General features: G+C 45.2%; 2 protein-coding genes across 4 annotated transcripts; both read left to right on the forward strand.

Moving 5' to 3' along the window:
• Positions 1–5,726: 5,726 nt before the first annotated feature.
• ces3 (carboxylesterase 3) lies at positions 5,727–30,041 on the forward strand. The gene is given in 15 exon segments (XM_034132878.1): positions 5,727–5,953; positions 8,682–8,820; positions 19,306–19,406; positions 19,563–19,653; positions 19,655–19,717; positions 19,876–19,917; positions 20,337–20,540; positions 23,381–23,482; positions 24,018–24,158; positions 24,243–24,323; positions 25,166–25,312; positions 25,551–25,704; positions 25,881–25,953; positions 27,568–27,626; positions 29,932–30,041. Coding segments are annotated over 15 exon segments (1,734 nt in total).
• An 862-nt stretch (positions 30,042–30,903) lies between these two features.
• On the forward strand, positions 30,904–52,577 carry kiaa0513 (KIAA0513 ortholog). 3 transcript variants are annotated; one of them, XM_034132912.1, is made up of 14 exons: positions 30,942–31,007; positions 36,106–36,158; positions 36,360–36,457; positions 40,203–40,784; positions 44,456–44,555; positions 44,840–44,913; positions 45,389–45,459; positions 46,162–46,369; positions 46,467–46,507; positions 46,640–46,712; positions 48,260–48,337; positions 50,979–51,059; positions 51,825–51,919; positions 52,224–52,577. In XM_034132912.1, the coding sequence occupies exons 4-14, from the start codon at positions 40,399–40,401 to the stop codon at positions 52,271–52,273; spliced, it is 1,257 nt and encodes a 418-aa protein (XP_033988803.1). In that variant the 5' UTR covers positions 30,942–31,007; positions 36,106–36,158; positions 36,360–36,457; positions 40,203–40,398; the 3' UTR covers positions 52,274–52,577. The 3 variants fall into 3 exon arrangements, with proteins under 3 accessions (XP_033988802.1, XP_033988804.1, XP_033988803.1); XM_034132911.1 differs by lacking the exon at positions 36,106–36,158 and having other exon boundaries at positions 30,904–31,007; XM_034132913.1 differs by lacking the exons at positions 36,106–36,158; positions 50,979–51,059; positions 51,825–51,919; positions 52,224–52,577 and adding an exon at positions 50,866–50,972 and having other exon boundaries at positions 30,904–31,007.
• Positions 52,578–64,048: the final 11,471 nt, after the last annotated feature.

Raw genomic sequence — 64,048 nt, forward strand, 5'->3', positions numbered from 1 at the left:
GTACGGAGACTCAGACCTGTGTCACGCACACTGGCGGGTCACGCGCACTGGCGCCTCAGTGGGATTTGGCTTTGGTGTTACGCGCACTAAGCAAAGCCCTTTTGAACCTTTAGATCAGGTTCCCCTTAAACTGTTATCAGCCAAAGTAGGCTATTACTTTTGGCTCTAATATCAGCGAAAAGGGTGAGTGATTCGCTCTCTCTGTGGCTCCGTCATGTCTCCGGATCCAAGGAGATGGCAATTCAGCTGGGTTACGCCCTAACCCGGCTTCATGCCTCAGGCTAAGGTCATCACAACTCTTTTAGGTCAAGAGTGATCACCCTGGCTGGCTTCTTTCCCCCTCCTCACAGGTCGGAGGAAGAAGCCACGTCTCATCTCAGCTGTCCTGCTATGTGATCCCCCGGAGAACATCAATGCGCACTCCACCAGAGGAATGTTTCCTCCTCCACGGCTTTGCACGGAGGAATGTCAGTGGAAGACATTTGCAATGCTGCATCTTGGTCTTCTCCCTGTTCATTTATTACATTTTATTTGAGGGATGTCTCCCATTCCTCTCTGACACACCCTGTGCTGAGTGTCCTGTCAGAGTGAGTGACGTCAGGGATCCAGCTGTGCGCCTCTCTCCTGCCTCGGCACACGGAGAGTGGCCTGTATTTCCCTTTTATGAGAGGGACGTTCCCCCCTTTTTTCCCCTGACACATTTCGCACGGAATGTCCTGTCAGAGTGAGTGATGTCAGGGATCCAGCTGTGTGCTCTCCTGCCTGTCTGCACGCAGAGAGCTGCTATTTCCCCTCCTTTCTGTCACTGGGCAAAGTGTGACCTTCGTCTCTACTTTCTCACAGTGGCAGGTATGTATTATTCCCAGCCTTCGTCCCCTCATGGTAAATATTCATGTTATGCTATATTCCAGGGACTGTGATGCGCCATTCGCATGGCGCAATAGGCATGGGTTATTATCTGAGCAGGTGTGTCTGTGCTTCTTGTACCGGGGGGACCCAGTGGGGCGCAGACTACATCTTGCTTCGCCCTTAACCCAATAGCGATAGCCTTAGAGGGCGAAGCCATATACGAAATAGAACTGAAGTTACCTACTGTAACTCCAGCTTCTATGAGTATTGGCGTAGCCCTCTAAGTTCTGGGCCCCACTGGCTCCACGAATAGCTGAAGAAAAGTTGTTTTGTGTGGGAGCAGATTGTCGGGCCTCCTTCCTATTTATGCCGGAAGGGAGCCCGAGGGTGGGGCCCACCTTGCGGGCGGGCGTGGACTACAAGTGTTTCAGTGCTGCGTGGGTGCGCAGGGGGATTACCCAATAGCGATAGCCTTAGAGGGCTACGCCAATACTCATAGAAGCTGGAGTTACAGTAGGTAAGTTCAGTTTTCCTCCTTGTTTCTTGTCTGGTCCTTCTCCCTGTGTTTTCCTCCCTGTCATTAGTTTCCCTGGTGTGTCTGATTGTCTGATTGTGTTCACCTGATGCCCTTGTGTTTCTCCCTCCTTTACCCAGCTGTTTCTTCTTCCTTGATTACCCCTCCCTGTATTTAGTCTTGTCTTTTCCTGTGTTTCCTCGTCGATTCATTGTTTGTTTTTCCTGTCTCCCTCCATGTCAGTCACGGTCAGTCTTTCGGTAAATGTTTTTTCCTTGTGCTTTCGTTTTGTTTCAAGTCATGTTTTTTGTCATCAGCTTTTGTAATAAAGCTCGTTTTTGTTTATAGACCTTTACCCTTTTTGTAGTCTGCATTTGGGTCCTACCTTTTCCCGCAATCCGTAACAGTGATCTTAACAGAATGAATCGACCAACTATGGACCCAGCGGATTCTTATTATTTTAACTTGGATCTGTTCGATCCTCCAAAAGACCTCTAAAAAATGCAAGGTCAGGAAGCCTGCTCGTACTCCGGTACCGGTCCCAGCAGCCATGGTCCCTGCTCCAGAACCGGACCTTACAGCCATGTTTCCGTGCTCCAGTGCCGGCCCACACAGTCATGGTACCGTGCTCCAGTACCATCCCACACAGCCATGGTTCCGTGTTCCGGTTCCGTGCCCAGCAGCCATGGTCCCTGCTCCAATACCGGCCCACACAGCCATGTTTCCGGCTCCAGAACCGGCCAATACAGCTATGTTTCCGGCTCCAGAACTGGCCCACACAGCCATGATCCAGGTTTCAGTTCCGGTCCCCACAGCCATGGTTCCGGCGCCAGAACCGGCCCATACAGCCATGGTTCCGGCTCCAGAACCGGCCCATACAGCCATGGTCCAGGCCTCTGTTCCGGTCCCAGCAGCCATGGTCCCAGCTCCAGTTCCAGCCATGGTTCAGGCTCAAGTACCGGACCCAGCAGCCATGGTCCCGACTCCGGCTCCTCGTCACCTGTTGGCTCTCCGGCCGACGCCAGCTCCCCGTGTTCTGTCGGCGTACCGGCCGACTCCAGCAACTCGTCACCTGTTGGCTCTCCGGCCGACGCCAGCTCCCCGTGTTCTGTCGCCGTACCGACCATCTCAAGCCCTCTCTCAAGTTCCCTTTCAAGTCATCTCTCGAGTCTCCTCTCAAGTCACCTCTCGAGTCTCCTCTCGAGTCTCCTCTCGAGTCTCCTCTCGAGTCTCCTCTCGAGTCTCCTCTCGAGTTCCCTCTCGAGTTCCCTCTCAAGTCTCCTCTCGAGTTCCCTCTCAAGTCCCTACCCTATGTCCTGTGCCGTTGGAGGTCCCGCCGACTACTGTTCTGCCGGGGGTCCTGCCAACCCTATGTCCTGTGCCGTTGGAGGTTCCGCTGGGGGTCCTGCCAACTCCATGTCCTGTTTCGTTGGGGTCCCGCCGACTACTCTTCTGCCGGGGGTCCTGCCAACTCTATGCCCTGTGCCGTTGGAGGTCCCGCCGACTACTGTTCTGCCGGGGGTCCTGCCAACCCTATGTCCTGTCCCGTTGGGGGTCCCGCCGACTACTCTTCTGCCGGGGGTCCTGCCAACTCTATGCCCTGTGCCGTTGGAGGTCCCGCCGACTACTGTTCTGCCGGGGGTCCTGCCAACCCTATGTCCTGTCCCGTTGGGGGTCCCGCCGACTACTCTTCTGCCGGGGGTCCTGCCAACTCTATGCCCTGTGCCGTTGGAGGTCCCGCCGACTACTGTTCTGCCGGGGGTCCTGCCAACCCTATGTCCTGTCCCGTTGGGGGTCCCGCCAACTACTCTTCTGCCGGGGGTCCTGCCAACCCTATGTCCTGTGCCGTTGGAGGTCCCGCCAACTACTGTTCTGCCGGGGGTCCTGCCAACTCCATGTCCTGTGGCGTTGGGGGTTCCGCTGAGGGTCCTGCCAACTCCACGTCCAGTGTCGTTGGGGGTTCCGCTGAGGGTCCTGCCAACTCCATGTCCTGTTTCGTTGGGGGTTCCACCGGATTTCCTGCCAACACCTGATCCTGTCCTGTTGGGGGTCCCGCCGACACCTGCTCCGCCGGGTTTCCTGCCAACACCATATCCTGTCCTGTTGGGGGTCCCGCCGACACCTGCTCCGTCGGGTTTCCTGCCAACACCATATCCTGTCCTGTTGGGGGTTCCGCCGACACCTGCTCCGCCGGGTTTCCTGCCAACACCATATCCTGTCCTGTTGGGGGTTCCGCCAACACCTGCTCCGCCGGGTTTCCTGCCAACACCATATCCTGTCCTGTTGGGGGTTCCGCTGACACCTGCTCCGCCGGATTTCCTACCAACACCATGTCCTGTCATGTTGGAGGTCCCGTCGACACCAGCTCTTGCTCCGTCCGGGGTCCCACTGACACCAGTCCATGTTCCGTCCAGAGTTCCGTCTACGCCTGTCCCGCCAGGGGTCCCACCAGCTCCTGCTTTCGATTCCAGTGCTCCAGCGATCCAGCTGACACTGGAGGGGTCCCATTGCGGCGTACGTCATCCTCCTGAGTTCCCCAGCGGCCTTCGCCCTCGAGCCCGGCCTCCTGAGTTCCCCAGCCGTGGTCTTCGCCCTCGAGCCCGGCCCCCTGACTTTTCGAACTCTGCCTTGCCCCCGGGCCGTCCGCCCGAGACCCCCTCCATGAACTCTGCCTTGCCCCCGGGTCGTCCGCCCGAGACCACCTTCTGTTCCTCTGCCTTGCCTCTGGGCTGTCTACCCAGACCTGTCCTCCGGACCCCCTCCACCCACCCTTTTCGAATTATTGGACTGTGTTTGTGGACGTCTAGGATCCGTCCCTTGAGGGGTGGGTTCTGTCACGATTCTTATGTTATGTCACGTTTTTAGTTTTGTATGTTTGGGTTTATTTTGCTGTTCTGTTCTCCCTGTTTCATGTTTTCCTCCTTGTTTCTTGTCTGGTCCTTCTCCCTGTGTTTTCCTCCCTGTCGTTAGTTTCCCTGGTGTGTCTGATTGTGTTCACCTGTTGCCCTTGTGTTTCTCCCTCCTTTACCCAGCTGTTTCTTCCTTGATTACCCCTCCCTGTATTTAGTCTTGTCTTTTCCTGTGTTTCCTCGTCGATTCATTGTTTGTTTTTCCTGTCTCCCTCCATGTCAGTCACGGTCAGTCTTTCGGTAAATGTTTTTTCCTTGTGCTTTCGTTTTGTTTCAAGTCATGTTTGTTGTCATCAGCTTTTGTTTATAGACCTTAACCCTTTTTGTAGTCTGCATTTGGGTCCTACTTTTTTCCGCAATCCGTAACAGTGATCTTAACATTGATCCTTAGTGGTTGAAGAGCAGGATTTATCTTTATGACTCAGCAGTCCTGGTGCATCGGAGGTTAAATCAATGGAGCAAAAAGAGGCTGTTTGTGATGGTTGCAAGTTTGTGTGTGTGTGTGGGGGGCCAGGACAGGGGCAGAAGTCTTTTTTCTCTGAAAGCACACTGTAGTTATGTCTGTGATTTCTTGGAGCCGGCGCTGCTCATTGTTGGTCTCCTTCCTAACAGCAATAGCAAAAGCCACATTTTTTACCACATTATCAGGTCAGGATATTCTGAAGCACCACCCACTATGGGCGACAAGTGCATCGGTTCACTGTACACGTTTCTAATATCTTGGCAGCCCAAAGAATGTAGGAAAGATCCAACACAAAAAAGTTACATACTGTAGAATTACTAGATTGGCACTTGGCTGCAAGGAAGCCTGTTCACAACTTTTCAGGACCGGAGGTTTTCTCAAAAGGCTTTTCTAAAACATAACCAGGATTAAGGAATTTCCAAACCCACAAAGTAATCCCTGGATTGACATTTCAATCTAGTTTTTGTTGTCGTTTGTTTTTTCAATCACTTGCATGTTTCCTTAGAAAATGAAACATTTTAAAACCAGTAGTGGATATTTCAAAATGGATCATAACTGTGTTTTCTGCTGACACTTATGCATAGAAGGATTTCTAAATGTGTTTTCTTGATGAAAAACCATTACCATTGCAACAGTATGTCCAACTTCAACCAAACAATGTTCTAATTGTTTGCAGTATTAATGTTTTCCGTCATTTTGTCTACAAAAAAAATTATGCGCAAAACCCTGGCAATTAAATGAACCCAATCAAACTTCTCAGACATCCAGCAAAATGTGTTTTATAAACGTACGGCTTTTAGCTTACGTTATTTTGTCATTACCAGCAACAGTCACAGTCTACACGTTTGAATCACAAATCAATTCACTCTGACAGTAATATGAAATGAACTTAAATAAACATTTTGAGTATACTGTACACTGTTTAAAAGAGGAGGTCCTTAGTGTTTTGATATGTGAATTGTTTTATTCTCCAAACACTGGAATGGCCCACATGGAGCACACATTTGTATCTTCAACAGGGAGCATTGACCCTGTGGTTTCTCTGAAAAATGGCCGAATCCGAGGAGAGTATGTTACGGTGAAAGGCACAGAGAGGAGGATGAAGCAATTCCTGGGAATCCCCTTTGCCCGGCCCCCAGTGGGGCCCCTCCGCTTGGCTGCTCCCCAGGATACAGAGCCCTGGGATGGGGAGAGAGACGGAACACAGCAGCCGAAGATGTAAGACCGTGTGACCGCTGAGTCATCAACAGCAGCACAGCATTGGACAGACAGTTTGTTCTCTAGATCAGTGGTTCCCAAACGGTGCGCCGCGGCACACTGGTGTGCCGTGAGGCAAGTCCGGGTGTGCCGTGGGATTTTGTGACAACCATACGTTATTATTGCAATATACAACTACACAAAAATAATTATTTTTTTATTTACTATATCAGTACTTTGTATGCACTCATTTCATAATACAGAGGCAAACTCTATACCTAAAAACAATTCTTTAAAAAAAAATCCTCACAGAACCCCATATTTCGCTGTTAACGCAGTTGCAGGTGGGAATTATAAGACCGTGACACATCGAAGGCTGAAGGACAACATTAAAACAGAGAAACACGCAAGAGGGAAAATGGAGCGCTTTCTTGTGCGGAGCAAACCACCAACCACCAGTGCAGAGACTGCCGACAACCCACCACCGAAAGAAAAGAGGAAAAAAACTGTCAGCAGACAGTATCATGAAAGTTACCTGTCTTATGATTCAGATTCAGATTCAGATTCAACTTTATTGTCATTACGTAGTACATGTACTAGTGACGAAATGTGAGTTTAGGCATCTGACCAGAAGTGCAAAATAGCAGTGCAGGAGTCTACATAGTAAGAATAATTGTACATGGAATTATTATAAATAGAATAATTAAAAATAGGCTATAAACAGATTAATCTATACAGTGTAAGCGGCATTGACAGTCAAATATAAACGGCATTGACAGTAAAATATATAAACAGGTGGGTGGTGGGTGGTGGGTATGGGCTAGAGTCTATCAGCGGGCAGAGTTCAACAGGGTAACAGCCCTGGGGAAGAAGCTGTCCCTGAACCTGCTGGTCTTGGACTGGAGGCTCCTGAGGCGCCTCCCCGAGGGTAGGAGGACGAACAGATAGTTTGCAGGATGAGAGGTGTCTTTGAAGATGTTGTGCACCCTCTGCAAACACCGTATCCCCTGGATGTCCTCGATGGCAGGGAGTGTGACACCGATGATGCGTTGGGCGATTTTCGTCACCCTCTGCAGTGCCTTCCTGTTGAGCATTGTGCAGTTCCCATACCAGGCTGTGATACAGCTGGTCAGGATGCTCTCAATGGTGCAGCGGTAAAAGTTCACCAGAATCTGAGGAGAGAGGTGATCTTTCTTTAGTCTCCTCAGGAAGAAGAGACGCTATGGCACTGCAGGCGAGCGGCAGATGTTCCCTACAAATAGACGAATCTACTGACATAAGTGGGGCTGCCCAACTTCTGGCAAACGTCAGATATGTTGATGCTGACTCTATCAAAGAGACGTTTTTCTTCTGCAAAGAAATGGAAAGCCATACTACGGGAGAAGATGGTGAATTACATCAAATCAAGGCCCCTGAAATCTCGCCTCTTCTCCCAGCTGTGCGCCGAGATGGGAGCCGACCACCAAAGCCTGATCCTCCACACAGAGGTACGTTGGCTGTCACGGGGGAAAGTCCTATCCCGTCTTTATGAGCTTCGGGAAGAGCTTTTGGAGTTTTCACGTGAACACGCTGTCCCACATAAAGACAAGCTCGCGGATGAGAGGTGGAGCGCCAGGCTGGCTTACCTCGCAGACATATTTGGGCATCTCAACGAGTTAAACGCCAAGCTTCAGGGCAGGAATTAAAACATTTTATCATCCACAGACAAGATTCGGGGGTTTATGGGCAAACTTATCCTGTGGCGCGAGGCTTTGGAACAGGGCTCCATGGACATGTTCCCGCTGGCATCAGCTGCGCCGCAGGCAGCTAGGGAGCATGCTGTATATGCCAAACACCTTCAGACCTTAAAAGAGAGATTTGACCGCTATTTTCCACGTGTGGCTGACATCGAGGACTATGACTGGATCTGAGACCCATTCTACCAGGAATTCCCAACAGAAAAGCTCACTATGAAAGAGAGAGGAGTGCGCAGAGCTCCGTGTGGACCGCACACTGAAACTCAAATTTAGTGAGCTCCCACTGGATCAGTTTTGGTTGGCTTCTGCATCGGAGTACCCAAGCATCTCCCACCACGCGATTGAGCAACTTCTTCTTTTTCCCACTACCTACCTGTGTGAGTTGGCGTTCTCTACTCTGGTTTACATGAACAACAGGAGGTCACGGCTCTCTGTTGAACAGGACTTGGGGGTGCCCCTCTCCTCAGTGCCACCAAGGATACAAAAAATCTGCGCGCCCCGACAGGCACATGTATCTCACTAATTTGTAAGTCGGCAAAATATTTACAATAGCACATGTTTCAATGCTGATTGCTGAAATGTTACATTTATAATTTGTAGTTCAGGCCCATGGACAGTGCAGCTTCCTTGCATTGACAGTTCTCTGTGCTGAATTTCTGCTGAGTCTTTGCCTCATTTTTTATTTTGTGACCCGTCTGGTTTAAATGAGTGTGTTGCTGCTTTGATGAAGCCTAATTTGATAAAGTTTCAAATTAATTTCTGAAATATTTCATTAATAAATATTTCATGAGTAATATAGTTGTCTTTGTCACATTTTATTTGGCATTAGTAAATAATTATGCACATTTACAGATATTTTACATGATACGAGTGATAACACGTGTTATAAGGGCTATTTTGCACAATAGGTGTGCCTTGAGATTTTTACTTGTCCTTTGGTGTGCCTTGGGCACAAAAAGTTTGGGAACCACTGCTCTAGATTACACAAACCTGTGTCTCTCTTTTTATTTGAGGTGTATCCAGGATCCAGAATTAGTAGTGCATGTTTCCAGGATCATGTCACTACAATACACACCAACAGAGATTTCAGAGGACTGTCAGTATCTGGACGTGTACACTCCAGCTGAGGCAACAAAATCTGACAAACTGCCGGTGGGTTAAACATGCTGTCATACTCTTCATCTATTGAAGAGTATGAAAGCACCTCATCTATTCGGAGAGGTTTTTTCAGCTTGAGAAGCTGGTTGGCTTGCTTTGATGAGGTTTCTGTTGACTGGTCAAATTAAGGCAACTACAGGCAACTTTCATTTGTTTTGTTTTTATGCACCACCGCCAGATAACCGCTCGCTACAATGGTGCTAACTCCACCACAAGGGCAACACACTCTCACTCCATAAACGTCCAGGAGCGACGCTTGGTCAGGGTCCCGAGGCGTGCAGTTGGGACGCTCCTAGGCTCCTTCAGCTTCATAAACAGACACAAATAGCTTTCAACTGATTGCAATGTATTCCCATCTGCGGCGGGATTTGACGCTCATGGAAGCACAGCATTCGTTTGTGTCGGCGGCTGTTAAAGGCAATGTGAGCGTCCATTCCCATTGGATAACGGAGAATTGTACACCCGGAAGTAAGTATTCCCCTTACTGTCGATTGATTTGACAGTGATATCTGTTAGGATTATGTTTTAAACAGGACCCAGGCGCAGGCAATGACTGAAGATGTTTAAATGGTTTATTGTTCGGAGACTCAGGCAGGTTTGGAGACTATGGAGGTCCCGAGTGGAGGTAGGCAGTTCAGGCTGGACTGAGAACAGGGCAGGCAGGTATGGTGAAGGAAGAAGCAGGCAGGTTGGCTGGAAGCTCTGGTGACCGATGGCTGAGGGATCGCACTGGAAGCACAAGGAGAAACTAATTACAAAAAGTACAGAATAACACGCAGACAGGATAACTGAATTGAGCAGCCAGGAGGATGCAATACCACTGGTGTAGAAAACAATCTGGCGGTGAGTTGCTGGGAGACTGGAGTAGATATGCTGTGTCCTGATTGGATTGATGAGGGACAGCTGAGTCGGTCGGCCAGGTGAGTGCAATCAGGCTGCTGCCTGCAAGGGAAACCACACCCCCTCCACACACACACACAGGGGAACAAACAGGGACACACAGGGACACAGTTTGGGCCGTGACAGTACACCCCCCTCAACGGGAGCCTCCAGGCGAACCACCAGGCTTGTCTGGGTGGTCTCTGTGAAAGTCCCGAATGAGAGAGGGACCTAGAATGAGCTTGCGGGACACCCAGCTCCTCTCCTCAGGACCATAACCCTCCCAATCGACCAGATACTGGTACCCACGGCCCCGGCGGCGAATGTCCAACAGCCGTCGGACCGTGTAGGCCGGGTGGTCATCAATAACAAGGGTGGGTGGAGGGGAGATGGCTGGAAAACACTGGTTTCAACTGGGACACATGAAAGGTAGGGTGAATTCTCATGGAGGGAGGCAGCTTGAGTCTTAACTGCAGATGGATTGATTATGCGCTCGATCACATAGGGACCAATGAAGCATGGTTTCAACTTCTTAGACTCAGCTTGTAAAGAAATATTTTTAGAAGAAAGCCAAACTTTCTGACCTGGTTGGAACTGGGGAGCTGCGGTCCGGTAGCGGTTTGCAATATGCCGATTGCGTTCAGCGGAGCGGAGAAGGGCAGAGCGGGCATCCTTCCAGATCCTCCGACAACGACAAGATGGGCTTGGACAGAGGGAACTGCGATCTCGTCCTCTTGGGCTGGGAACATAGGGGGTTGATATCCAAGAGAACATTCAAATGGGGACATACCGGTGGCAGCACTAGACAGTGAGTTATGAGCGTATTCAATCCAGGGCAGATGTAAGCTCCAGGAGGAGGGATTCCGGGAGGTGACACAGCGAAGTGCAGCTCCAAGGTCCTGATTGGCTCTTTCGGCCTGCCTGTTAGTCTGAGGATGATAGCCTGAGGAGAGACTGACAGATGCTCCAAGTGCTCGACAGAATGCTTTCCATACCTGAGATATGAACTGTGGCCCTCGGTCGGAAACAATGTCTGTTGGAATGCCATGAAGCCGGACCACATGATTGACTAGGAGGTCAGCAGTTCCAGAGGCTGTGGGGAGTTTAGGAAGAGGCACAAAATGAACCGCTTTGGAAAAGCGATCGACAATAGTGAGAATGGTTGAGTTACCCTGTGAAACCGGGAGGCCGGTAACAAAGTCTAGGCCGATGTGACTCCAGGGACGACTAGGGACTGGGAGAGGCTGGAGTAGACCGATAGGAGCCTGGTGTGAAGACTTGCTACGGGCGCAGACAGTGCAGGCCAGCACAAAGGCTCGAGAGTCCGCTTCCATGGAAGGCCACCAGAAGTGTCGTCTCAGGAGGGATAGGGTCCGATTCACACCCGGGTGGCAGGCAAAGCGGGAAGCATGGGCCCATAGGAGAACCTGTGAGCGGACAGAGTCAGGTACAAACAAACGGTTATCTGGACCATTTCCTGGATCTGGCTGGTCTCTCTGTGCATTCCTCACTGAGTTCTCAATCTCCCATGTCACAGCGCCCACCACTCTGGTAGCAGGGATTATGGTGTCAGGAACTATGGGGTCCTGATCCACTGCAAACTGCCGGGACAATGCGTCAGGTTTAAGGTTTCTAGAACCAGGTCGGTAGGTAAGGGTGAAGTTGAACCTGCCAAAAAACAATGCCCAGCGTGCCTGACGGGAGTTTAGTCGTTTGGCAGTTTGTATGTAGACCAGGTTCCTGTGGTCTGTCCACACAATGAATGGATGTTCAGAGCCTTCCAGCCAGTGCCTCCATTCTTCCAGCGCAAGCTTTACAGCAAGCAGCTCCCTGTTGCCAACATCATAGTTGCGCTCAGGGGTTGTCAGTCGTCGGGAAAAAAAAGCACAAGGGTGAAGCTTTTGATCGGAGACTGAGCGTTGTGATAGAACAGCCCCCACACCGGTGTTGGATGCATCAACCTCAACAATAAACTGCAGAGATGGGTCAGGATTCGTAAGAATAGGAGCCGAGGTGAAACGTCTCTTCAGCTCAGAGAAGGTAGCCTCAGCCTGAGTAGTCCACGAGAAGGGGATTGCTGGGGAGGTGAGTTGGTTGAGAGGACCGGCAACACGACTGTAATCTCTGATGAACCGGCGATAGAAATTTGCAAAGCCCAAAAAACGTTGGAGCTGCTTCCTGGTGGAAGGTTTGGGCCATTGTGCCACTGCTTGTACCTTCTCTGGGTCTGTTCTCACCTGACCTTGCTCAATGATGTAGCCCAGGAAGTCCACTGAATCCACGTGAAATTTGCATTTCTCTACTTTGACAAACAGCTTGTTCTCGAGGAGCCTTTGTAGAACCTGCTGCACATGTTGGGTGTGTTCCTCCATGGTCTGTGAGAATATCAGAATATCATCCAGATACACAAATACTGAAAGGTTCAGGAAGTCACGGAGGACATCGTTCACAAGAGCCTGGAAGACAGCTGGGGCATTGGTGAGTCCAAAGGGCATCACTAGATACTCGAAATGGCCTAGTGGGGTGTTGAACGCCGTCTTCCACTCGTCTCCTTGACGTATGCGGACCAGGTGGTAAGCATTCCTGAGGTCGAGTTTCGAGAAAATGGTGGCCTTCTGTAGGGGTTCAAAGGCTGAATTGATGAGGGGCAGTGGATACTTGTTCTTGATGGTGATGTTGTTAAGGCCCCGGTAGTCAATGCAGGGGCGCAGGGAGCGGTCTTTCTTGGATACAAAGAAGAAGCCTGCTCCGACAGGGGAAGAAGAGGGTCTTATGATGCCAGCAGCGAGTGAGTCTTTGATGTATGTCTCCATGGCCTCACGCTCAGTTCGGGACAAGTTAAACAGGCGACTGGATGGGAGAGATGCCCCAGGAAGAAGATCTATTGTGCAGTCGTAATGGCGATGAGGGAGCAGAAAAAGGGCTCGCTGCTTGCTGAAAACCTCTCCCAGGCTATGATAAACCAGAGGGACAGCGGACAAGTTGAGTGGCTCCTGCTGAACTGGGGGAATACCGACCTCTGCTGGGGGAATTGCAGACCGCAGGCATGAAGAGGAACTCCAACTCCTTACTTGATTCTCCGACCAGTCTATGTGGGGGTTATGCAGTCTTAACCATGGCTGGCCCAGAACTAGGGGTGTGTGAGGGGAGGACATGACGTGGAACTGAATCATTTCATGGTGATTACCGGACAGGACGAGATGTAGGGGTTCGGTGACATGGGTAACATGTGCCAGGAGCTTCCCATTCAGACCTCGAGCATTGAGAGGAGCTGTCAGAGGTTGAGTTGAGATGCCGGCTGAGGCAACCAGTTGGGCATCCAAAAAGCTCTCATCAGCCCCAGAGTCCACTAGGGCAGGCAGTGGCTTCAAGTGGCTTGCGGGTCTGGGGGGTTGGGGAAGAAACAGCCTTGCTCACCAGTATCCCCACCTTTACTGGCGAGCACCCTCTTTTGGGCGCTGGGGGCATGTGTCCACGAAATGACCGGAGTGAGCACAGTAGACACAAAGTTCTTCTCTTATTCTCCGGAGACGTTCTTGGGGAGTGAGTCGGGCTCTGCCTGGCTGCATCGGTTCCTCTGAAGACAGGAGAGGAGAAAAGACTTCAGATGGGGCACTGGGACTTGGGAAAGTTTCCGACCTGAATCTTGCGAGAGGAGACGAGACAGGGCGAGAGGGGAGTGACCCAGGAGATCGGCTGACTCTTTCCCTACGGCGCTCCCTAAGGCGGTTATCCAGTCTTATGGCTAGAGAGACCAACTCATCCAAGTTAGCTGATTTGTCCCTCACTGCTAACTCATCCTTAACAGAATCAGTTAGCCCTGTTTGAAAAACCCCTTGAAGCGCTGTGTCATTCCAACCCGCCTCTGCAGCTAAGGTCCTAAATTCCACTGAGTATTCGGCTACACTACGGGAGCCCTGTCGCAGTGAGAGGAGGCGTTTGGTAGCGTCCCTACCGCTGACGGGGTGGTGGAATACTTTCTTCATTTCCTCTGCAAACTCTGGATAAGAATTACAAAGGTTGGACTGACTCTCCCATACAGCTGATGCCCAGGCTAGGGCGCTACCTGTAAGTAAACCTATCATATAACAAATCTTAGCTCTGTCGTTAGCATAAGTAGACGGCTGCTGCTCAAACACAAGAGAACACTGCATTAAGAAATACTTGCATGTCCCTAAGGCACCTGCGTACCGCTCTGGAGTGGGAATATTAGGCTCACGTGAAGGGAGAGCGGGCTGGGCTGGAACCGGTGCTAACTCTTGTGGGGGAGCTGGATCCTCAGGAGCAGGCGGAGCAAGATGAGTTGAAACCAGGTTGAGGTGATGTCCCATCTGTGCTACGTTGGCGGCTAGTGATGCAAGGTTATCCATAACCTCTCTGAGCATCTGGTCATGCCGGCCCACGAGGACGCCTTGGTTGGAGAGAGCCTCACGAATTGGGTCCGAGCCTGCTGGGTCCATGGTGGCCAGATTGTTCCGTTAGGATTATGTTTTAAACAGGACCCAGGCGCAGGCAATGACTGAAGATGTTTAAATGGTTTATTGTTCGGAGACTCAGGCAGGTTTGGAGACTATCGAGGTCCGGAGTGGAGGTAGGCAGTTCAGGCTGGACTGAGAACAGGGCAGGCAGGTATGGTGAAGGAAGAAGCAGGCAGGTTGACTGGAAGCTCTGGTGACCGATGGCTGAGGGATCGCACTAGAAGCACAAGGAGAAACTAATTACAAAAAGTACAGAATAACACGCAGACAGGATAACTGAATTGAGCAGCCAGGAGGATGCAATACCACTGGTGTAGAAAACAATCTGGCGGTGAGTTGCTGGGAGACTGGAGTAGATATGCTGTGTCCTGATTGGATTGATGAGGGACAGCTGAGTCGGTCGGCCAGGTGAGTGCAATCAGGCTGCTGCCTGCAAGGGAAACCACACCCCCTCCACACACACACAGGGGAACAAACAGGGACACACAGGGACCAGGGCTCTCGGCTAACTTCTTTCACCATCCTCCCGGAACCGTCCCGAAATACAATCTAAGCCGTCCCGAAATTAATGTGGACCGTCCCGAATTTAAAATATTAGTTTTTCTACATTATCATTAGTTAAAATCATTCAAAGTGACCTTTAACATAAATAAAACATCATACAAATCATTAGATGATAATTCATCAACCTTTTTAATTGAGTAAATCAGTCAAACACATAAACAAAGGCCAAATATATTTAAAAAAAACACACAAGCGAGAAAGTTACTCTAATATTGAATCCAATCAAGTTCTATCCAATTATCAAAAACATCCAACACTCTGTCCTGAAGACAGAAGACAGAACCCAGAGTAACCACTAACCAGGATGACAGTCTGTAACACAGTCAGGAGACCTTTACAAACTGCCCCGCCCCCTCGCACACAGACGGGGAGAGCTCTCTCGTCTGGATTGGAAAGATCGAAAATAAGATCGAAAATACATCATAGACGCATTTTGTAGACTTATTGCATATTAGAAACGGAGTTGGCGAAACTAAAACTGCGATATAATGTTCATGTAGCAATAATACATGACATATATGTTTTAAATGTCTCCACTACCGATAAAAAGTCAGATAACGTCGGAGCTTAACGCTACCACTGTCTTTAATAATTCCGGCCCGGGGCCCGTTTAATACCGGGGCTCGGTACCCATCCCTACATGGGGAGAGACGCAGCATATTGCTAAGGACTAAATACGATGGAGAGTTCTCATCTCAGCCTTATTACCCATAGGGGATGAAGAGGAGTTAGTAAATAAAGAGGCCGGCGCTCCAGGGTTAGGTTCTGCTGTGCGTTTTCGTGATGTAACGTAAACAATTGCAGAATTCCTCCACGGGATGCCATTGTCATTGTACATCACTCAACGCGAAATACACACACTCAGTACATAGCTAGACCCAATAATTTGCGGGCCAGGAGTTTGCGGGCACAGCTGTGTGTGTGTGTGTGTGTGTGTGTGTGTGTGTGTGTGTATTTCGCGGTTTGCTAAATGTTTTGTGCGTGTGTGTTTATGTTGACAAGGAGGTTTAATAACTGTGTGCTACACAAAACGTGCAGTCAGTTTCATTTTCATCGCCGTTCGTACTGTAGTAGAGTTATCAGGGTATTTTTATTTTAACTCTCGTCCCAAATTCGTCCCAAGATTATTTTTTATCCTCCCCGACCCTATTTTTTTCGGCCCCGGGACGACGGGACGTCCTTAAGCTCGAGCCCTGACAGGGACACAGTTTGGGCCGTGACAATATCTCCACTACTCATCAACTCAAAAACACCAGATTATCCTTGTTAATTAAACGACATTGATAGGTTTTAGTGTACAATGCTTTTGTCACGTTTTCCCCTTCAATTCTGAGAAACAAGTCGTTTTCTATGAGTTTTGGATGGCCGAAGACATTACATTACCCACAATCCTCTGTAGCAACCATAGACTGTATGGCCCAATCCCAAACCACTCCCTCGACCCTACCCCTCCGTGGCGGAGTGAACTCCGTCTGTAGCCACACTCGCAGCTCAACGAGGCTCCCTCCTGTCAGATGGAGGGAGTAAATACAGCGGCAAGCTTTGGGACAAACTCCCCTCTCTCCGGCAGAAACAGGAAATGCCGTAACTGTATGTAACAACGGTTTCAAATCAGCATCTCTTAGACAAAAAATGTAAATTAAGAACTCAAATAAAACTCCAAACATCTTTCATTGTGTTACTTTTTTGTAAAGATCTTTTAGTTTTAAACCTGATGTTTATAAGCTTCTTAGTTTTTGCAACAGTCTGTAAATATACACAACTTTATAATAAAATGCACACATTTACCTTTTTCTAGACTAAACACAGGTATGATCCTAAGTTAAAAAAATATGAGGTTATCATGAGGTTGTTAACATCGCAATTTATCAGTGGATGTTTGCTGGAACTACTTGACGGACACACACAGCGTTGAGACCGGTCAGGTAGAGACCGGTCTCAAGTCAGCACCGATGCAGACTCGCTGTTTGAGGGCTTGATAGCCCACTCCCCCTCCACACCTCTCCACACTCGTTGGTTTGGAACAGCACTTAGGCCTAGGCTCCACGGGAACAAAAACGGCAAAACGCATCGGAGTAACGCAAACGCAACCGCAAAAAACCTTCCGCCCACACGCAATATACACCGGATTGTGTCAAGCTCCACGAGACGGCTCCGTTTACATCCAACCGCTGGAAAAGCTGCAGTACATATGCCGAGCCTGTACGTGGCGCTGTAACTTCCTCCACAAAAGCAGCAACTTCCTCCACAAAAGCAGTGAAGAAGAATGGTTGTCATGGCTGCACTTCTGTTTATTCTCCGCGGTGGGGGCCGAGGGATCCGGGCAGAGTTTTTCGCCGGTCAACGTGTGTTAAAGTTTAAATCTTCCGGACAAAATTATAAAAGTGCCGGTCAAAGGTCTTCTTTGTTATTTATTGAGCTTTAAAACAAATGAATAACGACGATATAATGATATATGATAATAAAATACACAGAGCCTGTCTCTTTTTCCTCTCTTCTGACAGCGTCAGTGTCTGTCTCATGCAGCAGCTGATCCAGTAATGATGACTCGACAGTAAAAATAAACCTATTTATAACTAGTTTAGGTAGTTTGAGAGGTAATTAAAATAGCTAAGGGTGATGATCTGACTTGAAGTGTGTGTTTTCCTCCCGCTGCATCACAGCGGGAGGAGCTGCGTGTCTCTGTCCTGTCAGATTAGACTTCACTCGCGTTTATGTCCATATCGAGATAAAGATAAATAATCTGAATTCAGTGTGCAGTGTACTTTTGCGGGGGTGAGCAGCAGAGGCGGGGAGAGGCGGGGCTATTGCGTCGTCATTATCAGAAACGGATGACCGTATAGGCTACCACACGGAGCCGTTGGACCCCCCAGAGTGCTCCGTTCCCAGATCTATCCACCTTTGGACCCGTTGTCGTTTGCAGGGTCTGTTTCTACGTTTCCGTTACGGCGTCGTCGAGTTTAAAGGGCTATACGCATGAGAAATATGCGGATTCAACCCGTTTTTGTTCCCGTGGAGCCTAGGCCTTAATGTGGCGGACCCTCCGCGCGAACGTTTGTGTCGGAGGCTGTTAAAGGCAATGTGAGTGTTCATTCCCATTGGATAACGGAGAATTGTACACCCGGAAGTAAGTATTCCCCTTACTGTCGATTGATTTGACAGTGATATCTCCACTCATCAACTCAAAAACACCAGATTACTGTATCCTTGTTAATTAAACGACGGTTTTAGTGTGTATACAATGCTTTTGTCACGTTTTCCCCTTCAATTCTGAGAAACAAGTCGTTTTCTATGAGTTTTGGATGGCCGAAGACATTACATTACCCACAATCCTCTGTAGCAACCATAGACTGTATAAAAAAATTTAATAATACATTATTCCGAGTGTGCTTGCTTTTCTCTTCAAAAACACCAGTTTATCCTTGTTAATTAAACGACATTGATAGGTTTTTAGTGTGTGTACAATGCTTTTGTCATGTTTTCCCCTTCAATTCTGAGAAACAAGTCGTTTTCTATGAGTTTTGGATGGCCGAAGACATTACATTACCCACAATCCTCTGTAGCAACCATAGACTGTATAAAACAATTAAATAATACATTATTCCGAGTGTGCTTGCTTTTCTCTTTGAAAGTCATCACATAACGGCATTGTAATACATGTTTCGGCTGCATTAAATATTACATATCTGCCGTAGTTAACTCTATGTATAGAGCCCTGATGACAAGACTTCTAGACAAACAGGAACTGCCGCCAAAACTGAAAACTTGACGTGGATCTTAAATATATAAGCAATTAAACAACATCTTACATTTCTTTTCACACAATACGTCTCCTTGCAGTATCAACACTAATTCGGCTGACTTTTATATTTGATCCAATTGGTAGATAGGCTGTTGTTGACAAGGGAGGCATCACAATTACAATGAGGCAGTGGCGGTTCTAGACTAATTTTACTGGGGGGGCCAGGCTGGGGCCAGTTATTTCATGAAAGGGGCAGAATAAAAACGGGTTAAAAAGACAAAGACAGTATAGAGTAATTGTGTAAAATAAACATAAAATACAGTAATTGGTATTTGTTTCTGTAAAGGTATTTGTTTTAGTAAATTTAAGTTACAGTCCTTTGTTTCAGTAGTTTTTTTCATTTAGAGTATTTGTTTTAGTAACTTTAAGTGACAATTTAATTCAAACACATAAACAGTATTTGCTATTATAAGGTAATGAACAGTTTAATCTCCACTGTACATCCGGGTCTCTGATTTATTTTAGATCCAATAAATCGTAATATTGTAACCTGTTTTTTTGGAAGGGGGCCACAGGGGGGTCCCTGGTCAGTGTTACGGGGGCACTCGCGCCTGTTGCCCCCCCCCCCCTAGAACCGCCAACTTAATCACATAGAGCTTGGAGTGGTTTATTGATATACACCTTCAGGGACTCAAAGCAGTACCGTTTTGTAAACAGAAATATGTATCTTAGTGTAACCTTTTGATTGCAATGCTTTACAATGAGGTGCTCTTTGTGGATGGAGAGGTGTGACAGCAGCTCCGGTCTTGTGGTCAGGTGATGGTGTGGATCCATGGAGAAGGTGCTCCATTAGCTGCTTATGAAAACATAGTGATGGTTGTTATTCAGTATCGCCTTGGCATTCTGGGATTCTTCAGGTAAGAGATTGTGTTATTCATTGCATTTCTAACTGGATTCAAATAAAGATAAATACTGCAAATACCAACAGTATCACCGTGTTTTCCAGACTTTTCTTAGCTAAATGATTCTCTAAAGATCCTAGGCGAGTGTCTTGATTTTTTGGTTTTAAACAGCACTGGAGACCACCATGCTCAGGGCAATTGGGGTTTCTTGGACCAGCTAGCGGCCCTAAGATGGGTGCAAGAAAATATCGAGGTCTTTGGTTTGCGATCCAAAAACTGTCACAGTCACTGGAGAATCTGCAGGAGGCGTCAGTGCAGCTATACTGGTAACGAAAATGTCTCACACGAAACAGAAAGAAAGAAAACCAACCAAATGTTATTTACATATATTTTTAACATGACCCAAATGTGTGAACCTCTGTCTGTATTTGTGAATGCATTTTGAATCTATGTTAACAACATATTTATCAACCTTAATATTCAGACTCTGTCTCCACAAGCAAAAGGACTGTTATATCTCTCACAGGCTCCGCCCTCTACTGGACTCTATGGGTACTACCTTATCCTGCGTGCATTCTCCCACTGAGACTTCTATAGACGTAGCCGGCCTAGGGCGGGCCTACCTGAATGCGTGCGCATCACACCGTATAAAAGGAGGCCTCGCCTCCTGACTATCATCCTTTTTCTCTTCAGCAGCGGAAGTGATTCCACGAGCTTCGAGACGATTGAGAAAGAGAGAGTAAAGTGAGAGTATGGAGTCAGTGCTTGACCTTAGGACCTGCCCGAAATGCCCGTATCTAATTGCCCTTCTGCTTCACGTCCTTGGGGCCTGACTACGCGGTGTGTAATATGGGCCCGACGCCGATATGCCCAGACTGCCAGATGATCCCGTGGCTCACACGAGAGCATCGTGGGCAGCACTTCCTGGCGAGGGCTACCCCGCAGGAGGAGTCGGAGGATCTGGAGCTCGACGTCGTGGACGTGGGCGATTCGGGGAGCGAGGAGACGTCGTTCCGGTTCTCCCTTCCATGGGACCAGGCGGGTTCGGTTCCGATGGAGGACGAGGAGGACGCCTCGCTGACCGGAGGTCCAACTCTCAGGTCTGCGCGGATGGATTTCCCGGCGGTGAGGACTCTGGCGGCGGAGCGTGTAGGCTTACCGCTCCCGTGTCCACGGAGGGGCTCTTTGGGTCGATCTCCTCGGTCACCCAGCGCTTCAGCCGCCTAGAGGAGATTTTGGGGGTCTCCACTGGGACGGGTGACCTCCTACATCACAGTGTTCACGGACACGTCCAGAACAGGATGGGGAGGGACCTGCCTGAAGAGGGCTATAGGTGGGCGCTGGGCTCTGACAGAGTCTCGACACAGCAACCTCCTAGAGCTACGGGCAGTAGTGTTAGTCCTCCGGCATTTCATGCCCCTAATTCAGGGGAGACATGTAATGGTCAGGAGCGACAACAGCACCACAGTGGCTTATATCAACAGGCAGGGCGGAGTCCGCTCTGCCTCCTTGTTGACCACAGCGGAGGAGCTGTGGTTATGGGCCTCAGAGGTGGTGTTTTCTCTGAGAGCCCTCCATGTCCCGGGACTGGAGAACAGAGGGGCCGACCTCATGTCGAGGGGCGGCCCCCTGCCAGGCGAGTGGGTACTTCACCCGGAGGTGGTGAAGCAGATCTGGGCCCAGTTCGGGAGAGCAGAAGTGGACCTGTTCGCCAGCCGGTGCAACAGCCACTGTGCCCTGTGGTTCTCCATGGCCCTGAGCGACGACCCGCCCTTGGGGGTGGACGCGTTTGCACACGAGCCATGGCCAAGGAAGCTGCTATACGCCTTTCCACCGCTGCGTCTCATTCTCCCTTTCCTGGGGAGAGTGAGGCGAGAACGTCTGTCAGTCGTCCTAGTGGCTCCGGACCGCGTTGGGGCGCCATGGTACTCAGAGATGACACAGATGAAGGTGGGCCAGCCCTGGGTGCTTCCCCAGTTCTGGGGGGCGATGTCTCAAGAGGCAGGTGCAATCGGGGCGTTACCCACGCTCGGCCAACCTCTCCAGGCTTGGCTCCTGAGAGGGACAGGCTGAGACAGGGTGGATTGTCTGATAGTGTTATTCAGTCTATCCAGGCAGCTAGAGCAGGATTCACCACAGCCTGTTACAGGCCAAAGTGGCTGGGATTCCAGCGATGGTGTGAGGAGCAGAGAATAGAGCCCCTATCTTGTGAGCTAGGCTCTATTTTGTCCTTCTTACAGTTATTGGTGGACAGAGGGCTTGCTCATTCCACAGTGAAGGTGTATGCAGCAGCCATCTCGTCCTGTCATGAGGGATTTGGTGGCAGGTCAGCCTTTAGTCAACCACTGATGTCACGGTTTTTACAGGGGGTCAGGAGGCTGCGCCCTGTAGTGCACGTCTCCACCCCGCAGTGGGACCTGCCCCTAGTGCTCGAGGCTCTGGCCTCGGGACCATTTGAGCCTCTGGAGCTCTCCCCTCTGAAAGCATTGTCGTGGAAAACAGCTTTGCTTCTTGCCTTAACGTCAGCCAAAAGAGTGTCCGAGTTAACCACTCTGTCGGTGCACCCGAGTTGTTTACTGATTTGGGGTGACGTGAGCGGTGCGACACTTAGACCGAACCCCTCCTTTGTGCCTAAAAACCTAAGGAGTGCGTTCAGGTCGAGGGCTATTCAGTTAGGGGGTTTTAGTCTCCCCCCCATGGTGGGGCCAGGGAGGCTAAACTGCACCTCCTCTGCCCGGTGCGTGCGCTAGCATGTTATGTGGAGCTCACGGCTGCCCTTAGACGCACCGAACAGCTGTTCGTGTGCTTCGGGGGCGGGGTGATCGGGAAAGCTCTGTCCAAGAAACGCCTGGCAGGCTGGCTCTGCGAGTGCATTGCACATGACTACGGACAGGCGGGGAGAGCCTGCCCCACGGGGATTTGTGCGCACTCCACACGGGCTGTAGCTGTGTCAACAGCTTTATTCAACGGTGTGAGTGTGGAGGATATAGCACAGCGGCGTCTTGGTCGACGCCAGGCCCCTTCATAAGGTTTTTATCTCTTGGACATGTCTGGCTCTTTCTCCTCGTCTGTGCTTGCTGGGGCAACACAGGATTTGTATGGGGGGGGGGGTTGTGGGTCAGTTGGCATCTGACCCCCTCCCCGGACGTGATGCACCTTCGCCTTTCCTGGGCCCTCTGAGGGTCCCGGGATAGGAAAGGGGCGCGCTGGCCCGTTACGGGGCGGAGGGGCTGCCCCCCCACATTTTAGTCCTCTCACACTCTTCACGGGGTCAGTGCTTGAGTGTGAGGCATGGGCGCTGGCGCTCTCCCTGTTATCCTTCGGGATTCAGGAAGGCAGGTGCGTAGTAAGCCCATACGGGGTCGAGGGGGCTCTCCCCATCCGTCTATGGGCGGGGGGGGGGGGGGGTGGTCCCCTGGCACTGTTTTTTGAGCACACTTTCTGCGAGGTAGGCGCAGCAGGGTGTGCTCTGTCAGCCGCAGCCCAGAATGTGGGGCAGCAGTTGCTGACCAGAAAAGCCGGTCAGGGGCAGTAGGGTGGAATGGTGTTGGACGACAGTGCGCGTATACATCAGGGCTCCACCCACTGTACCCATAGAGTCCAGTAGAGGGCGGAGCCTGTGAGAGATATAACGTTGGGTTACGTATTGTAACCCTTGTTATAATAGCACAGGCGGAGCCCTCTACTCAGGGCACTGTCTGTCCTATTCCGCTCGCTGAAGAGAGGTATAGGATGATAGTCAGGAGGCGAGGCCTCCTTTTATACGGTGTGATGCGCGCGCATTCAGGTAGGCCCGCCCTAGGCCGGCTACGTCTATAGAAGTGTCAGTGGGAGAATGCACGCAGGATAAGGTAGTACCCATAGAGTCCAGTAGAGGGCTCCGCCTGTGCTAATATAACAAGGGTTACAATACGTAACCCAACGTTTCAGAGGGGGGGTGCTGAGGGGGCTGCAGCACCCCCATCTGCAAGGCTCCACTAGCTCCACAGATTGTTGCCAACCTAACTGGATGTTACCGCAGCAGCACAGAGGAAATGGTCCAATGTACGAGGGAGAAAAGTAGAGATGAACTAGTCGAAGCAACTAAAAAGGTTCATTTGAAATGAACTTTTGCACGCAGATGTCTTTGATGTCTTCAGCTCTAATTTTTGTTGATTTTGTGCTTAATCCTGTCCTGCTTATTTTATTTCCAGTATCCCTCTGTATCAATCTGTTATCAAAGTTTTAATGAAGAAAAGTTAAGCCAGAACTAGCAGGACACTTTCTAATTTTACAAAGTTTCTGTGTGTTTGTTCCTGAATGGTAGAATAATAGAAGAAGAAATAGACTAAAACTACATATTTCAAATTATGGGTTATAGGATCAAAATCTATATCTAAATATCCTAATTATGAATTATGTATGAAATATATGGTGCTCTTATATGACACAACTACAGAGGGGGAATAACTCACAAAAAAATACATTCTAATTTTTATAAGGTTCAGTGTCAAAACTTCACGTGTTAGGGATACCTTGGCCACAGGGGGGCAGCCTGTGAGCACTGTTGGCTGCTTGAAAGTGAAACACTGAAAACACTGAAGGATGGTTTACCTTCATCCAGCTGGAGTTAAATGTTGTGTTTAGATGAAGGTGTACCTGGGAGCGGCGGTGGATGGCGTGTTTCTGACAGACACAGCAGAAGAGCTCCTCAAGAGGAAAGAGGTGTTGTAGGTTCCAGTGATGATGGGAATAACAAACCATGAGTTTGGATGGATCCTGCCTCAGGTCACTCACTTCACATCACACATAATGTTGTTCACCCAGCCTCTTTAACAATGCTCCTTGAGCGTTGTCTCATGCTGATCACAGAGCTTCGCACCCCCAGGCTGGGAGAGCGGCATGAACAGAGAGTCAGTCCTGTCAGTGGCCAACATCTTCAACCCTGCAGGGGTGAGCTCCGTTATTTTACGTTTTGAATTTTTTGCCCCTTAAAAATATTCAGTCAAAACAATATGGTACTATCACTAACAACAATTTAATGACATATTTATTCTGTAAATGATCTCTTATGAGGAAAGCCAGGCAGGTAGCAAGCAAACATATATACAAACAAGTCCTTCAAACACACAGACCAAAGCATGGGCTTATGGCAGGGCCCAGTGCATCGCTTCATTTCAGTTTCTAATATTGCAAAGTAAGTAAGTAGTAGAGTATTTCATGCAAGTGATATAACATAAACTGATGGAATAAGATTAAAGATCCCTTCAAGACATGGTCTTAAACATTCAAGGGTTTTATTATCATGTGCACAGCAGCTACAATGTAGTTATGGAAATGAGAATCTTAGGCCCGAGCTCTTCCAACAATGCAACATATTATATATAGGACATAAGACAACAAAATAACAATAATAATAATAAAAAAGATACAAAAAATTCAAATAGTGCAAATGAACAGAGTACGATACATTTGAATAAAATCAAATAGTGCAGGTGAAAGAAACAGAAAGTAAGGTTAAATAGTGTACAGTGAAATACAATGAACTACTGTTTGATCCAGTTATAACTATTAAGATAATAACGTTTTTTGAATATTTAGGCAAAATATAAAAATCTATACAATAAGCATTTTATGGTATTATCATCATATTGAAAAGAAGGTCAGCTCAAGGGATTTTGTGAACTCCCAAAGGTTTCATTCAACGTCCTAACCTTCAAGGTTGTCTTGGTCTGTCAAACACATAGATGATATGATCATCACACCAGTCACAATTCAACCCTCCCCTGTCCCAGGCCTCTGCTGCCAACAGCCTCATCGCTGACCAATACCTGAAGGATGCTGGAACACCAGAGGAGATAAGAGACGCCTTCACTGAGATGATTGGCGACATGCTGATGGCGCTGCCCGTCGTCACGGTGGCAGGATACTGTACCTCTCAGGTGACATGTTGAAGAAAACTGATTGAAGCAGTGTGTATAGGGGGACATTCTGTCAGTGTTGATGCTCCTTTCATCTCATTTTAAACTGCTTTAAGGAAAGCAACTCCTCACAGTTAATGCAAACACTCTGTGGTTAGTATGATAATAACCTGCAAATATATATGAGATTATGCTGTTGATCTTTGCCCTTCCTCCCAGCCAAAGCACACACCTCTGGCCTTTTGTCTCCTTGGTGTAGTTAGATGCGGGTGTTCCAGTTTACATGTATGAGTTTGCATACCGTGCTGAGATACACAAAAACAACCGTCCTTCCTTTGTGAAGGCAGATCATGCAGATGATGTCGGCTTTGTGTTTGGTGGATGTTTCTGGAATGGACATTTAAAAATCATAGGTATGTTACCCAGTACATCTTTGTAGAGTAGATGGTCTCTCTTGCTCCTTTCTACTCTCATTACAAACATGTGAGGATTATGCAATGTAAAGCACGACCTCTTCATCCCGAACTTCTGGGATATCATGGATAACAGTCTCTGATTTGTGATTGAACTATTCCTGTCCCATCTTCAGGAAACATTACCAAGGAGGATGAGACACTTTGTAGAACCATGATGGCACGTTGGTGCAAGTTTGCTCGCACTGGGTGAGTATTTCCTTAAAACAACAATAAAGCTGCACTTATCATTATTTTTATATGAACTAAAAAAAGGGAGTTAGCAATGATAACGGAAGTTACCAAGGACAGTAACAGGAAAAAGAGGTGATATTTTGGCTAGAGTAGATTACCTAAAAGGTTCATAAAAGCTGACGACTTAAACAGATTCAGACAGTATTCATTGACCAAAACGAGACTAAAATAGTCATGCTGTTCTTTGACTAAAATCCAGTTTTTTTAAATAGACTTTAAAAACAGGATGAAGCTGACTAAATATGATTAAAAAAAGAAGGTCATTTGACACGGACAGTTAATGACAAGAAAAAATAGATCCTTCTGGGAATGATTATTGTCTTATAATGACTTAAGCTTAGTGGTTTAGTTTTAATGCCATAACTTTAATGTTTCATTCACTCTCTCTTAGCACTCCAAGTGAACGCTTATGTTGCTATGTGTCTGCTGGTTATGAAAATGGGAAACTTTGTTGCGACTTTATCCAAAGATCTGTCATTTACCACAGAGAAGAACAGCAGAACAGTGGCTGAATAGCATTGGATTTAGCAGTCCATTTATTAACAGACTACAATTAAGGTGAAATAGTCAAAAACAGTTTGTTCCCGTTCCACACACACCTGATTCTCACCAATTAAACTAAAGGGTACCTATATATGCACTTCCTAAATGTACCCCCCCCCCCTATTTCTTTTTAACATTTAAAAATGTTTATGGCCGCAGCAACATTATTTTAAAGTTATAATTCATTTGATATGTCGGTGTTATGTATCTGTTTGTTCTGCAACAGAACATGAACAGAAAGCAGCTTTTAAATGAAGTCTTATTAAAGTGTCAGACTGGCCAGACAAGGTTCTTCATTAAAAGTCATTCTTACTAGAATATTATCGTCCTTCTGTGATAGAGCAGAGCAAGGAACAATATTCAGCAGAATGTGAATATATCTACTGTCAGGGAATAATTTCGCCCTACATGTTTACCTTTTGCCCTCTGACGCAGCTGACCAACCTTGAGCAGCCGTTATCTCCCATAGAAGGGGCTGCCCTAGCAAGTTGTTGTTGTTACCAGTTTGTGACCGGGCAACTCTCTGTCAGAGATAGTTATTGTTGTGGGACACCTGGAACACATCCTTCTCGGGGTGTAATGACCCCGAGCCATAAGCGACAACAAATATGGTTCAGTGTCCTCAGCTGTTTAGTCTATCTATTGAAGAATGTTGATTATTACACTCTGAACTAGTTAAAACCTCGAGCTACAGGAGGGTTCTTCGGAATTGATTGTGGCATCTCAATCGTGTGGTCAACTCGTGGCCCGTGACATGTCTTGTGAATTCTCCGGCCGAAGCTCCAAATAAACCGTCAGTGTTTGCCATCAAAGCTCCAGCTCTCCTCGTGTGACTCCAATTGCTTCAGAAGTTTCCCCCACATCTACAAATACATTATAGACAACTGGATTGTTGTAAAATCACATGTTCACTGAAATTGATGCATGACGAATTGATGAAATTCCAGAATAATTACATTGTAAAAAGAGTTGATGAAAATCATCAGATTATTGTCCAAATGTAGCTGTATGTATGTATCCCTTCAGCTCTCCAAACGGCCCCGGCCTCGTCTCCTGGCCTCAGTATGACCGGCAGCTGCAGCAGTACACTGCTCGTCTGGTCTTCAACCTTCCTAAATTCTCCCACACCACACCGCTCCTCCGCTCCCTTCACTGGCTTCCAGTAACTCCTAGAATCCACTTCAAGACACTGGCACTAGCGTACCATGCTGTGAATGGTTCTGGCCCTTCCTACATCCAGGACATACACCCCAGCACGTGCACTCCGCTCTGCATCAGCCAAACGGCTCGCTGCACCCGCACTGCGAGGGGGGACCCAAGTTTCCATCAGCAAAAACACGTCGGTTTGCTATCCTGGCTCCAAAATGGTGGAATGAGCTCCCCATTGATGACATCAGGACAGCAGAAAGCTTACACATCTTCCGGCGCAGACTGAAAACTCATCTCTTTCGACTCCACTTCGAGCAATACAATTACTAACAAAGCACTTGTAGTGATCACTGATTAACGGGGTTACATAATTCAATCCAGGAACTACAGGTTGGGGGTATTGTTTCCGCACGGACATATATGTTGACGGTACCTCCGGGGTACCTACTGTGTGTGTGTCCCTTTCACTTTCTCTTCTCTTCTCGGGCTGCGACCCGACAGCATGTGCATTTCTGCTGCTCATTAAAGTACAGATTTGCACCTTCGATGCACCGCCTCCGACTCCCTTCTCTCGGCACTACATTGGTGACCCTGACATAAGTCTCGCGAAGGTTCCGAGACTGAATCGAACACAGCAAAAGACATACTGTTTTTCTCGAAATGCCGGAGATTTTTGGAGACGTCCGTGGCTGCCACGTGCGCGCAGACTGTGGCTCGGTGCGCCCTCCGGTATGGACGCGGGCGACGCTCGCCATTTCCACGGCTTTTCGGCTCTGGGGGACTGCAGGCCTTCCATGGAGCCGATACACAACCGTGCCGGGTTTATTTGGGACATGCGGCTGCATGTCCGGCCAGCGACTAACGGCCGCCGAGAACAGCTAGCCACGACTGCTAACGGCTAGCAGCTACCAACGGCTAACGACGGCTAGCCACGACAACTAGCAGCTATCGCCATCCGACTGTTTTTTTGTGGTGCCGGAGAGGAGGTTCGATCATGTCTGGTCGGCCTCGTGTGGATCCTCGCGCCATTTCGCCCACCTGTTTTTGTTCGTGGACAGGACGACCCTTTAAGTTTTTTTTCTGGTGCCTGAGAGGAGGTTCGACCATGTCTGGTCGGCCTCGTGTGGACCCTCTCGCTTTTTCACCACCTCGACGGCGGCTTCGGACGTCACACACGCCTTCTTCGGCCCGTGGGTGGCGCGCTTCTGGACCCCGTCTCGCCTCGACTCTACGGTTTCGGACGTCGCCCATGCCTTCATCGGCCCGTGGGTGGCGCGCTTCGGGACCCTGTCTGGCCTCTTCCTTCGCCTCGGCAGCAGCTTCGACCATCGCCCGCGCCTTCTTCGGCCCGTGGGTGGCGCGCTCCCGGACCCTGCCTGGCCTCTCCTCTAACCGCGGCTCACGGTTCGCCTCGACGGCGGCTTCGGACGGCGCCCCGTCTGGCCTCTCCCCTGTCCACGGCTCCTTCCTCCCGAGGACTTCGTGCCCGCCGCCGCTGTGCCTTCGCCTGCGGCCGGGCAGCGCTCCTCCCTGCTGGGGACCACCGGGAGGTTCACGCCTGTCCCCACGTCGCAACACGGCGACCCTGCTTTCTGCGGCCCCCTGACGACGGCCCGTTCCGGCCCGCCCCCCACCCTCCGGTGGGGATGCCCTCGCCCTCGTTGGGGCCCCTACCCTCTCCTGCGGCCCCCTTCCGACGGCCCGTTCCATGGCCCGGCCCTCGCCGGCGGCCCCGCCCTCCTCGGCCCCTGTGGTGCTTCCTCCCGGACGCGAGGATTGTGTCCATGGTTGAATTCTGGGGGGGCTTGTGTAGTGATCACTAATTAACGGGGTTACATAATTCAATCCAGGAACTACAGGTTGGGGGTATTGTTTCCGCACGGACATATATGTTGACGGTACCTCCGGGGTACCTACTGTGTGTGTGTCCCTTTCACTTTCTCTTCTCTTCTCGGGCTGCGACCCGACAGCATGTGCATTTCTGCTGCTCATTAAAGTACAGATTTGCACCTTCGATGCACCGCCTCCGACTCCCTTCTCTCGGCACTACACACTTATATATTAACAAAGGACTGGCTTATCTAAAGCCAGTTGAGTAGCACTTGAAATGTTTTGGCTCTATGAAACCTGATGGACTTATATGATTCTGTTTTCTTCTAGTTTGTATCTTCTTGGTCGAATGCACTTATTGTAAGTCGCTTTGGATAAAAGCGTCAGCTAAATGCAATGTAATGTAATGTAACATGGAGCTGGGGCTGATGCAGACACTCAAACAGAACCTGAAGAAGGAAAGAGTCCACTTCGCCTCTGTGGTCCTGACACAGCAGCTGGAGCAGTCCGCTGGGGACTGACCTCTGCATGCCCTCACAACAACCCTATTGAGTGTTTTGTAGTAGTAGCTGTAATAAAAGTAACCATTTCATTGCAAAAAACAAAACGTGTCTCAATGCACTTATGGCATGGTTTCTATGCCGTTTGAAAATGAGAGCTAAGATAAATCATGTAGGTGAATAAGTGAGAGCAAAGTGTGAGTTTTTAAATGGAAGCCTTCCATAAAAAAGATTACAAAACTGTTTTAGATTCTACTGACATGAATTCAACAAAAAAAAAGCACATCTGGACGATTCCAAATATCACATTATTGAAGTATATAATCCTAAAAGTCTTCAAATCCATTTAGTTGTTAGTTCTGTTCAAGTTTTGTTTTTATAGAAAGTTTACGGGCACCCCAATTTAAATTAGACAGATGTTAATTATAAACAAAACAACTACTTAAGTATATATTTAATAGGCAGGAATGTAGAAGAAGTCGCTATTATGGCACAACTTAAAAATAATGAACATTTAGACAAATCAACAATTGAACACTACAATAAGAAAACTCCTTAATTGCCTCATATTATTTCTAAACTCAATACCTATAAAGAATATTTTCAAAATACTTGACCTGAACATCAACAAGCCTTACCAAATCCTTTTTACAATTCAGACAAATGTATACATATATATGTATTGAGTTAAGTGAGAGGAAGGGCATTCATTTAAAAAAAACAAAAAAAACTCTAGAACACTTTCACAAAAATAGAATTAGTTTTTACTCGAGGTCAGACATAAATCAGCATGCATTTATTGGTGGAAATATCCGGGCTGTGAACGCATCACCGCGGCTCATTGGCTGTTCTACTTGGTGACGTCATTGGGTCCCCCCTCAACTTGTCATCCTCTTTTTGCGCGTGCGCTCTCCTTCCTACGGACCACAGCATTCAGCAAAAGCTACGCACAATACCAGCCGCGAGGACAGCCTGCTTCTCCTTCATGTACGTACAGCTGCTACTTATGTTGTCTCATAGAATACCAAACTAAAAACTCGGCTCTTATTGTTTTACGACTCTTCACGGATTTCCCGCGGCTCACAGTTCCCTTTACAGGCACACCACGGGTACATAGCGGAAGGGTTGTTGTCCTCCACTTGTTCGGCCTTTTATTGTTTGATTAGAGTTGTTTTTATGTTTATCTAGCTTCACGTGCAGGTACATGAGTGACGTGTGTCTGTTAGCATGAGCATGTGAGGTCTGTGAACAGGAAGCTGTGCTCACCGCTGCTTCCGGCCGCCCAGCTCACTGTCAACACAGGTTTAAAGTAACCAAGTAGATTTAGTACTGTACTTTAGTAAAATGTTCAGGGACCTTTACTTAAGTCTTTAAATGTTTTGATACTCCACTACAATTCAGATGTAAAGGGTGTACTTTTCCTCCACTACATGTATTTAATACCTTTAGTTACTTTACAGATCTGGATGAATGATGTGAAATCTAATCAAGTGTTAAATCAGACTTTAGTTCCACCTGGAGTAAATTCACAAGCTACCCTGCAGTATACAAAGTCATTCAAACTAGCTGCACCTTTACCAGCTTTGAGATCACTTTAATGATCAATCATTATAAAACATATCATATATTATTCTGAAATGGACCAATCTGCACCATGACTACTTACGTTTGGTACCTTAACTATATTTTGATGATAATACTTTAGTTTTTTTACTTGAAAAACGTTTTGATTGCAGGACATAATGTTCTTCTTCTACCTCTGACTGTCAGCATCTGCGTTTTAAAATAAGCTGAGGTGAGCACTACGGGAGTACGAGCACCTATTCCTTAAACAACCTTTTGAACTCCTTGTATATTAAAGAGATCCATATCGCTTGTTCTCTATCGAGACAGCGAGAACAAAACCTCATTGAGTGAAGGTGAATCTTGCTAATTGAGAAAATGTATATGCCAATTATAGTATGACACAAAGCGTTTTGTAAAGTTTGGTAGATGTATCATCTACCAGGCAAATTGTATTTTGTAAAAAATTCCAACTTTAGTTATTTGTCAGCATGTTCTGTAAGCTTCCTTTAACAGAATTGACCCTGCACTTTACGGGTTGAAGCTTTAGGTCAAATAAATATATTTGAGATGCTTTCTATTACTGCTCCGCACATTAAAGTGTCAGTATAAAAAATCCACTTGATTTACAACTGTTTGTTTGGTAAGCAGTGCATTATAAAATGTGCTTTTATTTTTATTCTAATACGGTGTGACATTCCTTTCATGTACTAGAATAGAAAACACAATCAGATGGCAGATTACACATAGCCCTATAAAACTGAATACAATGAGTACATAATAACTATAGATAGTGAACACTGCACACACAGAAGATAGATCTGTACTAATTATGTAGTTAAACATTTAGCCTTAAGCCATTTCACACACCCATACTACACTTTTATATCTGAATTCACACAATTTAGCAGGTACTTGTTTGCTTGCCTAGAGATCTTCTAAGGGCTATATTCCAGTTAAAGAGACCAACATGACAACATATAAGATAAGGTGGAACTTTATTTATCACAGATCTTAAACATTGAATATAAAACAAATACAAAAATAGATTAAATGAATTTAAAAAATGATAGAGGCTCTAGGTATTTTGGTCGATAGTTATAGATTGTGTTGGAAATGAACCTTTTTCCTCTCAAGGGCCATTTACATTTTTCAACATCCTCCGAGGGCCGTACAAATTATTGACCTGCTTAAAAATACTAAAATCACAGCCCATTCATTTCGCCTTTCTTTCATGACTCGCGCATGCATGCACGTGCACGGTTGTGGCATGACCTCCAAAACAAAAAGATATGGACACAAGATGTGTGCAAATGTATTTAGTTTCCATGATTTAAGTGGGTGGGGGGGGGGATTGAAGTCTAAAAGCATCAATCTGGTGCACTTTGAGAGCAACATGAAGAGATCTATGGATACATCTCTCAACACCCATATGAAACAGAACTGTAAGCAGATTTTTTTTTTCTTTATGGATATTTTACAAATCACTCCCCTTTCTAACTGTATTCTTGTTTATTGATAACAACTTTTTTTTACTGTCATATAATATTTTATACCTGTTTACTTTATTCTCTTATTTTTTATAACTATAATGATCATATAAAGATGTGCTGGTTGTAGAAAAAGCTTCTTATATTCGTTAGCATCGCTAGCTAACCAGATCAGGGCCGTCCCTGGCCAACATGAGGCCCCACGCAAAGTTATATGATGAGGCCCTCTGTTTCAAGGAGTATGTTTGTGTGGGACAATGTGAGACACCCTCTCAACAGTACTATTCTGTTTCATTTGGTTTAGTATCCAATAAACAATGACAGGAAGTGAAGTCAAATTGCAGTAACAATTTAGTATCTTAATAAAGAAAAGTAAACTAAGGCTAACCAAGGCAGCAGGCATTATTCACTTCAAGTGTTTAGAAATGCATCTTCCTAATTCAACTAGTGTATTACCTGTAAAAGTAGGCACAACATAAATTAATAGATAAAATAAAACCATAAGTACAAATCAAAACTGTCCAGGAGGGAACAAAAACATAATAATACATCAAATAAAATAGCTTTCAGTTTTGTCCATCACAGCAACAGCAGGTGGGCCCCCCCCCACACAGTGTGTGGGCTATTTTGTCACCTAGAACCACTGGTGTCTTTAACTCTCCACAGAGGCAGGGGAAAGCACATCTGTTATTATGGACGCTGCTTTTGTACGATCACATGACATTTTCTTTGCTATCTCAGAGTCTGGAAAAATGGTCGGCGCTAGCTTGTTACCAGAGTCATTTGACCGGTATGATTGGGAGTGTTGCACTGCGGCGAAACAGTGCCGCGCCACACTAACGGCCCGTCCACACGGCGGCGTGCGTTGAACCTTCAAAGCTTCTGCCCATTCACTTTGAATGGGGTGACGTCACGTTTCGCCGAACTGCATTGTGGGAGCGAAGCGTAGATTTGCTCGCAACGAAAGTTGAGCAATGTTCAACTTTTGAAGCTTCGGTGGAAGCGTCAGCCAATCGAATCATATGCCAGTACAAGCTCTAGCCAATCAAACCGCGTGCTTGTGTGTCCGGGGCGGGAGATTCATGTGATTGGTATATGATTCGATTGGCTGATGCTTCTGCCGAGGCTTCAAAAGTTGAACATTGCTCAACTTTTGCAGCGAGCCACGCCAGCAAAGCTCCGCTTCGCTTCCCACAATGCAGTTCGGCGAAAAGTGACGTCACCCCATTCAAAGTGAATGGTGAAGCTTTCAACACACGCCGCTGTGTGGACGGGCCGTTATTGCGCCGGATAAGCGCATAGGTGCGCCGCATTTTCGGCTCAGTTGAGGCACCCTCCGCAAGGTGAGGCCCCCTCCGCAAGGTGAGGCCCCATGTAGTCTGCATGATCGGCCTGTAGGGAGGGACGGCCCTGAACCAGATGCTAATAACAACAAAGTTATTGACTGTATGATCAGTATGACAGATGAACAGATCGCCACTGGGCTTTCAACTAAAACACAGCCACGCAGAAAGTGCGGCATGTGTACAGCTCCTTATGGGTACTGCAATTTCTGAAGTGCCGGAGTGGCGTTCTGGTGCTCTCCGTCAGAACTACACCCCTGTCAGACGAGACATATACCACGTGATGACAGGTTAGGCTCGTGTTGTGTTCAAGGACCCTGACCTTGGCCAGGAAAAACAGGCACTCGCTTGTTTAATTCTTTTGCGGTCTAGATTTCTTAAATTTTTTTCTTTTTTGCGTGTGTTTATAAATTACCTCGAGGGCCTTACCAAATGGTCTCGCGGGCTGTATACGGCCCGGGGGCCGGAGGTTCCCCACCCCTGCAGTAGAGACACAAACTTACTAATATGAAACCTGAGAATGAGCTGAATATGGCCTCTTTTAAAGCCAAACCAGATTAGTTTAACGCTTTTTTTTTACTATTTTATGGTAGATGTAGTGAATAAGTCAACTGTTACATTGCTTTCCTATTTACTGACATAATGATGTAGTGCGTCTGTTTTTCTGCAGCCATAGATAAAGTGTGTCCCCTGAAGACAGATGTAGTGTTGTTGTGTTAGGAGTGTTGGCTGCTCTTTCAGATTACATCTGTAACCGAGTCCCTTAGCTGAGATTCTACACCCAATTTATCTGCCATCAGCCACTTCTGCTTGTCACATCTTACAGCATGTGATGTGAGGTTGTGCAGTTCAGCTTTCACACTCTTCACTGTCGTTCTGTGCTGCTGTGTATCCTACTTTAAAGTTCAATTATTAAGGTATTTATTTCATAAAACAAACATTATAACCGACAGTGGTGTTGGGAAATGTTGTTCAGTCAAAATAGGAATGTTTTATCCTAATCACAGTCATACAAAGCTATGCCCAAGAACTGTAGGTACTAAGTGTTGGTGAAAGAATCTGTTAAATATGATAGCTGCCCCTGGTAATGCCTGTAATCAGGTGACATTCACAACCATTGTTTCTGAGATAGCCCAACCTGGTTTAGGTCCACGAGAAGAGGCTGGGGCCAACATCCCTTCACTGAGAACACTTGACTCTGTCACTTCACAGCTGCTGTAAACGGGTGATGGCCCTCCGCTTGTCGATTGCTATCCCACTATCGCTTCTGAGGCTGATACTCGTTGGTTTACAGAAGTCTTGGAAAACAACTTGGTACAATAACACAGGCCATGGACCTACTGGTTTTCGCTATTATTCCTGTCAGTAATATCAGACTTTGTTATATCGAAAAAGTAAATTGCTGAGCACTAGTAACATAACAGCACAGCATGTGAAGTCAAATGGTCAGACAAATTGTAAACAAACCTAGGAGATGAGTCAAACTTAAAGAGAGCTAACAACACCCAATTATTACCTCCCAGCACACATTACAGAATTACTCCGGTTTCAGCTTTGACTGTTAATGTTTCTTGCCTTGTAATTTGTATTTCTATGTACCCATGTTCAACTCTTCCAGCTCTTTCTGCATATGTATCCAAAGTATCAAAAGAAGCAAGACAACAAATGTACTCACTGCTTTTCTTTCAGATTCTACCTCCATCGGGTTGAGCTTGGTTTAGGATAGCCTGAGAGCTCTTTAGGTAAAGAACTAGAGTGAACCTTGCCCCCATGCTGAATTAATATTCTATAATCCAGTATCTCACATGAAAGCAAATCTGATTGATATCTGTGCATTTGCTGCATGTTGCTCTTGAGGCAGGAGACGGAGATAGATTAACTATAAAGCACCACAAGGGGAACAACGCCTTCCTCATATTTTGCTCAACTGTTGTTTTTTCCAGACGACTGTGCTGAATAATATTTCCTGGGGGTGGAAGAGGCTCTGTGGCATAACGGAGCTGTGTGAATCATGCCAAGTGCAGCACACACTGAAGATAAGGTGAGTGAGGACAGAGTCCTGTACTACGAAGCCAGTTCAACATACCCTGGATATGTTTGAGTTATCTGGCTTAACTAACCCAAAACAAACGCGATCTCGCTAAGCGGTCCTACGACGCTGGTTATCAACTCGGTAACTCAAGCCAGGGTTTCTCCGTCCGGCTGAGTGTGCGTTCACATGAAAGGGGCGGGGTTAGCAACATTTGACCAATCACAAACATGAGCCGCGTTCACACCAACTACTTTGCCGTACTTAGTGCCGGCACTTAGTGCCCCGGCACTTATTACCCCAGGGCACTTAGTACAGATCGCGTTCACACCGGAATAAATTCCCTGAGGGAAGATTACGCAAATGAGCCGCTGACGTCACTTCGTCTTCTTCTGCTTTGGGTTTACTGGCAGGCCGCAAACCACTTCACGGTGTATACTGCCACCCGAACTCCCCGGCCGGAAGTCCCCGGAGTTGGGGACTGGCTTCAGTAGAAGCTGCTGGGAGTCCCAGCATCTTCGACTGAAGCCTTCCGAGTAAATCGCCAGAACGCCGACACCTCCTCATCTCCACCGCTCCCATGTTTTATTTTGTGTTGCCATAAGTTAGTCTCTCTGCGTTTGTGCGCTGGGCAAATGCTAATGCTAATAATGCTAGGCACTGGCCACGGTTACTACTGTAACTACGGTTCTATGCCGTGTAAGCACTTTCCGCGTAGGCACTGGCCACGGTTACTACTGTAACTACGGTTCTATGCTGTGTAAGCACTGGCCATGGTTACTACTGTAACTACGGTTCTATGTCGTGCTGTTCTCTTCTTTATAAGCTAATTATCTGGTCTTAACATTTGTGTTATTTGACTTGGACTTGCTTTTTTAACTCAGCTGGTGAAGGCAGTGCTCTCGCTCCCGCTCCCGGCAGAGTATTGCTTTGCTTGTTAGCAGCAGCCGCTTGGCTAGCATCTTGCATGTTCTGTTGAGCTTCATTATTTACCTCAGCTGGTGAAGGCAGTGCTCTCGCTCCCGCTCTGCTGGTAACGTGGGTGTAGGACATTTACATCCCTCCTTGTGTTCGGCGAGTAGGAGCATTGCTCTACTGTTTCCGTTCAGCAGGTAGCTGGTGAAGGCTGTGTTCTCGCACCCGCTCCCGGTTACGCTGCATCTGGCTACCTACAGAATGGCTCATTCATGTAGCGCCTGTATGGCTTCTCTTGACCCCGAGGACGGCCATGACCGCTGCCCCTCTTGCCTCGGCCTCGAGCATCTAAGAGAGGGTCTCACACAAAGCGCCTGCATGAACTGTAGCTTCATGCCTCGGGCGCTCAGAGTGGCTAGAGTCGCAGAGGTGGAGCGTCTGGCAGCAGCCAACGGACACCTCTCCTCGTCACAACTTCCTCCAGCTCAGTCTGGCCGTTCCCGGCGACTTGATGGAGCGATGGTTAGGGGTTCACCCCCCAGGTAGAGGACTAGAAACAAGCTGTCCTCTAAGCTGGATCGGTTAGCTGCCAACATGGAGCAGATGAATTTGCTCCTCTTGGCCCTTCAGCCAGGGGCCGGTGTGGGGGCTACTAGCTTGCCTCCTGGCCCTCCTTCAGTTGCCGCACCTCTGCATGAGGATGCCATGTCGCTAGCGGCTTCGGCTAAACCTCTTCAATGAAGGGGTGGAGGACGGGGCCCCGCTCACTCCCGAGGAGGCTTCCCACTCCTCTGCTCAGAGCTCTCTGCCCATGTATTGATTCCATCCGATAGCTGCTATAATACAAAACGTCTGCCTGCTATCACAAGAAGCCTGGTTAGTGTTGCCTGACTTTATAAAGTGTGTTTTTTTTTAACAAGTGTGTGGTTGCGTTCTAGTCACTTTGCTCAGCACTACTGCTTGTTACAACTTTTATTTGCCGTACTCGCCTTTAACTGTTAGCTCAGGTTAATCTCGCCCCCCTCCGACGTAAGCGTGACGTATGCGGTTCTTGCTTCTAGACCGACAATTTTTGGTGCTCGAAACGAACAGGATTCCGGAACTCAGAGGCGGCTCCCCTGCGGTGTGAACAGGAAAAACTGGTGCTTTTCAGGCTCGTGTGTGTGTGTGTGTGTGTGTGTGTGTGTGTGTGTGTGTGTGTGTGTGTGTGTGTGTGTGTGTGTGTGTGTGTGTGTGTGTGTGTGTGTGTGTGTGTGTGTGTGTGTGTGTGTGTGTGTGTGTGTGTGTGTGTGTGTGTTGTGTGTGTGTGTGTGTGTGTGTGTGTGTGTGTGTGTGTGTGTGTGTGTGTGTGTGTGTGTGTGTGTGTGTGTGTTGTGTGTGTGTGTGTGTGTGTGTGTGTGTGTGTGTGTGTGTGTGTGTGTGTGTGTGTGTGTGTGTGTGTGTGTGTGTGTGTGTGTGTGTGTGTGTGTAATTTTTTTTTAATTGTTTATACATTGTAGATGTATACTGAAGACATCAAGACATATAAAAGAACACATGGAATTATCTAGTAAACACTAAAAGTGTTTATAAAAAAAAAAAAATCCAGAATATGATTTATATTCTACTGCAGAATGCTGTGGTAGCCATGCTGGTTAAGTGTGCCTTGAATTCTGAATAAATCACCAACAGTTTCACCAGCAAAGCCCCCCCCCCCCCACCATCACACCTCCTCTTCCATGCTTCACGGGGGGAACCACACCTGCAGAAACCATCCGCTCACCTTCTCTGCGTCTCACAAAGACACGGCGGTTGGAACCAAAAATCTCAGATTTGGACTCATCAGACCAAAGTACAGATTTCCACGGTCTAATCTCCAATCCTTGTGTTTCTTGGCCCAAACAATTATCTTCTTCTTGTTGTGCATCCTCAGTAGTGGACCTTTGCAGCAATTGGACCATGAAGGCCTGATTCACGCAGTCTCCTCTGAACAGAGGATGCTGAGATTTGTCTGCTACTTGAGCTGATCATTTATGTGGGCTCTAATCTGAGGTGCTTTAATGTGTGGTTTCTGAGGCTGGTAACTCTGATGTCTTTATCCTCTGCAGCAGAGGTAACTCTTGCTCTTCCTTTCCCGGGGGGTCCTCATGAGAGCCAGTTTCATCATAGCGTTCAATGGTTTTTGCGACTGCACTTGAGGATAAATTCAAAGTTCTTGACATTTTCTGGATCGACTGGCCTTCATTTCTTAAAGTGATGATGGACGGTCGCTTCTCTTTACTGAGTTGAGTGGTTCTTGCCATAATATGGATTACAACAGTAGTCAAATAGGGCTTTCCACTGTGCACTAACCCTACCTCTGCACAACACAACTGATGGTCTCAAACACATTCAGAAGGCAAGTCATTCCACAAATGGACTCTTGACAAGGCACACGTGTTAATTGAAAAACATTCCAGGTGACGACCTCATGAAGCTGACTGAGAGAAGCCAAGAGTGTGCAAAGCTGTCATCAAGGCAAAAGAGGGCTACTCTGAAGAATCTAAAATATAAATCATATTCTGGATTTTTTTTTAACACTTTTTTGTTAACTAGATAATTCCATATGTGTTCTTTTATAGTTTTGATGTCTTCAGTATTAATCTATAAAGTAGAATTTTTTTTAAATAAACAAATACCATTGAATGAGAAGGTGTGTCCAAACCTTTGACTGGTACTATATATATATATATATATATATATATATATATATATATATATATATATATATATATATATATATATATAGGCACATGTACACTAAATATAAACTGAATAGAAAAGGTTGGTGACGCTGCTCATTTTCTGCTTTGTCTGTCCCAAGGATGCAGTGGGGAGAGCTCTCTCGATGTTGGCAAACTCGCAGTGGGAAAGTCTGCTAAATTAAAACCCATTAAGGACAGGTGACCCTTCTAACTAGCACCTACAAATGTGACCACCCTAATGTTCCTGCAGAACACTCAAAAGCTCATGCTAAAAAAAACTGTTGCAAAACTAAAAGGAAAAGGCATATTTCCAACATGGAGGGTGTAGCAGTGGACAACTTAACAGACTTTGCCCTGGCCTCGGAGGCCACAGCTCTTTGCATTAAAGGAGGCCAGCACCAAGGCCATACAGACATTTTCTCCCCAGAGCAGGCTCCTTCCATGGAATTCCAGCAGCAGCCCTTACTGCCAGAGCCCACATCGCCAGCCAAGCCCAGCTCCCAGCAGCAGCCCCCAGATGAGGGCCACAATCACAGCGATGCCACAGAGTCGGCGTACAGCGGGGACGACATGGAGGCGCCCGCTCACATGGGGGGGCTGAGGCGGTCCTCGTCTTCGTCTACTCACAGTGGAGAGGAATCTGACAGGGTGGAGAGGAGGCACTTCATGAAGGCTTATGTGGAGAAGGTGTTTCATGGAAAGTAAGGAAGATTTATTGTATATAAGAACTCTGTGTACTTAAAGAATGACTTCATCTTCGCAAAGCGACCTGATTAAGATAAGATGTACTTTATTGATCCCAAATTGGGAAATGTTTTCATTACAGCAGCATACAAAACAAGGCATGCACATAATTAGAAATTAAAGAGTAGAAAATAAACAATTATAAAATATAATCATCTCAAAATAGAAAATAAAACATAACTAAAAAGTAGAAGATATACAAGTTGACCGAGAATTTAAAAATCTGTAAACTATCTGACAAATAAAACATGTTGAACATTGAAGGGCCAATTTACAACTAATACAATATAAAAGTAGGATATGACTTGCCTTAAAGTGGACCTATCATACTATATTTGAATAATATATTGTAGGGCCATACCTATATAAAACATGTCTGTGAAGTTCTTTTTTCAAAATACCAAACAGATCATGCATTTTAGCCATGCCTCATTTCGCTCTATTTGCTCTTTTCCAGCCCTGTTTTTGGGCTGATCTCTGCTTTTGTGACAGACTACAGCGCCACTTACAGGCCTGGCATATGTACTACAGCATCTCCAGCGCTTTCGAGCGGTCTCTCATTCCCCTGATAGGTAGAGAGTTGCCCATATAGGCGGAGCACTGAAGTCAGAAAAATTCAAATAATAATCAGCTCCGTTGCAGCCCTGTTTTTAGAGATTTGGGTATGGAGGAAAAAAGAGAGGGTTGTGTTTTCTGACACTTGGTGAGTTCCCTGGAACACCGGGGACACATATTCATGTATAAAAGACGTACAAAAGTGCATTTTGCATGATTGGTCCCCTTTAAGTGTGCAATGAATGGCATATGAAATACAAAATAAACGTGAAATGTACAGTGTGAAGTCCAGATAACTAAAGAGAAGCTAGGTGTTGTACAGGGTTATTGCTGTTGACAGGAAGGACTTCCTGTCAGTGACAGCAGAGCTGAGAGAGAAGGAGCTCCGCTCTCTGTCCAGCTGCTGCTTGACAAATTAAAAACCCCAATGGGAAAACTAATAATTATAATAACAACCACCAGGGACTCTTTTTCATGTAAGCATATCATACACATATTCAGATATCTGGCTAGGCGAATAAAACAAGTTACAAAATATACTTTAGGAAATAAAGTGTGATCATTGGTACAGCAGCAAATGTATACATAAATGTTCATCATACAAACGTTTGCAAACTGAAGGGCTGCCAGCCTTTCAATTGTGTTTAAAGTTAGATAATAAAACCTTTATATCATAGTCAGGAGCAGGATTACTCTGAACATTTTAGAAAACCTCTGAAGGAAAAACATTCAAGAGAGTTTAACGAAGACATGATTTCTTCCTCTTAGAAAAAAGAACTGTACAGTAAAATAACCTCAAATTTCACATTGTCATACTTGGGGCCATTCTGAAGAGGACTCAATTGAAATGTTCAGAAAACCAATAAAAACAAAAATCATTGATTTCATTTTTGATAATTCTAAAATTAAGGACATTTTCGATGCATCTACAGTATCATCTGAGCTGACTTTCCCTGTGGTAATTGTGAAGTTAAACTACTTCTGGTTGTAGTCAGGATAATTTATCAAAATCCATTGCCCCAGCTAACCAACCTGTTATGAAAACGGAAAAACCAAAGCTGTTGCTTTGTGCTGCCCTGTGCTGAACGTGCAGATTTGTAGTGAATTTTGCAGGAACGCAGATCAGAATTGTGCCAAGCATGATGGGTATACAAAGCAAAGAGTCCAGAGTAGCTCAGAGACACTACAGACTACTAACCCATCCTCTCTGAGAGATGTTGGGCAGTAAACGTCTTGTGGCTGGACGGCTGCCACCATGTTGTACTGTAGCTTCAGGGGAATAGATGAAGGGTGGAGGGGCCGTCAGAGAGGGCTGAGTTCTGTCTGAGATGGACCTGATGGTTCCCTCTCACACTGCCTGCTGAAGCTCCAGTCTCAGCAGTATCAATATCCTTGATGGTAGCTCCTCAGCACGCAGCAGTAGGCCTTATAGAATCAGCTGTTGTTTTGTTGTTGATGAAGTGATATGTTTTGCACCATTTTTTGTTCTTCCTGAATGATTGGTGCCAACCATTTTTATTTTTGCTTCAGCCTGTGTGTTAACTTATCATGAGATGCACAATGCTCCATTTCTGTCACACTGAATATGAAGCATTTCCCCACTCAGAGATTGCCAAGGGGTCCAACAGACTCACTAATATTTGACAAGAAATTCAATGTGAACAGGATGAAATGCTAAAAAGCAATTGTAAATATCTGGTTTCCTTTTGTTTTGCATTCCACAGACATTTAAGGAACTATTGAACTTGTCTAGCAGTTTTGTTGCAGGCCTGATCAGGGGGGCATGCCGTCCCATCCTACAGATAGCAGACCGACTTCTGTATGTCATAATACATCTTGTCTAAAATGTTTTTTTTGCCATGCAATCTCGAGGTGTGCAATCTCCCTGTGATGACCTACAGCTTCCTACCATCTCCAGTTATCTTTAATGAGCAAACCCTGTTAGTGAATTAATGTCTGTGGGGGAAACTTCTGTGTAGCAATGCATGGAGTCACCGACTCAGGAAGGAGACACGGTGAGAGTTGGAGCTTTTGATGTCAAACACTGATGGGTTTATTCAGAGTATTCGGCCGGAGGATTCACATCACAAATCAAAGAGTCAGAGGTTCTGACCACACGGTAGAGTTGCCACGTCAATTCTGAAGAGCCTCTCTCTATGCTAGACCTTTTAACTGGTTCACAGAGAGAAATCAACATCTCTGAAGGAGTAGACTAAACAGCTGGGAACACTGAGCCACCTGCGTCCGACACTCATGGCCTCAAAGATTTCACATCTTAGAGTCCACAAACACCGATAAAGAAGTGCCTCAGCGTTCTCACAACAATTACCATTCGTGCCAGACAAGTTGACCGGTCACAAACTGGTGGCAACAACACATATGGCACCAAGGCCTTTCCTTAAAGGAGATACAGTAACAGACGTCAGAGTAGATCATAAAACGTCACAGAGCAAAAGGTTAGATATCTAGAAGAATTATTCCCTAACAATGTCTATCAATTCCTATCTTATGCCTTAGATATGTCTTCATTGTGTAGTATTGGCTGTGGTGCAACAATGTGCTGTGCTGGATTTTACATCTTTGCATTCTTCTCTCTGGATTCAGGTGTTTGTGTTAGGCATCCCCTACTTTGCACCTTCGCTTTACATGTCTGCAATACATGTTGTGGGGGGGGGATTGGGAGGTGATGAATCCTCCATTTGCAATTTATTTAGTGGCAGGGTCCTTTGGTCTGTGGAGGAATGTTGCAATGTTGGTTTCAGTCATGTGTATCCTCATCTTAGCTGCAATGATGCCTGACAGGACAGGACCTTCCATGTTGTGCAGAGGCAGGTTATTGGCAGGTAGCTGGAGGGAATGGCTCCCTTCTGGGGGTCTTTCCTTGGTTTAACCATTCTAGGGGGTCCTATCTCCCAGCAGCTGGTGCAGTTGTGCTGCGTTTTATCCATGGAGTGCAGTCAATTTGTGTATCCATATAAACACTTAAAATGAACTCAATGATGCAATCATAAACGTAATGTGCACGAGGCGTTTTGTTTAACTTCAACACAAATGTTTGACCATGTTGTCACAGGGAGGACTTTGACCAGGAAGAGAAGGCTCGTTTTGGGGAGCTGTGCATTGGAGAGAATGGCAAAGGCAGGGAGTGGTTTGCCAAATACGTCAGCGCACAGGTGAATATGGGTAAAACATTCAATGGTAGCTAGTCTGACATCATATGTGACCTTTAAATGGTAAATGGCAGCATTCACCTATTCTCACACACATTCATACAGAGGCAAACATAACTGCAATATTCCAAATGCATTAGACAAGGAATTACAGCTTCTTGTTGGACCCAAACATAACATTTAATAAGTGAAAAAAGTCTACATGAATGCAGGAAATGAAATGGTCTTGTCTTTATGCTGAGCCTTCCTGAACAAGCTTCTAACTCTCTGTCTCACTGTTTTCACAGCGCTGTCATTCCAAGTGTGTGAGTGAAGCCACCTTCTACAGACTGGTGCAGTCATTTGCAGTTGTACTGTTTGAGTGAGTCTACATGTGGTTGACTTTGTTGAGACTCACTGTATTTTTCTAATCCTATTTTACGATAACGGATAAGGCCGGTAATATTAATATAGTTCTTGGTTGTTTGCTTTCCTCTTGAAAAGACCAACATTTAAAATGGAAAAAAGATTATTCTTAATACCAACATAAATTTAACAGGTAGAAATAGTGAATTTGTTGGGGACTATTTGCAGGGGTGGATTAATACACATTGGGTGCTCTAATGACTATATAGGACAGAAGCACAGTGTCAAAATAAACTAAGTCAAAATAGACTCTGGATACACAGACATCCCTGATTAGTAGCATCAACTCATCGTGATCAAAATGATTGATTGATACAATCTCAAGTCTCTCACCTACTCATCCTTCTTATTGAATAAGCTCCAATAAATGACATACATTCCAGCAGTGAGTTTATGACCGCATGATCTCTAAAGACTCTTTGTGTTTGCAGATGTTACCAGATGGATGACTACAGCCCAGCCAAAAACCTCATGACTATGTGCTTCACGTACTACTACAGTGGTAAGGTGTAATGAGTTTACATCTCAAATGAATGACTTATTATCTTAAGATTCTCTGAATGTAGGCCCCAAAGGTTGGCCCTGTGGTTTCTCTTGCAGCAACTCCACAAACACATATGTTTGTTTTTCATGTATTGCGTCTTGACTTTTGTCTATGTTGATGTTACTCATGGAGCTGCTGTAATGCAAGTCAAATTTCAGACTTGATTTGACCAATAAAGTATTATCGTATCGTATATGCAGTGCTTTGTGGGGTTGCAGGAAGTTTGAAATGAGCAGTGTAACGCCATGGTGCATCCACATTTGTCTGCAGGCAGGTCTGCTCTAATTAGTGTTTAAGCATGAAGTAAAGCTGCTAATCAGTTTTTTATTATTAGCTGCTTATGAACACTAAAAGATCCATCCCAAGACAAATGATTGATTTTATGTCCAGCTCATTAAGTGGAAGCTGGCTAAGCTGAAGTACATTTTTCCATCACATTTTAGACAGGCACATGTTTTGGTGTGTGGGAGAGAAACGCAGGGATTTCAGACTGAGCCGACCACTTACATACACAAAAACCTATAGAACACACAGGGAAGGGAAACCCCCAAAAAAACAAATGTTGATGTTTAAACACATTCTCCTCTTGGGCTTTTAAACATTGATTCCATATACAGATAGATGTCATCATCTGAACCTCTCTCGTCTTCTCTTGTTCAGGGAAGTCCCAGCCGTCTCCCTCCGAGCTGTTGGACCGTGGTAGTCCTCCAGCCGCTGTGGACTCCTACATCAACAAGGCCAACTCCTGGCTTTCTGTGAAGAAGGATGCAGCTGAGCGCCTCCTCAAAAGCTCATCCAAGAATGATGTGAAAGGCTTCTTTGGAGGCCTAGAGAACAAGCTGAGAGGCTCAATGGCTCCTAAGACTGAGTGAGCAAATGCATCCCCTCTTTTAAATTACTTTCAGTCAGACAGTCAAATAGTATTCATTACTTCTTCTTTTTCGTAAACACATTCTCCTTTCTAGGGATGGGGAAAGCCCTGTCGAGACAAAGCCCAAAGCACCAGGTACAGTGCATCCAAAATAGATTTGTTCAATTTACTGTATACAAGCTTTTAGTTCTCCTGCTCCACTTAATCAGTGGAAATGTATTGAGATGTACCAGTACCTGTCATACTGTATGTTCTCTTCCGTACCAGTGTCTGAGGCTCCAGAGGAGAAGAAAGGAGAGAAGGTGTACCTGTACATCCACCTGAAGCAGCAACCCATCTGGTAAGCTGAGCAAACTCACATACTGTACAACACATACAGGAGCTCTTAGCTTCACCATGTCCTGTCATTCTTATTTCATTTTTCATATACACTTTAACTTCTATAAAAGATATACATACAAAGTAAACAAACAGTCAATCGTTACAAATGCTAGTTTATGCTTGATCTGTGTAGGGGGAACCAATGTTTCAACGCACAATTAACATCCGGGAGTGGCGAAGTGTGACTTGCCACAATAATGACATTTTCCTCTGGTTCCTGTGTTTCAACTGCTTTCTGGAATGTGTACACACTGATTTATGGGCTCAGAACAGTCTCATAATACACACATGCACACAGAAGGATTCACACTTGTATTTCAGGATCCACACTTGTGTTTTTCAATGCACACACAAATGTGTTCCGTTTCATATACATGTAAATAAAATCCAAATACAGAAAAAAGTTTTAAATATGTATTTTTGATCCACACATATTTGTTTTCCGTTTAAAACCGCTGCACCTGCAAACACAAACCGCTTTCTGTGCATGGATCGCTGTGCATTCGTGTGTGGGTTTTTTGAGACTCCCCTGATGGTCACCCGATTCGTACTTGTAATTCTTTCTATCTATAGCCAATCAGATGTCTCCTCCATTCTAAGCCAATCACATGAGCGCGTCCCCACGAGGGTAGATTTATTGCGTTCATGACGTAGCACTTCATATACGCATTTTGCGCTGTCCAGAGCTGACAGGTCCATGGAGCCTGCAGGCGCTAATCTCAGGACCGAAGGACCGTAGTATAGTCATCTTTATTTTTACGTTATTATTATTCAAAGATAAATAAGGAAGTGTGTGTTATATGAGATGGCAGAGAGGTTTCAGCTCCGATTATTAAATCAAAAGAGGCTTAATGTTTTCTATTATTTCACTTTAGCTACGGTCCAATGTTGACCGAATTAATCAATAGCGGGTGTAACTAAAATACAAGTTGTCTTTATTTATTTATATATTTATTATTAATAATAATAATATAAAATATTGTATTTGCGTGTATTTCCTGTTCAGAAAGTGGCGCTGTACTGAGAGTGGCGATTTTATTTATATATTTTATTAAATACATATGTAAAACTTTTTTCTGTATTTGGATTTTATTTACATGTATATGAAACGGAACACATGTGTGTGTGCATTGAAAAACACAAGTGTGCATCCTGAAATACAAGTGTGAATCCTTCTGTGTGCATGTGTGTATTATGAGACTGATCTAAACCCATACTGATTGGCTGCGGGAATTTGGCCCAACAGTCTGTATTGACTGCAGGTTTGCTGTGCCGAAATAGTCCTGCTCATTCATATCAGCTACTCGTTCCTTATTGATGACACCAATATTTCAAGTACCAATGTTTCATGTATTTGGATCTAATCTTCCAGTTTAAAAAAATCCGGTCACAGAAGATAATATGGCAGACTGATATTTTATGATTTCTCACTTTGACTTGAAATGGAATTGTCCTCGTGCCGCCGGTCAGACAGGATCCCTCTAATACGTCCTCCCTCTCTGCCAGGCATACACTTAGGTTTTGGAATGCTGCTTTTTTTGATGCCGTCGATTGTGAAAGGAAGAAAAGATCCCCCACCACGAGGTGAGTCTGCAAAGGAAAGTAGACGGATGGATACATCTACATTATTATAAACATGTTACCATGTTGTATAGATATTGCGGTATCTTTTTAAATCAGTGGGTTGTTGTTCTTTGTAAGTACCAGTGTGACACATCTGTCCAATGAAATATACACAGGTGGACCACCTTAGAGTAAGGTAGCATGCAGAGCTGCGTGTAGAGAGAGACAGTGGTGTTCCGTACTGCTGCTAATGTCCTGATGCCACACCCCCTCCTCTCTTGCTCTCCTCCTCTTCTCAACCCTCTCCTCCTGTACTCTTCGGCCCAATCCCAAACCGCCCCCTACACCCTACCCCTACACACTACCCCTCCGTTTGCGCGTTCGCGCGGAGGGTCCGCCACATTAAGTGCTGTTCCAAACCAACGAGTGTGGAGAGGTGTGGAGGGGGAGTGGGCTATCAAGCCCTCAAACAGCGAGTCTGCATCGGTGCTGACTGGAGACCGGTCTCTACCTGACCGGAGTCACGCTGTGTGTGTCCGTCAGGAAACACGCTGTTAAAAAGTAGTTCCAGCAAACATCCACTGATAAATTGCGATGTTAACAACCTCATGATAACCTCATATGTTTTTAACTTAGGATCATACCTGTGTTTAGTCTCGAAAAAGGTAAATGTGTGCATTTTATTATAAAGTTGTGTATATTTACAGACTGTTGCAAAAACTAAGAAGCTTATAAACATCAGGTTTAAAACTAAAAGAGCTTTACAAAAAAGTAACACAATTAGAGATGTTTGGAGTTTTATTTTAGTTATTAATTTACATTTTTTGTCTAAGAGAAGCTGATTTGAAACCGTTGTTACATACAGTTACGGCATTTCCTGTTTCTGCCGGAGAGAGGGGAGTTTGTCCCAAAGCTTGCCGCTGTATTTACTCCCTCCATCTGACAGGAGGGAGCCTCGTTGAGCTGCGAGTGTGGCTACAGACGGAGTTCACTCCGCCACGGAGGGGTAGGGTCGAGGGAGTGGTTTGGGATTGAGCCTATCTGTCTACTAGCTCTTATTTTCCTCCCTCTATGTGCATGTTGACTTTAACCCTTTGTCTTCCTGTGCTTTGCTGCCGGGCGGGGGAACGCAGGAAGAAGAGAAAGACGAGAGGTCTGTCTTTCTATTGCTTTGCCCAAAAAATCTAGTAAATCAAAGCAAAGGTTAATCCAGGTGGAGAGGAGAAGGACGGAAGCTTTGCAATTATATCAGAAACCTTCTAGAACTGCATCTGGGTCCATCATGGCGGTCCAGTATAGCGGTTGTTTGGAAATCATAATTAAATCTGAATGGGACAGAGAGCTAGATACAAATAAATACAGCATTTTCTGACCTGGTACGGATGTGGTCACATGATGATTTGTAATTTTGTGTGCATTTAGCGCTAACTTTTTGTTCAGTCCGAACATGGAGAATGTGTGTGTGTGTGTGTGTGGTGTGTGTGTGTGTGTGTGTGTGTGTGTGTGTGTGTGTGGTGTGTGTGTGTGTGTGTGTGTGTGTGTGTGTGTGTGTGTGTGTGTGTGTGTGTGTGTGTGTGTGTGCTGTGTGTGTGTGTGTGTGTGTGTGTGTGTGTGTGTGGTGTGTGTGCTGTGTGTGTGTGTGTGTGTGTGTGTGTGTGTGTGTGTGTGTGTGTGTGTGTGTGTGTGTGTGTGTGTGTGTGTGTTGTGTGTGTGGTGTGTGTGTGTGGTGTGTGTGTGTGTGTGTGTGTTGCAGCCATGACAGAGTATGATCACCTTTTTTACAGAGGTTGCAAAGAGCACTGGGAAGAATTTCTAAATATACATTTAAAAACTTGCAGATACAATAAAAGGTGGATTAAGCTGTACAGATCTGCAATTTGAAATATTTGATCACAGAATGATTAATTGATTGGTATTGATTAAGAAATAAATGATACTACTGGCTAGGGCTGTGCAATTAATCGCAATTACGATTTTGGCCTGCCACAATTACGAAAACAACATAATCGGAAAAAACAATTATTTTGCTAGGTTGTGACAGTGCACTGCAACATATTTGATCTAATTAATTTTGGTCTAATTTATTTGTATTTATCATATTTATATATGTTTAGTAGCTTGTGACAGTGCGCTCCAAAATATTTGTTGATCTTGTTTATTGGTATTTATTATTTTGATATTATTTATTTAAATGTAAATATAAATGTATCATTTATTTTATTTATTGGTTTTTCAGTTGAATCATACGTTCAGGGTAATCAACAGTTAAAAAGATACTGTTCAAATTATTATTTGTTTTAAAGTTCAATAAATGGATGTTTTCAAAGTCAATGAATAATCGTATTTAATAATCGTGATATCAATTATTGACCCAAATAATCGTGATTATGATTTTTGCCATAATCGCACAGCCCTACTACTGTCTCACTCGTTACTCATCTGTTGTTGTTTTTTAACAACTCTTTGTGAATTAATTCTTTGTTTTTATTATTTTGCTAGTGGATGGTTAATGTCTTATTGTTTTCTTTGTTATTGTTGATTTGATTTAGGTTGAATGGAATCCCTGTTGTTGCATCCCATCATAAAGTGAAGTGTTTCTGTAGAGAAGCTGAATGTTCAGTGGAGACTTTGGAATGAAAGCCTGACTGTGTCTGTGCTGCAGGGAGAAGTGGTGTCACATGACCCAGGAGGAGAGGGACGACAGCTCCAAGATGGACGAGAACATCGCCTTCGGCCAGCTGGGGTGAGGGGCTGCCACAGTGCCAGAGAATAAAGGGGGGGGGGGCTGAGAGCTCAGAGGAGTTTCTCCAGGTTGCTCAGCAAGGCCTCCCAGTGGTGAAACAAGTTAATGCTCCCAATAATATAAATAAAAGGAAGATGGGTGTTAATAAACTACGTCTGCGTTTATAAAGGACATGAACCTAAGTTTGAATACAACTAATATGTCTGTCCTTGTATAATCAGATCATAAATGATATAGTGGACCATGAGGCAGAATGTAAACCCAATAGTTACAAAGTAAATGATATTACATTAGATACTCAAAAGAGCTGAAAGATGTCCTTCTTATTGGATTGACATACCACATGATTAGATGTTCCCTACACACAATAGGGCTCGACCAGATGGCAGACTCATTAGATGCTCACTATGTGTATGCAAAGGGAGGAGTAGAGACTGTCTAAGCACAACTGTACAAAAGTTGGAAAAGAGCAAAGGGAATATGAATGGAAGAAATCCACAGTGCCTAACATCTGGCCTGTGTGTGTGGGCTGTAGGGGAAGGGCATGAACGGAGGGCAAGCATTTTTGTATTAGATACTATATATTTCAATACTTTACTTTTTAAATATCAAGGTTATCTTCATTTCATTTATATTGACACACTGCGTTTCTAATGGCACTTATGGCACCATATTTTTCTTGAAATGATGAATACAGAATGTAGCGTATGTTTGAAATAATTTCCATTTGTACTGAGATGAGTTTGGTGCTATGTGTATTTTCAGGACATTCACTCATAACATGCTGGCGTTTGGGCTCAGTAAGAAGCTTTGCAATGACTTCCTGAAGAAGCAGGCGGTCATTGGGAGCCTGAATGAAGGTAACACATTGAAGCAATAAATACATCTATACATTCTCTCAGGCTTTCAGCCTAAGTACTTCCTTGGTGTTTTTAGATGTAAATCATGTAATGGAGTAAGATAGTAATCCACAAACACCAGCTTACACTTACTCACATTTGGCAAGCTTCAGGTCTCCACAAGGGAGAGCTGTTGTATGGTCTAAAACGTCCACAGTCTCTGCTCTACAAATGACATGGGACTTGGAAATGAGGTCTTACTCCTGCTATACAAAAATAACCCTGCAAATTCAAAACTGATATGTGTGTGTTTTACCCTTTGCAGAACAGTACAAGTTGCTGAGTGACCACATAGAGAAAATGGCGTCAGAGTAAGTTTGAGGATGCGACTCGAAGTCTCCACAGAACAGATTAACAACATGAGAAGTTTATCCGCAACCCACAGACCAACTCTCCGTTTGACTGTTGATGCATCTGTGTGCTACACTGCTGAATATCATATTAACCTACAATACTGAAGTGTTCCCCAGCAGAACCCTGCTCCTCTGCACCCGGCCATGTATCAGCAATAATACAACATCATCAGCTAGTGCAAACTTGAATACACTTACAAACTTCCTAATGTGATGTACTTGGAAAAGAACTTGGAGCATAAAGTAAAACCGTCTTGAATAAAACAGCCTCAGCGTGGTGTCAGAATCTTGTTCGCATGATGTGTGAGCTATATATACTCGATGCCTTTGTTTCCTGGGTACACACACTAATTACTTGTTGGTTCTAACAGCATCTGGTGAGCCATGGCACTGAGTATCGTCCTGCCTGGTTACCTTGGACAACAGACAGCTCAAACCAGACTTGGGTAGAATAGTAAAGTCATTTCAGTTTATTACTGAATACTCATCTGTGCTTTGTGCAACACTGTAGAATCCTTTATGGCAATACAAACAATAAAATACCGCTTTACCATAATATGTAACATGTACCATATAACCTTATCGCTGGCACCACAAAAATCCCCTGTATGCCTTCTCTTCATTGGTTTAGTTTGACACCTTGAGAAGCACACTCAGTAAGGCCGGACTTAGCTTAGCATAAAGCCTGGAAACAGAGAAATGGCTAGACTGGCTGCCTTAAAAAGGAACAACATTTCCCTACCGGACCCTCCTTGGTAGTAATGCTTAGTTAAGAGAGTGTTATTAGCAAAGAAGAGCAGCAGTCTTCCTACTGACAAGAGGAATCTAATACCACTCTCTTTTTACTTTGGCACACATGTACATTCTAGTGGAAATTATTTTTTGTTTTCCTTAATTAATAACTTCATTATACCCTTGAAGCCATTTGAGAACACTTACCTTTCCAAATGAATAATAATAATAATAGCTTGCATTTATATAGCGCCTTTCAAGGGACCCAAGGTCGCTGTACAGTAATAGGGCAAAAACAAACATAACAAAACAAAAGTCAGACAGACAAAACAACAGATCGATTAGGGGCCGAAAGCCTTGGAAAACAGATGGGACTTGAGGGCCCTTATGAAGGCGTCGAGTGTGGGGATGTTGCGAATCTCCGCAGGGAGAGCGTTCCAGAGGGTGGGGGCTGCCACACTGAAGGCTCTGTCCCCGAAGGTTCGCAGTTTGGTGCGGGGGGTGGTAAGCAGGCCAGAGTCTGAAGACCACAGGTTCCGGGGTGGGGCATGTGGGTGAAGGATGTCCGATAGGTATTGAATGAAATGAAAGTAAATGTCTTTCATTCAGATGCTCTGTTAACCAACCAAACACTAATGCAGAGCCTATACTGTTCCTCTGTTACACATTTCCTGCAAGATCAAATAAACAACTTCTGCATGCAAATACAATTCATACCTGTGTTTGGAGATGGTTATACAGTAAGTAGTTTATCTTCATTTGGTTGAGCTTCAATGCCAGATGTTGCCTGAACCACCATACACATTTTCTCCTGCTGCATTTATATCTTTGCATGTATCTAGCATGTTCAAACGGCATCAAGCAAGTGTCAAAAGTGCAAATGAACTGTGAATCGACGTTTCCTGTTCATCCTACCACTGCAGGGTAGCCTCGTGTAATGATGAAAGCTGGTTATCTGCGTTGAATTCCCGGATAATGCACTTTCTGACAGTTTGAATCCCATTTCAGTTGGATCATCTGTTTTAATCTATTGTGTCGATAGAGCACATTTGTAATTACTGCACATATTCTCCATAGGTTAAACAATTGATCATGTATTTCTGTTTGTAAATTGTATTTTTTTTTATTGAAAATAAATGTTTGATCAATAGATGTTATTGATCATTGTGTCCATGAGGAACATCGACCTGCAGTTCTGACCCTGTAGTCCCACTCATACATCCAAGCCCTGTTTTACGTGCTCTTTTAAAGATTTGCATATAGTGTTGTGCAATAGTCTCCGATGTTGATGTAATTCATTCCTTTACAGCTTAGTGACATGTTGTCACCCATGTGCATAATCATACAAATCATATAGAAAGCCTTGCAGACCTGTTTTATTGACTCTTTCAATTCTCTCAGGGGTCCCGTTGCACGTTGTCTAATAATATTGAGCTGTATGTTGTACTTGTTGGCACAGCATGAGCCATTTGCACTACATGTATCTTCTGAATATAATGAACTATGTTATATTGATGCCTTTTATATTTGTTTAGCATGGCAAGTTCATGCTCTCTGTCTAGCATATCTGTTGTTAAATGTTAAAGTGGACCTATCATGCTATATTTGAATAATATAGTGTAGGACCATACCTATATAAGGCATATTTATACTTATTTATACTCAAAATACCAAACAGATCATGCATTTTAGCCATGCCTCATTTTGCTCAATTTGACATTTTTTAGATCTGTTTTAGCAAGGGTTGATTCTGTGAGAACAGCACCATCTAGAGGCCTGGCATATGTACTACAACGTCTCCAGCGCTTTCGAACGGCAATGCCGTGGTTGTCTCCTCCTGATTGGTGGAGTTGGCCCAATAGCCGTAGCGCTACCGTCCTGACGTCAGGACAGTGTTCAAATCTGGATCAGTTTTTATCAGATCCGTTGCAGCCCCTTTTTTAGAGATTTGGGTATGGAGGAAAATAGAGAGGGTTGTGTTTTCTGACACTTGGTGAGTTCCCTGGAACACCGGGGACACATATTCATGTATAAAAGACGTACAAAAGTGCATTTTGCATGATAGGTCCCCTTTAATGGTAGTTTGTCTTTTGTAGCAAGGTAATAACAAATGTTTTACTGTATTGCCTTTATGTCAATTATCAACAAGGTGAAATGTGTAATTAAACTTACATTAAGTTGTTATGGGATTTCCCTCTTGGTGACCCCCTGTTGTGATGACAATGTGGTTTTGGGTTTTCATGCTAGCATTTTAGCACTTTTGTCTGTGTTTAAGTTGTAGGCTAGATGAACAGTAAGTGGATGAATTTACAACAAATGACAAAGGAAAGACCATTAACTACCCTTGAGCAAGTGGTTTCCACATTTTTTCAGTCAGGGTATTGGAAATATTTTCGAGCCCCCCCCAACCCAGTTCCCACCGAGATTGGATGAGTTGTCTGTAGTTATACAAACATTACCTTTTCTCTGCTAATAATATCAAGACACAAAGGTCCAACTTTACTTTGACATGTTATTATGGATTGAACATGAACTAAAGTGCTTGTATTGGCAGATGATCCTGTGCACTGTGGAATAATGAGGCCTAATTGAAACTAGAAGGCCTACCCTGAGTAGTAGATGTTTAAATTCACATATCTTTTATGAAAATATATCAATCATTAACTAATATTTGTACTGCAGGTTGCAGATAATCACATCACTATTCCATTCCTATTCCACACATAGCCTACCTATCAATGACTTGTCGTTAGGGATGGGTATCGTTAAGATTTTAACGATACTACTCTTACCGATACTGCTTATCGATCCGGTACTTTTAACCATATTTTTAGCGGTAGTTTTTGTTATTTTTTAACGGAAAACACTAAACAAATAAGAAACAGAATGAACTTTGCTTTATTTAATAGTGTGGATTCTTGGCTGCTAGCACACATAACATACAATACAGTATATAGAAAAAGGTCTTGGGCCACCTACACATTACACCAGGAGCTTTTGCAACCCAGTCTCACAAAAAAACGTGTTGGTCCACAGGGCAAGTGGTAGTATGTTCACAAATATATGGCAAGCCGTTTGAGTATTTATTCCATATCCTTCATATCAGACGGCAGCTGCCTACACTAGTTGGCTCTTTGATTGCACTTGTTAGATATATGGTCAAACTAGTGACACAAGTCTTACAAGTTAACTAGTGCGCTGCAAAAGCTCTGACATGTTAACTAGTTGGAAAAAAGAAGCAGAACTAGTGGCAGACTAGTTCTTTTTTAAGAACATGTTTTCTTATGTCCATCTTCAAAACCTCTGAGTCTGAGACTGACAGTTTATTTTAAACATTGTCACAGCTCACAGGATAGGTACCTGTCAGCCAATAAGACAGATGTTTATTTCCATTCAACTCTCTGGTTGGTCTGGTGTCTTGCCTCTGTTGCATTCACTGAACACGGGAAATTACAATCCTGCCGTCCTCTCTAGTGTCATGATGAGGTTCAGGTAAAGCACGGTTAAGGTATTATATGATTGACTCAATAATATAATACATGACTTTGAGAGTAGGCAATCTAGGCATATTACCAAAATTAATTAAACATACTTATCACGGCGACGGTGTACTGAGATTATTATTTATTTATTTATTTTGCTAGGGGGCCCTTAGTGGCTGCGGGGCCCTAAGCGGCCGCTTATGTCGCTTAATGGGTCGGGCCGGCTCTGCACACACACACACACCCTGGAGACCGGACATCTCCTTCATAATGCGCCTTCTCCTCGTTTTCCCAGCATTCACTGGATTATCCGTAAATCATACAAACAAAACCAAAATGTTGATTTATCTGTTTTCCCATTTTGGTTTAAAAACTGAATAACGTCGGTTTTTTGGTTTTCGGTTTTTCAGTTTTTCCGAAAAACACCGGTTCTTTTATTTTTTTAAACGTTGTTAATATGTTTTGGATGCATATTGTTCTAGTATTTTTTCAGGCTGTTACATACAATTAGTCTCTGTTGCTACCTGCTGGTGAGTAAATATTAAAATCAGTTAAAATTGACAACCGGTCCGCGATTTTTTTTTTCTGCGCCATCTTGAGTAGCATCCCATTGCCCTTATTTGTGCCGGAGGACCGAGAATCGAGGAGCGATAACGGATGAGCGATAATCAAGGAACCACCAGACCATCCTCCGGTGAAATCCTCAGCCACTCGCCCAGCCCCCTTACTATATCGCTCACTGATTGGACGATGCAGCGCATGCACTGATTGATTGATTGATTGATAAATGTATTTCGAACAAGTAAAATAAATAATTTACAAAACAAAAAATGTTGCAGTGCATAGTCATGTAAGAGAAAACAAAACAAAGTGACATTTACAACAACAGCATTAGCAACACAAACAGTCGCACATCTAGTGTTCGAAAAGGGGTGAGAAGAGGTATAATTTATTTAATCTCACCCCCTTGTCCCTAAATTATTTATTTATAATCTATAAATAATTATCATTATTATTATTATTAATTATTATTGTTATTATTATTATTAATCTGCTTTACTTGTTGATTGACATATATACACATATATATATATATATATATATATATATATATATACACATATACATACACACACATACACATATATACATATACATAGATACATACAGTCAAAACACCCTGTACCTCGAGAAAATAATTTCTCTGTATTTCCTTTGAACTGGATAATGTCTGGACATCGCTTTAGCTCCACATTCACACTGGTCCATATATCTCACTCCACAGGCTGAGAATGTTCTTCTGGTTGTACGGACCCTATGAATTTCGATTTGAAATGGTCTCCTTGAACTATATCCCCCCACTCGTTGAGTGAATACTTTTTGGATGTTTCCTGGTAGAACGTTATTTTTTGCCTTAAACATGATTGTTGCCGTTTGGAATTCAACCAGGTCTGTACATTTGAACAATTTTGACTGCAAGAATAGTGCGTTAGTGTGATCAAGATATTTGGCATTGTGAATGATTCGTATGGCTTTTTTTTTATCTGATGCTTCTTGACATGAGAGCAGTTTACCAGCGGAGTGAAGAAAACACATGAAACTCACGGGAGTCACTCCTCAGTTTATACAGTGTTTTGTTTCAATTAATGTATCATTTAGTTACAAATATGATACTGAACCACAAAGTGGACAATCCAATGAGTGTTAATCTAACTGGGTTTTGATAGATAACATATCTCTTTTTCTTCTCTTAATTATTTTTATTTCTATTGTGCATTCAAATCAATATTAATCAAACTATTGTTCGTTTTGTAGTGATTGACATAATTCACCCACGGAACTATGGGTTGGGGGTATTGTTCCGCACGGACATATATGTTAACTGTACTTACTGTGTGCCCTCCTTTCTTCTCTTCCCGGGCTTCAAGCTGATAACATGTGTGTTTCTGATGCTCAATAAAGCTAACTTAGTACCTTCGATACACCGCCTCCGACTCCCGTCTCTCGGCACTACATTGGTGACCCTGACATAAGTCTCGTAGAAGTATCCGAGACTGAACCGAACATGGCAAATAACGCAGTTTTTCTCAAACTGACTGAGTTTTTGGGAAACGTCTGCGGCTGCATCGTTCGCACAGACTGAGGCTCGTTTCGCCTTCCGCGGAATGACCGATGACGACGCACGCTATTTCCACATCGTTTCGGCACTGGGAGACAGTAAGCCTCATGGAGATGATGCACGACCTGCTGGGTACGGAAGAACCCGACTTCGTGTTCATGGAACTGTTTCTTCGGGACATGCGGCCGCATGTTCAGACAGCGCTCGCTAACACGGCTATTGTTGAGCCCCGCGCTTTAGCCGAAGAAGCTGACCGGTTCTTCCTGGCCGCCCGGTGTTTTACCCTTGAGGTGCTGGCCCCGACACGCAGTGGCACCTTCCCTGGTAGAGGCACGCCACCTAGCAACGACTAACGGCTTACAGCTAACGGCTAACGACGACGACTAACAGCTAACGGCTAACGACGACGACTGGCAGCTAACGGCTAGCAGCTAACGGCTAACGACGACGACTAACAGCTAACGGCTGGCAGCTAACGGCTGACGACATCCATCTGTTAACATCCATCTGTTAACCCTTTTTTTTTGTGGTGCCGGAGAGGAGGTTCGACCATGTCTAGGTCGACCTCGTGTGGACCATCTCACTGTTTCACCACCTCGACGGCGGTTTCGAACGTCGCCCACGTTTTCATCGGCGCCTGGGTGGCGCGCTTCGGGACCCCGTCTCCCCTCGCCTCGGCGACAGTTTCGGACGTCGCCCACGCTTTCATCGGCGCCTGGGTGGCGTGCTTCGGGACCCCGTCTGGCCTCTCCCCTGTCCACGGCTCCTTCCTCCCGGGGATACTGCTCCTTCCTCCCGGGGATACTGCTCCTGCCTCCCGGGGATACCGCTCCTTCTTCCCGGGGACTTCGTGCCCGCCGCCGCTGTGCCCTCGCCTGCGGCCAGGCAGCGCTCCTCCCTGCTGGGGACCGCCGGGACATTCACGCCCTTCCCCACGTCACAGCACAGCGACCCAGCTTTCTACGGTTGGCAGATGTTGTCTTCATTCGCCACAACGCCTACCGTGGCCCCCTGCGGCCCCCTTACGACGGCCCGTTCCGTGGCCCGCCCCCCACCCCCCGGTGGGGATGCCCTTGCCCTCATTGGGGCCCCTGCCCTCTCCTGCGGCCCCCTTCCGACGGACCGTTCAGGGTCATGCGACACGGGGACAGGTGTCCTCCGTCCTACCATAGCCCGCCCCCCACCCTCCGGTGGGGTTGCCCTCGCCCTCGTTGGGGCCCCCCTGCCCCGGCCCCCCTGCCCCGGCCCTCGCCTGCGGCCCCGCCCTCCTAGGCCCCTGTGGCGCTTCCTCCCGGACGCGAGGATTGTGTCCATGGTTGAATTCTGGGGGGGCTTGTGTAGTGATTGACATAATTCACCCACGGAACTATGGGTTGGGTGTATTGTTCCGCTTTTAGTCTACTATCCCATCATCCAAGGGTGGTTTTCACTATAAGTAATGTGTTTTTTTTGGACGGACACTATCATTTACATTTTTTTACTATGTTCAATCTGAATTTACTTTAAAATAAAACAATTCTATATTGATTCTGACTTTTCTACATCCAACTCACAGGTTAATCATTGCTTTGAGAAAAAAGATTATTAATTTACCCCTTTTAGAAGTGAAGTTATGGTAATTTGTTCTGGGAATGTCATTTTCGAGCCTGAGGCCTGAAAAACAGGCTTGGGGCTAAAGAGGTTAAAGTCTAATCTGACCCAAAAAAAATCTTTAAGAAGAAAAAGAAAAAAGTCATAGTATGTTATGTTCGAAGATACTATGAAAAAAAACCTCATATACAGTGCATCCGGAAGTATTCATACCCCTTCACTTTTTCCACATTTTGTTATGTTACAGCCTTATTTCAAAATGGATTACATTCATTTATTTTCTCAACATTCTACACACAATACCCCATAATGACAAAATGAAAAAAAAATGAAAAGAATATTTGCAAATTAATTAAAAACAAAACACTCAAATATCACATGTACATAAGTATTCACACCCTTTACTCAATACTTTGTTGAAGCACCTTTGGCAGCAATTACAGCCTTAAGTATTATTGAGTATGATGCTACAAGCTTGGCACACCTATCTTTGGGCAGTTTCTCCCATTCTTCTTTGCAGATTGTCTCAAGCTCCATCAGCTTAGATGGGGAGCGTCGGTGCACAGCCATTTTCAGATCTCTCCAGAGATATTCAATCAGGTTCAAGTCTGGGCTCTGGCTGGGCCCCTCAAGGACATTCACAGACTTGTCCTGAAGCCACTCCTTTGTTATCGTGTCTGTGTGCTTAGGGTCGTTGTCCTGTTGAAAGGTGAACCTTCGCCCCAGTCTGAGGTCCACAGCGCTCTGGAGCAGGTTTTCATCAATGATCTCCCTGTACATTGCTGCATTCATCTTTCCCTTGATCCTGACTGGTCTCCCAGTTCCTGCCGCTGAAAAACATCCCCACAGCATGATGCTGCACCACCATGCTTCACTGTAGGGATGGTGTTGGCCAGGTGATGAGCTGTGCCTGGTTTCCTCCAGACATGATGCTTGGCATTCAGGCCAAATTTGGTTTCATCAAACCAGACAATTTGTTTTTCTCATGGTCTGAGAGTCCTCTAGGTGCTCCATGTGGGCTTTCATGTGCCTTTTGCTGAGGAGTGGCTTCCTTCTGGCCACTCTACCATAAAGGCCTGATTGGTGGAGTGCTGCAGAGATGGTTGTCCTTCTGGAAGGTTCTCCCATCTCCACAGAGGAACACTGGAGCTCTATCAGAGTGACCATCGGGTTCTTGGTCACCTCTCTGACTAAGGCCCTTCTCCCCCATTGCTCAGTTTGGTTTGGGCAGCCAGCTTTAGGAAGAGCCGTGGAGGTTTCAAACATCTTCCATTTGCAAATGATGGAGACCACTGTGCTCGTTGGGACGTTCAATGCTGCAGACATTTTTCTGTACCCTTCCCCAGATCTGTGCCTTGATACAATCCTGTCTCTGAGGTCTACAGACAATTCCCAGGACCTCATTACTTGGTTTGTGCTATGATATGCACTGTCAACTGTGGGACCTTATATAGACAGGTGTGTTCCTTTCCAAGTCATGTCCAATCAATTGAATTTACTACAGGTGGACTCCAGTCAAGTTATAGAAACATCTCAAGGATGATCAGTGGAAACGGGATGCACCTGAGTTCAATTCAATTTTGAGTGTCATAGCAAAGGGTGTGAATACTTATGTATATGTGATATTTCATTGTATTATTTTTAACACATTTGGAAAAAATTGATTGAAAGACATAGCAAAATAATATGTCTTAAATAGTAAATACATAGTGTCCAAACGGTCATAGTATAGTGTGTTGAAAATATAGAGAAAAAGAGGTAAAAGAATAGTATTATGAAAATGTCATGAAGGAAAATATAAAACAAGTTATTGTATACACCAGTATGTTGAAAATAATCATAGTCATTGTATAGTATTTCATATATATAATTAAAAAAGAGTCAGTATAGTTTGTCTAAAAAGATCTTGAAAAAGTCATGACATTGTGTGTTGAAATGGTTTTGAATAAACATAAACACATCAGTATTTTAAAAAGTCAAATTGTATCAAGTGCATCTGAAAACTCATATTACTCCTCATATTATAAATAAGTAAAGAATACTCCATCTCTGACTGATGCATGTTCACACACCCACACACTACACACATTACTGATTAACCGACTTCATAATTAACTTAGTTTCTTTCAATAAATGTACTTTAATTGGAGATGAATCATGTGTGGTCTCCTTCTTTTGTCCGTCCTTGAGCCAGGGCGTGACATTCGCCTAGAACTGTCAGAATTGTTGATTAAAGTTGTTGATACTTAGATTATAGATTTTTCATTTTTTATGTCACTTCTTGGATCTGTGTGATGTCGTGTTGACGCGTTAAGCTAGTGTAAACTGCACATCACACATGCACATGCAAGTACGCACACTGTAGGGCAGTATGGAGATGTGAAAAAGCCACTGGTCAACAATGGCTGTAACCAAATGACCCTCTTCTATAGGATGTGTTATAACTTTTGCACAGTGACAAATACAAATGGAAGGATTGGTGGAATACTTTTTTAACATGTGTAGTACATAATGTAGGTGATGAACACTTCTGGTCAAAATCCAGTTGGTTGTCTAAATGAAGGTGTGGTAAAAAGCAAGTATACGCAGCCTTTGCAAATGACTCTTGGTGACGGTGACCCCCTGTAGCCATGTGCTGCCCACACTGCCATCTGTGTATAAATAAACAGCAGTCACTGTGCGGCGCTCTCATTGGACACCATGTAATGAGCTGTGAAAGGCCAGTCAGCAGCGTCTCACTCTGAACACCCCCCTTCATTTACCTCAGAGCAAAGGCAGGGTCCTTTTGTCACTTTCTCTCCATATGCAGCTCCACATGTGCATATGTTTACATGCAGTTGTGTCTAGACATGTGCAACATTTGCTATAGCTAATGTGTAAAGGTTGCACATTAGCTCATTTGATCTTGTTGTTGTGACTTCAAGTCTTTATGTATGGCATTTTCTTGATGTATTATTTTTGCATTTTATTTTTTGTTTTCTGAACATATCCAGATTAAGATGTGCTAACACCCCTTGTTGTAAAGTAGCATTACCCTCATAACCATGATGTTCCCATACAACACAACTCCATTGGCTACGTGTTTTGTTCCAGATTTCACGCAGGAGACCAGTGTTTCTGTTCTACTTAAAGTGACCCAAGTAGTATTATTGTTTTGTTTCAATTAAAAATCTGAAATCCTCGAAATGTGATTGAGAGCAGTCTGGTTGAATGGGAACGACATGTCTTGGTAGGAGACAGGGTTGTGAGCTCCTAAAAAGGTGTAGGCACACTTCTATTCTCCGTAGGCCCACATCTGTATATTTGACGGATACATGTTGGTTTTCTTTACTCTGACTTCTCTCCATTCTTTCTTGTTAATGATAATTGACATTTGTGCAAGGAAGCCTGCATACACACAAACACACACACAAACAGCCTGTAATACGCGTGTGATTGGTACACACACACGCTTCACTAATGTATTTTACAGTAGACACACATTGACACTGAACACTCTGTACATACAAACATTACTATGATTCATTCAAAGTCACTGTGACAATAACACATTCAGAAAACATGTCAGATTTGTACGAGAGCAGCTGTGCAGAATACATCTGAAGTGGTTTGTTTTAGCTCAAGTGAAGTGTGTGTATGTTTGTGTGTGTGTTCGATTGCAAAAGAAATCCTACTTTGCAAGTTTGTGTGTGTGTGTGTGTGTGTGTGTGTGTGTGTGTGTGTGTGTGTGTGTGTGTGTGTGTGTGTGTGTGTGTGTGTGTGTGTGTGTGTGTGTGTGTGTGTATGTGTGTGTGTGTGTGTGTGCGTGTGTCAG

This window comes from Trematomus bernacchii, unplaced genomic scaffold (genome assembly GCF_902827165.1).
Source record: "Trematomus bernacchii unplaced genomic scaffold, fTreBer1.1, whole genome shotgun sequence".
NCBI lineage: Eukaryota > Metazoa > Chordata > Actinopteri > Perciformes > Nototheniidae > Trematomus > Trematomus bernacchii.

Coding starts and splice junctions, on each gene's coding strand:
- kiaa0513 (XM_034132911.1), top strand. CDS start 40,399: ATGGAGGGTGTAGCAGTGGACAACTTAACAGACTTTGCCCTGGCCTCG. Junction 45,460..46,161: donor CTTCACGTACTACTACAGTG/GTAAGGTGTAAT, acceptor TCTCTTGTTCAG/GGAAGTCCCAGCCGTCTCCC. Junction 51,920..52,223: donor CATTGGGAGCCTGAATGAAG/GTAACACATTGA, acceptor TACCCTTTGCAG/AACAGTACAAGTTGCTGAGT.